Below are 67397 nucleotides of genomic sequence, written 5' to 3'. Positions count from 1 at the left end.
ACACTCTGCCCTGCTCCGCTCTGCTCAGGCCCCCCCGGCCCCCCCCCCCCGTCCTCTCCAAAGCCAGGTGCCCCGCCTGCCCCGTCTGCCCCGCCCAGGCAACCTGCCCCTGCTGCAGAGGGAGGCTCAGGGGCCAGCACCTTCTGGACAGCGTCAGAGTGGACCTGAGTGGGCGGAGGGCCCGGGGCTCCCGGTGCCAAAACCCCACCCCGCCCGCCACAGTTCAGTTCTGCCCGGGGCCCAGGCCCTGGGTACAGACACCTCCTTGTGCTTGATTCGGGCCCTTGTCCCACAGCGGAGTCCTGCTGGCTCCATGACACCCCCCAACCCACCCCCGGTGTCTCCCAGCCCTCTGGGCGGCGGGGCGCATGCCCCCACCCCATACCGATCGGCTGCAGGTAGATGTGCTTCCGGCCCAGGGCCGGCCTTCTGGCCAGCTGGGCCGCGTGGAAGGTCTCGAAGTCCTCGGGAGCCTCAGGGCGGCTGAGCAGCCAGTCGAAGGCCGTGTGGATGAGCAGCGTGCAGAAGAGGCTCCTCTGGGGGCTGTAGGCCTCGGCCAGGAAGAGCCGCTCGGCCGGGGAGAAGGCGGACGTGTAGAGCCGCTGCAAGGCTGGGTCCATGGACACCAGGGCGTCCTTCAGGGCCCGGGGGCCGAAGCTGAACTCCTGGGCCGGCCGGCACTGCAGCATGGCGGGCCCGGACACTTGAGGGGCCTGCAGCCACCCATGAACCGCTCAGCGGGGAGGCACGGCCACGATCCCTTCTAGAACCTTCCCGAGGGCTGATCTGAGCAGCTGCCCAGGGCCTGGCGCTGGACCTCCTCAGCAGCAGCAAGGGGCGGCCTGGGCACCTCCGGGCCCGATGGCACCCTGCAGGGGACACACACTGCTGAGCACGGGGCACCGTCCTCGGCAGGTAAGGGGACTCGCGGGGGACAGATGCCGTGAGAGGCAGCAGGACGGAGAAGCCGGAAGCCGGAGGAAGGAGGACGCACGGACAGCAGCACGGAGAGACGGGGGGTCAGAGCTGAGCAGAGGAAACCTCAGAAAACCCAGCCAGACACGCGGCCGTCCGCAGAGCCGTGTGCGGGGCCGGGCCTTGCGCTGAGCGGGAGGACGGCCGGTCGGACGGACCAGCCCATCACCCCGGTAGCTCACCCCGTTTACAAAGCTCGCCCGGGAAACAACTACGTGTACGTACTCATATATGTGTGTCCATGTATATATTTCTATACACACACACATATGCACAGAGAGGGAAATTCGGTACACGTATGTGACCTACCAATTTTCTTATGGAAAATTAAGTGGACGTAAGCACGTGCGGACACGTATCTTTCCAGAACTAAGAGCTGGCTCGGTGGGGGGCCGGGGGGCAGGACCGCGCACCGAGACCCCTCCCCACACCCCGGCTGTGTTCTCCCCTCTGCACACGTGTTACAAGTACACGCGCGATCCTATATCCCCCCGACCTCGTGTGTTATGAGCATTTTTCCAAATCCTTCCTCTGTAGAACAATGCCGTTTTTAACAGCACTTCCCAGACCCTGCAGGGAACATCTGTGCACACGAGCCTGTTTCCAGCTCCTCGGGGCCGGCTCCGGGGGTGCGGCACCGCGTGCGGACGCGCACCGCACCCCGACGGCATCGGCACCCGCGCGGGTCACAGCCGGCAGCTCTCGGCAGGCACGGCAAACAGAAACAGTCGCCCACGTCCCGGGCGGGCCTCATCGCCGGCATGCCCGGAGTGAGTACGGCGACCCTTTCCCTAGGGGCCAACAAGCACCGACTTCCTCGACTTCCTCAAGATGCGGATCTGAGCAGACTGGTGGGGGGCGGGGAGGGAGGGGCCTGCCCAGGCACAGGTGCTTGGGCCTCACTGGCGCTGAGCTGAGCGAGGGGGGGACAGTGCCTGGGCTGGGCGTGCGGGTGGCCAGTGGGCCCCCGGCTCCCCCGGCAGGCGGCCGCCGTGGGCCTGGGGGCCGGATCCCCTGCCTTCCGTGCCTGGCACTGGACCGAGCACGGTAAGTGTGCAGCCCCGTCCGGCTCCAGCCCCACACGCAGAGCTGCCTTGGGCCCCTGCCACCGTGTGCACCTCGCCAGCTACCCCGGTGTCTGGGTGCCAGTCACATGCCCCCCTTAGACGCTCTTGGCTCCCCCCAGACCTTCCACCGTGCCAGGCCGGAGCGGGAGGCTTTGCCGCCTCTAAATTATTCCGCGGTATCACAGCCGCCTGGGAATTATTCTTCCTGTAATTGGGAGTGACCTATAAATTGTTTGCCCAGAGCAGCCCGGAGGCTTCTGGACACCCAGGAGGGCCCGTGTCGCAGCTTTCCAAGGGGTGTGACCACGGGACAGACACCCCCGCAGGCAGCATGAACCAGCCACCGCCCCATGCACCCCGAGATGACTTTAACCCAGCACCTCGTCTGAACTCGCCACCAGCTGAAGCCACCACTGTCCACCGATCTCAGCCGAGGGGACAGGCGTGAGAGGGGGGGCCGCACGGCCAGGTTGCACAGCGCACCAGGATTCAAACACAGTTCTCCTGATGCCCACTCCAGGGCTCCTCGCCCCAGCCCAATTTGCAGCAGCTTCTCCCACCCGTGAAGGGTCTTCCTGCCCTCGCCCATGGCCCTCAGCACCCACGGACCCGCTCAGAGGCTCCACTGCCAGCCAACACGTCTAACCCAGGCAAAGCCTCGAGAACTAGAAAATGCCTCTTACCCCAAGTTCAAGGGCCCTGCCACGCCTGTCTCAGGTGTGACCTGGACCCAAACTGTTAAGCCTCAGGCTCATCCCGGCCGTTCGGGGAGGACCCCGTCGGCCGGCGTGGGAAGGGCCTGAGGAGCGTGCAGGGGACCCGGTGAGGACACACTCTGGGGGCCACAGCAGCTGTGCCGAGGGGCCGAGAGCCAGGGCCCCGAGAGTCGCACATCCCGGCCCCCAGGGGCGCGTCTGTGTGTGTTCTGTCAACACCCACCATCTGAGCTGAAAACCAAGACGTGTGAAACACGGGCCCCAAAGCCCCACCTCACCGGCCTCGCACGCGCGTGGCACTGTGGCTTTACCTCGGCAGGTCGTCGAGTGGTTTGGACCTCCCGGGTCCCCTGCAGGGTCCCCAGAACGCACTCTGAGAACCGGTTTCCTCTCTGAACCCTCTCCCCTGAGACGGCTGTCTGCACGGCCACGCGCTCCGTGGGGGGCACGCGAGGGCCCGGAGCATCCGCCTAGGACACGGACCCGCAGAACCCCACGGCGCCCTGCCCCGGCCCAGAGCCTCTGGCCGGCAGCCAGCTGAGGAGCCCCGGGAACCCGGAGGGGGCCCCCGCGCGCGCCCTCTGCCCTTGCACGGCACCGCCTCCAGCCCCCGCGTGGCCACGTTGCTGTTCCTGGGTCGCCCCCGCCTGACGCCGCCATCCTGCAAGGGTGTTTCTGCACGAGGCCACTCGTCCTGCAGAAGCTGGGCGTGGGCGGAGGCCGGCCGCATCCCAGCGGCCCGGGGCCACAGGCTGGAGCGCGGTCAGAGCCGGGGGCGCCCAGCCCCCTCCGCTACGCGCTGGCCCGTTAATCTCGGCAACAGTGGATGCTCTGGCAGGAAAAACTCCAAAACCAGGCCTCTGGCTGCCCCGCCTGCCACACCCTCTGCACCTGTCAGGACACCTGCCACGCACCTGAGCCCCACCTGCATTGGCTCCTCGCGCCTCACAGCCCTGCGACGTCTCAGGTGCTCTGGCGGTCTCTGCGTCTCAGATGGGGAAACCGAGGCCCCCGTCATGCAGCTGGGCAGCAGCAGCCCCCACTTCAGAGCCATGCCTCGTACTGAGCCCCAGCTCTTACCGGGTCCAGAAGCAGAGAGGCGAACGGGCAACGTGGGGTGGGAGGCCCCCTGCCCTGTTAACGCTGGGGCCACAGCCCAGCTTTTCGGCCAGCGTCCCGTCCTCTGGGCGCCCGGCATTCTCCTCTCTCGGCCTCTGTTTTGCCCGAAGGCTGGGAAAGAGGCAACGTCCTCCCCCGGGGAGGGCCTGCCAGCTGACAGGCCCGGTGACCGAGGCCGGGCTGTCTCCAGCCCGGCAGCCTCGGCACTCTCCCCCGCCTGCCTGGACGGACGCGCCAGCCCTCGTGCGAGAAGGCACACTGGCCGCTCGTCATTCCGAGTGCGCTCCACGGAACACCCCAGCAGCTGCCTCGGGCCATTCATTAGCTGCTGCGGAACCTTCTAGGCATCCAGAGCAGCCTCACGCAGAGAGAGAGCTGTCCAGGGCTTGGGGTTCACACTCAGAAGTGGCCCACTTGCTGGGGGGACCCGGGGCTCAGAGGCAGGGGTGCAGGTCCGGCTCCCACCCCGGCTGCCCGGTGAGGCCGCTCTCCCCCGCTCTCCCCCAGCTCACTGCTGACAGTTTTCTTCCTGGTGACAGAGGTGGAGAAGGCCCCCCCCCACCCCCGTCTGTCCCCCCTCGGAGGCCCCTCCCAACAGGCACGGCTGGGCGGGAGCCCCAGTTAGGGTTCACCCCGGGCCAGGGTGCGGGGGAGGGGGGCGCCCAGGACACTCCCTGCGCCCTGCCTGGGCCCTCCCACCGCCAGGAGAGCAAACGGCACCCGGGTCCCACACCCTGGGGAGGCCACAGCGGCTGGAGGGGTCGCGGATCCGCTTCGCCGTTTCCGGCTCCCCTGCCGGGCCCGCCTGCCCGCTGCGGGGTCGGGTCGCGGTCGCAGACCGGGAGACCCCAACCGCGGCGCGGAGCGCGGGGCTGCGCCAACCCCGCCGGGGCGCGCGGACCCCAACTCCGCACGGGCTGCCGGGTGCGCCCTCCGCGTCCCGCCGCCCCGCGCAGGGGCGCGCCCGCCGGGCACTGCGCGCTGGGCTTGGGGTGCCGGGTCGGCGCTGCCCACCGAGGCGCGGCGGGCCCCTCTCGCGCCCCGCGCCCCGCGCTCCCCGCGGCGCCCCCACCTCGCACGCGGGTCCTACCCGCCCCCCACCCCTCTCCCGTCCCCGCGGCGCCCCCCAGCCCGCCCCGCAGCGCCCCTACCTCGCAGCCCCACGAGCCCGCAGAGGCAGCGCGGGCGCTCGGCGTGGGCCGCGAAAATCAAAGAGGACCCGGCGTGACGTCAGCACAGAGGGGCAGGGACCGGGCGGGACCGGGCGGGACGTGTGAGGCCACCGGGCAGGAGAGGAGCAACGGCTCGGCTCGCTGCCCGGCCGCGCCCCGCCTGCGGTCTCACCTGGCGCCACAGGGGGCCACCGCCGGCAGCGCCAGCAGCAGCGCCTGGTCCCCAGGTGTGGCTTACAGATCATGACCTCTGCCGACCGGGTGCAGAGCAGGCTGGGACACACCTGACGCTTCCAGAAATGCCTGAGGAGAGTGGGGGTGGGGCCTGAGATCTTAGAGCTCTCACCTGCGCACAGGGCGGCCCCAGGGGAGGGAGGCCAGCCAGGCAGGCCCTGGCTTCGGGGTCACCCCAGTAATGACAGGGCGCAGCTTCGACCTCAGCCCATGACGGGCAGCCGCCGGGCCCCAGCATCGCAGCCCCTGGGGACTTCCCTTTCATCTGGGGACAGCTGTTAGAACATAATCGCCCTGTGTTGAGACCTTCTTACACGCAGGCTCCATATGCTAAACACTTGACAAACACTTGACACAATCAGCCTCGCACTAAACTGGGACATGACCGACGCCCACGCCAGCAGCCCCGCCGGGTGTCAGGTGGGGACCAGGGACGAGGGTGAGGAGGGGGCGGGGCAGCTGGCCACGTGGGGACCCAGAGAAGCAGCCTTTGGACCTGGCGTTGGGGGCTGCGGGGTCTCCTTGGCGGAGCCCTGTGGAGTGCCAGGGCAGAGCTGCGTGGCAAGGGTTCAGGGTCACGGGCTGGTCATGGCCGCCCGGCCTCTGCTTTCGGGGTACGGGGTACATGGTGCGATGGGGGGAGTCAGCAGCAGCGGTGGCTCAGGAGTGCGGAGGGGGTCAGGCTAGGATTGGGGAGGGGCTAGGGCGGGGGCTGTGGGTGCACGGCAGACCACACACCAAATGGAGCACCCCCTTAAATAGAGGGGGGCTGGTTCTCCTGGGTGGGCGGCACCTGCTGTGCCCTCAGTGGAGCTGGATGCAGGTCCCCTGCCACCCCGACGCTGGGGCCTCCCCACAGCTGGGAGGGACCCTGACGGACAGCCCCTGGCACTGTGTCCCCACAGGGTGACACACGGGGCCGGGAGGCTCCCTTCTGGGGTCAGGGCTTCGGGCCCCTGCGCTGGGACCTGCTCCTGCCTGGGAGGGCTGTGTTCCCTCTGGGGACCCCCCAGCCTCGCCCCCAGACTCCCTTCCTGAGCACTGACCTCCCAGGCCCTGAGCCCACTGCAGCAGGGCTGGGCCCCCAGAACGAAGGAAAAGGACTCACCACTGCTGGGCAGTGGCTGGAGCACAGGCAGGCCCGAGGCCGCTCGCCGGAGCCGGGCAGGAAACGGGGCCCGCTTCCCAGATGGAGGCTCGACTCTGCACCCAGGAGGCACAGCGAACAGGCGAGGTGGGGAACAGGCGCCCAGCGCAGCCCCCAAGGTCACCTGGGGGGCCAGGAGGAGTCTCCGCCCCCAGGGATGCTCCCCCCACCCCCCGCCCCTGCGCCTTTGGGAGGCCGGCGCCCTCCCCGTGGGGCCACGCGTGGCTGCCCTCCCCTGGTTGGGGACGGTCCGGGCTTTCCTGCATTCCCGTGATTTTACATGTAGATCTCCCTGGGGTGATCTCATTTCCGTAAGTCCTCATCACACAGGGATCGGAGTGTCCTGCTCCCGGGATAAACTCCTACAAGGAGATCCTGACTCCCGTCCTACACGGTCAATGCAAGTAGCCGTGAGGATTTTCCGTTGGCTGCTGTGGGGACAGAGCGTGGACCCGTGACAGACATGTCCCGCGTGATCCTGGGGCAGCCGGGGGTCCGCGCCTCGCCCCCGCCTGGCCCTGCCTGGGAGCAGCTGGAGGAGCTGTGAGGCGTCAAGCCTTCCGGCCGCCCAGTCAGCGCGTGACATCGGAAACCCAGGAGTGCCCCCTGCTCGCCAGAGGGATCCCTGCCCTAAGGCCCGGGGCTGGGCGCTCAGAACAGAGCCAGCCACCTGACAGCAGGGCCAGCCCCAGCCTCTGCAAGTAAGACTTGCTCGGCTCAGACCCCAGACCTCTCTCGTACAGCCTCCTCATCACAGCCAGCTCCAGAAACGGGCCATGATGTGGGTCCCCCGTCCTTCCCGCCAGATGAGAAGGGTGCCGCCCCCACCTCCAACTGGGCAGATCTGGTGGCCTGGGGAGGTTGTCTCTCCCACTGCACCTCAGACTGCAACCCCGGCCTTAGGGACTGTGGTGCCCAAGGACACCTGCTCCCGGGCTCTGTGCCTGGCCATCCTCCTCCTTCCACTGGGTCTGGGCCCTGGAGGCACCTGGCGAAGCCCCACAGGGGCTGGCACCTTGTAGAGGGGGCACTCGGGGCCACACACCCCGCCAGACGGGAAGGCGGCAGCCGTGGGGGCCGGCCTGGCCGAGAGCTCAGGGAGCGGCGGTCTGTTATGGGGGTTCCTGGTGAGGCGGTCTTGGGGCCACAAGCACTTGGCCTTTACGGAACCTAACCTTCCCCCAGACCCCTCTCCCCCCGTGTTTCCCGTCCCAGTGACCGCACTGTGCCTGCCCCTTCCACGTCTTCATCCCCACGGCCACCAGGGCGGGCTGGTCGACCTCTGAGCCCTCTCGACTGCCTCAGCCCCAGGCCAGGCCGCCAGGCCTCACCTGGATGGCGGCTCAGGGCACCCCGCGGCCCCTCCCAAGCTACTCCCCACGGAAGCCTTCTAGGGTCTCCCCCTGCTTTTCGAACAAAGCCCACACTCCCCACCGGAGCCAAGGCCCCTGACCGCCCTGGCCAGCTGTCAGCTTCCCCCGCCCTCCACCCACTCTGTCCACCCCGGCCACACGCCTCTTTCCACCTCTGGGGTCCGTCTGCCTAGAAGGACCTCCTCGCCCGGCACCCCGCATCTCCCAGCCAGATTGGGATGCAGCCCCCACCTCGTGTGGGGCGCGGACCTCAGGCCACTGTGCCTCCCGCCCGCCCCGTGCTTTGCTCCCCGCCTCCCCCCAGGCCGTCGCCCCCACACCTGGGCCTGGAGCTCCGTCCTCACTTTGCCCGGACCATTCCCACCGCACACCTAGGCTCAGGCCCAACACCGCTCCGTCCTGGCCACGTGCTTCCGTGACACTCACCGTACCTGGTTGGTGGCAGTCTCGCCCAGAGCCCAGAGCCGCAGGCTGGGGGTGGGGCTGGGGGTGGTCCTGTTCCCAGAGCGCGTGCTCAGCCCGTGGAGGTGCCTCCGGCCTCCAGCGTCGCGTGACCCCGGTCCGGCACACCCCCCACTCCCCGTGCCCCGACTGCGGACACTCCGCGCACACCCAGCACACCCACGTGGACACGCACACTCGCTCCCGGGCACGCTGCACACCGGCGCCCGCGCCTGAGCCCACACGCCCCCCACGCGCAGGTCACACGCGTGTGCTCACTCACGCCAGCCCCGCCACCCTGCTCCAGCAGGGGCTGCTGCTGTTTGCCGCCTCTGCCCGCCGGCATGTTTGCCAAGTGGTTTCCATGACGACACATCTTGGCTCAGACAGAAACGGCGCAGGGAAGATGGTCTCCGCGGAGGGGGCGAGGGTTGAGGTCTCTGGGCAGGGAGGGGGTGGGGGCTCCCATGAGTGGGGACGCCGTCCCCACCCTGATCTAGGCTGCTTCCGGAGAAGGCGGCTCAGGGACTCCTCTGGGCCACCAGCTTCGGGAGCTCACTTAGGTCATTCAGTCACTCAACAAACCTCTGTGCGGGCTGTAAGGCTGCCTGAGATGTGGGGCTGGCCCACATGGCACGCACAGCAGAGTCCTGAGGCTGGACCACTGTCCTCACCTCACCCTGAAGGCGCCCCCAGGCAGATCAGCGGCCCCTGAGCCCCAAGGCCCAGCCGCCCGCCCTCTTGGAGGCTGGCTCCACGGCACAGGCGGGCCCCTCGTGTGGTGGGCCAGTTGTGGAAGTGACCCCGCTCCCCACCCCTCCCCGAACCGCCTACGCCCTTCGCCGAGCCTGTCGAGAGGCGAACCCTCCTTCCTCGCCCTCGCTTTGGCCGGTAAAGGCGGACCGAAGCGGCTCTGCCGGCTCTGAGCGCGGGCACCAGGGGCCGTGCACGCTCCCACCTGCTCTCACGGACTCCTGCAGGGGCCCGAGAATGAGCCTGGGCTGGCGGCTAGGTGAGCGAGCACGAAGCCCGGGTCGTACCAGCGGAGACCGCCTCACGCAGCCAGACCCCCGCTGACCACGGACGCACCGAGCACGCCCCGGGCAGCTGGCCGGCCCCCAGACCTTCAGACGTGTGAAAATCCCGTTTCAAGTCACTGAAACCTCAAGTTACTTGTCACACGGCAGTAGCTAACTGATACAGCCTCGTTCGCGGGCCCTGGTCAGCAGCCGCCCGCCCTCCTGCAGTCAGCACATGCTGGGTGCACTCAAAGTCCCCTCGGACGCTGAGGACCAGGCCAGAGTGTGGGCTACACACAGACCTACTGCGTGCCGGCCCTGTGCCGGAACCGCGGGGCGCAGATGCGCGTATGAGGCCCGTCTCTGCCCGAGAGCCCACGGCACCGAGAGGGCGGCCGTGCGCGTCCCGGCCCCCTGGCGGGGCACGGTGGCCATCTGCCCCAGGCCTGCAACGCGGGGTAGGCGGGGGTACATGGGTGTGGCCACAGCACCCAGCTAGGTCGGCCTTTCATTGTCTGTCTCTCCCCATGGGTGCCGGTCTGGGAACACTTCACCTCCTGGGTAACTGCACACAGTAGGTCAAAGTTGGTGTCATTTTTTGGTTCCTGTCCGCTGAGGGCGTGGCTCGGCGTGTTTGCCCAGCAGGGCCCCTAATGGGCAGGGCCCTCTCCCCGCCTGGGCTGAGAGGGGCTTGCATCTGAGGGCTCCGACTCCCCACTGTTTTGTCAGCACTTCGGCGTCCCTACCCTGATGGCTTTGAGTACGTTACCCAGTGTTTGTCATTGGCTGGCTGGCCCACATCATCTAGCCCGCTTTCCCTGGGAAGAGAAATCTGCATAGCAACGGTGCTGATGTGCACCCTGATTGGGCGCGCCAGACAAAGTCCACTCTGATTGGCTGGTGCCCTTTCATCCAGAGAGCATTTGCTTGTACCAGCCGGTACCAGACGGGGGTCGGGGTAAGGGGAGGAAAGTCAAGGTCCTGCCAACGTGGGGAGTATAGAGAAGCCCACCCCAATTTAAACTGCAGACCCTGAGATAAAGCCCACTTGGTCATGAGATCTGATTTTTTTTTTACACGTTGTTGGATTTCATTTGCTAGTATTTTGTGGAGGATTTTCACATCCACGATCATGAGATACGGTCTCTAGTTTGTCTATCTAGATTTGGAGTTAGGGTCATGCTGGCTTCATAGCGAGTTAGGAAATAGTCCCTTTGCTTCTGCCTTCTAGAAGAGTTTGGAGAGGATTGCTATCACCGCTTTCTTTAGTGTTTGGTAGAATGCACCAGTAAACCCAGCTGAGTCTGGTGCTGTTTTGGAAAGCTATTAATTACGAATTCTTCTTTTATAGAAACAGGTCTTTTCGAATGAGCTGTTTCATGTGTCAGTTTTGGCAGATTGTTTCAAGGAGCTGATCCGTTTCATCTAGGTTATCGGACTTGTGGGCACACAGTCGTTCATCGTGTTTGATCCTTTCAATACCCAAGGGCTCTGTGATGATGTCTCTTCTTTCACTTCTGACCTTGGGAATCTGTGTCCTCTCTCCTTCCCTTAGCCTAGCTACAGGCTTATCAATTTTATTGATCTCCTCAAAAACTGGCGTTTTATTTAAGATGGCTCTATTGATTTCCTGTTTTTAATTGGATTTCGGCTCTAATTTTTTTTTCTGTTTACTTTGGATTTAATTCGCTCTTCTTTTCCCAGTTTCCTAAGGTGGGAGCTTATTGATCTCTGATCTTGTCCAACGTGGGCATTCAATGCTACGAATTTCCCCCTACCCACTGCTTCGCCGCACCCCACACATCCTGATGCTGTCTCTCCATTTTCACTTAGTTCAACTATTTTTAAGTTTCTCTTGATAGTTCTCTGACCGTGCTGGGGGTCTTGGAACATCAGGACGCTCGCCTCTGGGAGGGAAATGGCGACATCCCCATTTTGCAGACGGGGAAGCAGGTTCCAGGAGGAGGTGACTCACAGCCCTGAGTGGCAGAGCAGGACGGACGCACCTGGTCTGTCCCCTCGGACTGGACTGGGTGTTATCGCCGGCGGCTCTACCTGCCTGGTCGGATGATGAGCTTTGAACTGCTACAAACCTGGGGTGATTCTGGGGATTCAGAGCTGGAAACCTGGCCTGGTCGGACCTGGGATCACCGTCATGACAGGCCTGGGCATGGGGCTGGACAGCCTCCAGTCCGGGCTGGTTGCTTTCTGACTCAGTCACCCCTGGGGCACAGTGGGGTCCAGGCGGAGAACCTGTCATGCCCAGGAAGCACGTGGCCATCTTACAGGAGGACCCCTCCTCGGTCACTTCTCTGTGCGCCCACCAGGCCTGGGCCCACTCCTGGGCAGTCTTAGGACACGGCGCAGGCTCAGCAACACCACCAAACCCATTTATTCTTAGTAGAAAATAAGCCACTTTAATAACACGTCAAAACGTGTGACTCTGACCTTGCTGGTGTCACCTGGTCCCGGCTTCCCTGAGGATCCCTTGTGCAGCCAGGCCGCGCTGGAGCCCCAGGGACCTGAGGAAGGGACAAGGTGCAGAGGCAGGAGGCCCAGGAGGTCCCTGCTGGGCCACCTCAGTAGCAGTCGGCCTCGTTCTCCCCCAGGATGCCCACGGAGGCCAGCACGTCCTGCAGGAGCGACTGAGGGCTCTTCTCCACGTGGTCACTGCTCTCGGCCAGTGTGCCGCGGAGGCCGTCCAGGTCCAAGGACCTCAGCACGGCCATCGCAGCCTCGGGCTCCAGGTCCCCCAGAGGCGGGTCCTGCTCGCCCACCCGCCACCTCTGCAGGGCGGCCTCCACGGAGGCCACATCAGGACTGCTCCCCGCCTCCTGCAGACTGTCGCAGGGACCAGCCTTGGCCCTCAGGAAGAGAAGGAGCTCACAGGACTTCTGGGCCACAGGTCGGTCACAGTCAAACAAGGCTCGAAAGGCAAACTCAAAGAGCCGCACGCGGCCGAGGGCCTGCAGGGCCTGTGCCAGCCAGCCGGGCGGGGCCGCCTCGGGCGGGGCCACAGCGTAGGGACAGTGGGAGCCGGGCTGGCTCAGCGTCTGCGCCAGGAACACCAGCGCCAGCTCGAGGGCCTGAGCCCGGACCTCCCAGTCCAGGTCCCGGCTCGCCACCTGGAGCACCCGGGCCACAAACCGCTCCGTGTCCTCAGCCACTTCGGCATGGCCGTCCCTCAGCCACTCGGTGAAGACCTGCATGACGGCCCTCCGGGGGAAGCCCTCCGAGTCTGCGGCGAGGACGTGCAGAAGGTCCTGGACTGGGCTCCTCTGGAGGACGAGAAGAGGGTGGGGGCGGGGCTGCGTGTGAGGCGGGCGCGGTGGGGCACGCCGGGTGAGGGCTGGTCTGCGCTGCCCCCTCCAGGCAGCACGTCCTCCGGCCCGCTGTGCCCACCAGTCAAACGAGGGTGACGCCTTCGGAGACACAGGTGTCAGGAGACCCAGCAGAAGATTTGGGGACGGGGCCAGCAGCCCTGGCCCGGGACCACCCACACCTGAGGATCGACAGCTGCCCACCTGCTGGCCTCCTGGGAGCCCGGGGCCGGCGGCGGCGGCGTGCAGCCCGTGGCCGGAGAGCTGCCCCAGGGCGGTCACGGCGCTGGCGCGGACGTAGCGCTCAGGGTCACGCAGGAGCTGCTCAGCGAGCGCGGGCACCTCGGAAGCCAGGAGCACGTGTCGGAAGCCAGCCTGTCCTGGGGGTCCGAGCGGCCATGGCAGCTGTGATCCCGGCTTGAGCCACGTCCTCCCCAACTTCCCGAAGGCAGCCTAGGGGACCAGACCCCGGGCACACCCCCACACGCACGACACTCACCTCCCCAGTGTCTGGTGGCCTGTGTCAGAAACTCGAGGCCCGAGTCCCTCACCTCCCAGCAGGGGCTGCAGAGACGCTTCTGCAGCACGGCCAGCAGCTCTGGGAGGGCCGGGGGGGGGGGGGGGTGGGTGTCACCGTGGCTGGGTCACACAGCCACCTTCCTGGGGCCCGGTTGCCTCCACCCCGTGACCCCCTAGGTTACCCCAGGGAGAGCCCAGGTTACCTCTGAGGAAGAGCTGCAGGTCGGGGTCCAGGTCACAGCAGCCAGGAGCCTTGGGCAAGCTCAGGAGCCACCTGAGTGTGGCCTGGAAGGCCTTCTTCAGCACCTGGGTGGGCAGAGCGGGGCTGCAGGGTCGAGCCGGCCCCCCCGACCCCGCCCACCCGGTGTATCCCTTCCCTGCCCTGGCGTGCGGGTGGGGACAGGGTGCAGGGGAACAGCACGCTGGGCTTCGTTTCTACAAGGCAGAAGTGTCGAGCAGCTGCAGCACGGGCCTCCCAGCCGGGGGGCGAGGAGGCCGCCCTCGTCAGGAGCCTCTGCTTCTGGGGGGGGGGCGGGACTTCTGCCCCCAACACAGGGAGCTGCCCAGAGCGCCTGTCCCTCAAAGCCCCAGGGACCAGCAGGCCTTGCGTCCAGCTCTCCCCATGACCAGCTCAGGGTGTGTGGCGCTAACTCTGCACCCACCAGGGCCCGACTCAACCACGGGGCCAGGGGTGTGGGTACATTTGCAGGACACGTTGCTACGGGTTCGGACCCCAAGCACAGGGCCACCTGGCTCCAGCTCACGTGCCCTGTGGGGAATTCCTGTGAGAAGCTGGTCCAGAGTGCCCCGAGCACTGGTTTTCACCAATGCCCGGCCACAGGCAACACCCCACGTGGTCACCTGCCCCTCGAAACTGTGAAACGACCCTGGCCCCGCTGAAGGCCTGCAGGGTGCCCCCTCCTCTGCCCCTCCGCCTCCTCCCCTGCACCCCGTGCTGGTACCGTGGGGCTGGAGTCGGGGCTCTCGAGGTACGCCAGGAGGACAGCAAACACCTGCGTCACCAACTCTTGTGGGCCTGAGACAGACGTGGGTGCACAGGAGCGGTGGGTCAGCCCAGGCAGAGCAGGGCACAGAGACCGTCGGCCGGCTCCCAGCCCCGGCCGTCCCCGAGCAGCGAGGCTCGAGGGGCTTGCGCGGCTGCCCAGAAGCCGGGCTGTGCGAGACACGGCACCGTCACTCACCTGTCCCCTGAGACAGCGTCCCCAGGAAGTCGAGGGCTGCTCGCTGGACGCGGACACAACCCGCCAGCAGCACGCAGAGGCGGCCCCCCACGTCGGAGGCGGGGGCTGCCGAGCCGCTGCACAACTGCAGGACGGTCACCGCGGCCCCGAGCAGAAGCGCCTGGGGCCAGGGCGCGGGGCGCTGGGGCTGCAGGGAGAAGGGTTACTCAGCACAGGCCCGGCCGGGGGCCCCGCGGGCGCAGGCCGGCGCCGCACCTACCATGGGCTGCAGAAGCTCCAGGTGCGCCAGGGTCTGGCACAGGAGAGCCACGCAGGCCGGCCTGGAGGACAGGAGGGCCTCCACCGTCACCGAGGCACTCGCGGTCCCATCCGGCAAGCCTGCAGGGCGAACCAGAAATCGCTCCCGGTTAGGGGGTGTTTCAGCATTGTCATCTCAGGCCTCGGGGCTCGTCACCAACCCCTCGGCCACTGCCCCATGTCAGAGACTAGGACAGGAAGTTCTGAGCAGGTGGCTTGCTCAGGGTGGCGTCCAGCTGGCCAGAACTAGGGTCTGAACCTGTCTTCAGGAATCTCGAACGGTCAAGCCCAGCTGTCCCCAGAGCCATTCGGTCAAGGGGCTCAGCTCTATGCTCGACACGGGCACCAGCCACAAACGCCCGGGTCCCCTTCTCTGATCCTTGACCCATCGTGCGGCCGAAGAGGCACAGCGGAGGAAGGCCACTCGCCTGTCCCGGAACCCAGGCCGGTCCAGGGGGGTGAGTGCCAGGCCCTCGGTGATTAGCACCCTGCAGTCAGGAGAGAAGGCCACCACCCCACGGCCACCATGATGCCCACTGCGGGTGACCCTGCCTGGTAACTATGGCAGAACGTGAAGACAGAGCCGCGACTACGGCTGGGACAGCGGCCCACGTCCACCTGCTGCCCGTCAGCCTGCCCCGACCCCAGGGTCCCGTCCTCCCGTGCCCGTACGCCCTTCCCCGGAGGCACACCTGGGGGCCCGGGGGCCTGGGTGGTGGCTTTCAGGACACAGACCAGGGGCTGGAGGAGGACAGCAAAGGCCTGGGTGCTCAGCGCCTGTGGGCTGAGGACAGAGGACATGGTGAGTGCTGCCCTGACCCTCAAGCAAGCTGGCACCCTCCCGATGGCCCTGGGAAGCCTGGCGCTGGGCATCTGGACGTCCCCGAGAAACGGCTTCCCTGCAGGCACCGTGACAGGCCGCCAGACCACTGGCGTGGGTCTCTGCGGGCACCGTTAGGAAGCACCTCCCCAGACCCCAGGGGCAGCGCTGGGCGGCCCGGCCACACCCACCCCTGTGGGCAGCGCCTGCCGAGGGCCACGGAGAAGTCCCAGCTCCAGAGTGTTCCCAGTGTGCCATCTCTGGGTGGTCGAGATGGCCCTTCCTACGTCCTGGAAGGTGACCCTGCCCATGTGCTGGGGCCGGGCTGGGGTGGGAGGCCAGGCAAGCACAGAGCTCTCCCGCCAGGCCTGCTGCCCAGCCCTCCACCCGCCCCGGCCCGTGCCCTCTCCCTGAACACCCAGAGGCCCCGGAGTCCAGAGCCGGGCTCCTCCTCTGGGCAGTGGGTCCTGAGGCCACGTCCACCCCTGGCCTGGGCACGACTGGTCCTCATCCGCCCGGAACCCTGGCATGCCGTCCTCGTCCTGCCGGCCTCTCCGTCCTGCACACACGCTGCCAGACCAGGCGCAGGGCCCTCGCCCTCCAGGAGCCTGTCCAGCAGCCCTGCCCGCCAGGCCCCCGACCGCCCACGGCCCCGGGGCGGGCACATGGTGTAGGTCCAGGGTCCACGAGCTGAGGCCGCTACAGCGAGGGCAGCAGGGTGAGCGGGTCCTGGGTACAAGCCCAGCCCAGCCAGGCAGAGAAGCTCCGAGTCGGCTTTATCTCTGCGGAGCCTATAAAGCTTTTGATGGAAAGTTTTTCTGTTCCTAGAGACTGCGAAAGCCACAGCCTCCACCAGGGCCTTGGCAGCGACCTGGGCCTGGCCCGGCTGCACGCGACCTGGCATGCGCCAGACAGCAGCCTCCGACCGTCCTCTGGCTTCCCAGCTCCCCGAAGTCCCTGCATCTGCACTCGATGAACCCCAACTCTCACCGGTCCTGCAGCTTCAGGATCCCCAAAGCCAGAGGCCCGGCTTGCGTGGGGCTCAGGCGGCTCAGAGCCCGCGCCAGCATCTCCCACAGGCCATGGTCGGAGCTCAGCACAGGAGACCTGCAGAGAGGGGCCCAGAAAGTCACCCCTCTCCCGCCCCCGGAGGCGCGCGGGCCCAGCGGGACTGTCGGCCCTGGGGCTGGGCGTGTCCAGCGGGACAGGTCCTCCCCAGGCGCGCGGGGTTCAAGTCCCTCTGCTGTCCCCTGTCCTCGAGCTGTGCTCTCGGGGAGCTGATGAGACACCGCCCCAAGGCTTCCCGAGGTGAGGCGGCGCCCCCACCCCTGCCCCACCCCCGCTGCACCCCGGGGGGCCTGACCGGGCCACACTGAGGAGGAGGTCCACCAGCGAGTGTGCGGCGGGGATGGGGTCTTTCTCGAGCAGACGGGCCACGAGGGGACTCAGCCGCACCCAGAGGACCTGTGTCCAAGGGCTGTGGCCATGCCCGAACGTGCTGGTCAGGGCGTTCAGGGCCCGTGCCACCCGTGGGGTGGCAGGGGAGCACAGGGCCTCTTCCACGTGGCCCATGATCCTCTGGGCACACGCTGGCCAGTCGCAGGCCTGCAGACCGGGGTGTTCCTGGGCATGGCCTTGCATGGACAGGCCCAGGGTGTGCGCCAGCAGCTGCCCGGCCGCCGAGGCCACGAATAGGCTGGGATCTTCCTGCAGGGAGAAGATGGTGTCCAAGGTGCCTGGGGGGCGGGGTGGAGAAAACAGGGTTCAGCAGGGGGCTTCAAGGGGGCTACCCTGCTGGGCGGCCTCAGCCAGTGGACTCCAAACCTCGGGGCCAGGGCCTGACCACTGCCCCCGCAAGGGAGCCGAGGAGCCGGCGATGGAGGCCGGGTGACCAGCACCACCTCCTAGGGCTTTACCCACATAAGTCTTGGCCTCTCCCAGTCACTGCCAAAGCCACCCGCTGCTGGGCCTCAGCTACAGGCCAAAGGACACTGACCCCCAGCCACCCCACGTGTTCCTCACAGCCGCCCATGACACCACGGCCACTTGCAGGGAAGACGGCCCGGCAAGGTGCAGGAGCAGCCTGCAGCCGCGCAGTGGTAGACAGGCACTCACCATGGTCAGCCAGGACGTCCAGGGCGCTGGGGTGCCGCGCCAGGGAGCGCAGGCCCTGGGTCCAGCCGCTGCGGACCGCGGGCGCTGTCCAGGCTGCTCCGCCCCGCGGGCCCAGCTCCCCGAAGAGCCCAGACAGCAGCTCCCCCTGCTGGGAAGAGGAGAAGGACGTGGGGACCTGGACGGGCAGCTCAGAGGCAGCTGCCTAGGCCCTTCGCAGAACTGTCACAAATGCTGCCAACACAGCCGGGGACAGCTGTGCCCCAGGAGACAGCAGGTGGCCACCAGTGCCGGCCAGTGGCAGCCACGGCACTGCCCACTGCCTCCAAGCAGGGGCCTTCGGGAGATGCGCCGGGTGTTAAAGGAAGGTTGATCAACCCTGTCGCTTTACCTCTGAAACTCTCGCTGCCAGGCGGCACTGCCAGCTTTGTCTCTGGAGGCCGCTGACATGGCGTTCTGTGCTCGAGGACCCCTCAGGTCTCCACAACCCACTGAGCTCCCGGGCTTGGAGTGTGGGGCCTGCCAGGGCACCACTCGACTCCAGGCGTCCACGTCCGGGTGCCCCCCCCCCCATTCAAACGCTTTCCGACTGGCGTGAGCCCAGCATCCTCACGGAGCTAACTCCCCGCCCAGGCCCCTCCGCTCACGGATGGTCATGGCATGATTTCCTGCCACACACGAAAGATTCTTGGCCACCCCTGGGCTTCGACTTGGCGTGTGGGACACAGCGGGCCGGGCCGGGCTCCTCAAGTCTGCAGTGGCTGGACTGAGGGGCACCCATACTGTCCTCGCCAGGCCACCAATACGGCACAGCCTTTCCGGGGCTCGTAGAAAGTAGATGTGCCTCTATGTGACCTGGTGAGGCTCTGAGAGGTGCCGAGGGGTGCCATCGCCACGGCTGGCAGGGCCGGACAGGCTCGCGTCGGGCGTCACCCAGCAGACCCAGCTGTGGCCGTCAGGGGTGCACGAAGCTACAACGTGCACAGCTCTGAGGGGCTCTCCAAGCCCTGAGCCTCGTTGCTAAGCAGAAGTTTTCATTAGTTGGCTATCACTCGACAGGACTAAGTGCTAGACCTGCTGTCTCAGCTCCCCCTCAGGGCGCCGGTGACCGGCACGCCCCTCGCCTCTGTGCTGGGAAGCAGCTGAGGCCCGGAGCACGGCCGCCGGCGGGTGGTGTCGGCGCAGAGTCGAGCCCAGCTCTGCCTCGTCCGGAGAGAGCACCCTCCGCCCCGACGTCGCTCCTGGTGTTTTTCGAAGGGGATTCCACTCAGGAATAAAACCCTTTCGGTACAAGACACGGGGACAGGGGTCGTGGCAGCGGCCACTGCTTCATGCACCTGCAGGAGAATGCCGCGCACCTCTCAGCAGCCCACTCAGGTGGGAGGACCCAGGCTCACCTGAAGGTACTGGAAGCAGCTTTCCTGGGCCGCAAATATCCCTGCGAGGCGGAGTGAGAATGAGATGACTCCGGAACTCAGGTCCTGGGACCCCAGCACGCGGGACAGCAGCTCCACCAGGCACGGATTCTCCTGCAACAGCAGGACACTGGACCCTGGACACGGGCCCAGCCAGGGCGCACGTCACCAGGGGCACAGGGCTACACGTCCCCCTAAAGGACCACTCTTCCGCCGCTCCCAGACTCCTTTCTCTCAAGTTGTTACACTTAACAGTCTCACGGGGAGGAATTATTCACAACAATTGCAACAAATAAGTTATAACGTTAGTTTAATGCAGAGACCTAGAAAGCCAACACATCAACAGCAGGTAAGGGACGTGGACAGGAAATACGAATGGCCAGCAAACCTCAAAAGATGTTCTATCTTGCTGATTATGAAACAGAAATGCAAATTCAAGCAGAAGACCATTTCTTCCTCTCAAATGGATTCTTTTGTCTTAAACTGAGAGTACCCGATACAAGGAAGTCCTATGGCACAGGCGTCCTTGCCCAGCCCGGCCGTGAAACCCCTGCCGCTCGGGGCACCATGGGGTGCCATCCTCACGTGTAATCACGCAGCCTGGGCAGAGGCCGGGGAGCCCACGAGGGTCCTCGCCGGAGATCTACTGCAGACTGCGGTTCCGGAAGGAGCAGAGCGAAGAAAGGCAGCGAGAAGCAAGGCCGCCAACAGACACGTGGGCAAATCCCAAAAGGCACCGACGTGACACGTTGGCGACAACCCTGGGAGAGCTTCAGGACAGACACGAGACACCAGACGCTGCCGCGCGAGGGCCCGAGGGCCGGAGCGAGAGCAGAGGGCGGACACGCCGCTCTCTTCGGGACCCTTTCCCCGGTTTGCCTGTAAAGGTAACTAACCACTGAAGACCGCAAATGGAATAACTTCGAAGCCAGAAGACAGAGCTTAAAAACCCCGAAAGCTTTATCAGCAGAGGGCAGAAAAAGGAGGAAAAAGGAGCAAGACGCGGGAAACTTAAAAAATACAAAAGAACGTGGTGCAAATGGATTCAAATATCACAGTAAACGCAACAGATGAAACAGACTAAACCGTTAACCGAGCTGCTCTGGTTAAGTTAAGAGCTGAGGCGGGCAGCAGACCATTTCTGTGAAGGGGGTGTGTGAAGCCACAGACGGCCCAGAGTGAAGGGCTGAAGAGGGACAGGAGGCAAATTCTGATTTTAAAAAAGCTGGTATGGCAAGAGTAAAATCGGACAGAACTGACTTCAAAGCAAAAAGAATCATCGGTGCTTTCGGAAGGAAGTCATTGTTCAAAGAGACAATTCCCCAAAGATTTAACGTTCTAAGCCTGCAAATACCTTCCCCAATTTCAAAGTCCATACAGGAAAAGAAAAAAGAATTCCAGAGAGAAATTCTTGAATCAAAAATTCCAGTGTAAGATTCTTATATACCTTTCAGAAACACTAAGACAAATTATCAAAAGCTTAATAGGTTTGAATATAAACTTGAACTAAGGAACAAGCACGGGAACCCTGTAGCTAGAAGAAAGCCGGAAGATGAGCTGCTAATCCTTTCTTTCTGGGAGATACAATGTTGCAAAATTAGATTGTGGAGATGGCTGTACAATCCCTTAAATTTACTAAAAGCCATTTAGTCGTATACTTTAAGTGAGTCAACTGCACGGTATGTACATTATATCTCGATAAAGCTGTTCAAGAATAATTTTTAAAAATTTCACTACAAACAAGGCCCCAGTCTGAGGAGTATACAAATACCAAAAAACTGTATCGTAGAGCAAAATCTATAGAACATTTGCAAAAACTGCCTGTGCAATGTGCCTCCATCAAACCTCGACAGGCGCAAAAGAACTGATATACATTTTCTAAGGTCAGTAAAATAAATTAGAAATCAATAATAAAGACTAAAAAAACCCCTACATTTTGAACCTAAAAGATACCCTTTAAAACAGTTTGTGGATAAAGAAAAAAATCACAATGAAAAACATAGTAAAACTTGCAGGGTGCAGCTAAATATTTTCAGAAAAATGTGTACCCTTAGACACATGTATTAGAAAATAAGAACTAGATATTCAACTCAAAAAAGAACAGCATAACCATCCTAAAGCAATCATCAGCCAGGAGACTATGTTTACATGAGAAGATTTATGCACGAAGGAAGCCATTGTGCCATTATTTATAATAATGAAACATTAGAAACATCATCGAATGAGAGTGGGATGACTAGATAACACGGCATATGACGAAGTCGGTAAAATCGCCATGTCCATGTGGAAACCGCCCACTACAATGGTAAGAGAAAAGGTGAGACTCCACATTGTATTATGGTGCGACCTTGTTTTCATAAAAACAATACCGCTTTATGAGGTGTTAGGAAAAAAGGCTAGAAGGAAACAAAAATGATGGTGGTTTAATTTTCCTCTTTACTCCGTGTTGTTTTTTATTTAAAGAATATGTATTACTTTCATAATCAGAGAGAAAACAAAATTGATTTCTTAACAAAGAAACAAACAAACAAAATGTCTTGAGAATAAAAAAAATAAGTGTGTCCACACCCCACGCAGCCTGCTAGCATGCAGCCTGGGTCCTGGCCGGAATCAGCTAAGACCACAGAATTCCATCTCTCACTCTCCTGATTACTCCCTGGGTTTCAGCTTGAGGTGTTCCCGGTTACCCAGGGGGACTCTAGCAGATGGACGTCCCTTCTCCGGCCAGGGAAGCCCTGTGCACCCTCTGGAGAAGTCAACAGCAGCAACCTCACCCTTACCTGCTTCGGTTACCGTTTTAAACCAGTCTAGCAGCTTCTCCAAGCAGGTGTCATCTGCCACAGGCTGCCTGGGGTCCACCAGAACAGCACAGAGAGCCGGGAGGAGCTGGGAGCACTCTGGGTCCATGGCGAAACCAGGGATTCGTCCCAGGCCAGGCGGCTATCAGCTCGCTGCAGGGAGGGGTGCAAAGCCTCAGCCTGGGTGGGGCGGAGGTGACCGAGGCGGCAGGGCTGGAAGCACAGTGTGAACCACAAGGCCTAACTGAGGGGCTCGAAGCTGCCACCCTTGGGCTCTGGTGGGAGGGGAAGAGCGCGACGCTCGCCTAGGCCGCGGGAAGGCCAGAGTCAGAGTGTGTGTGCGTTCTGGCGCGGCCACGAACACAGGGCAAGCAAGTCTTGGTCCGGGCTGGAAGTGTGTCTGTCCCTCCCAGAGTCAGTGCGTCTGCATCCCGACACCCTTCCCGCCAGTAGCGTGCACCGAAGGAAGGCGCTCCGTCCACACTGCCGCGCCCAACCCCCGACTCCGGGCCGGGCGTGCACAGGTGTGTCCCGCCTGGGAGGGGCGGGGGCCCTCGTGCCGGCGTATTAACATGCACGCCAGGTGGAATAACCATAAACAGCCCGTGGTCCGGGAGCGCTGAGGCGCGAGCTGGGTGCCACTGATTCTGCCGGGGTCAGGGCCCCCCCGGGCGAGGCAGGGCCCCGGGGATGGAGCCCTCCCTGCAGTTTGGGGTCACTCTTAGGCCTGTGGACCCGTCCACGAGGAGCGCGGGCCCGCGGCCGCGGTGGCGCTGGGATCCAGCCCAGGCCGCGCACGCCGGTGCCGGGCGGCTCCCCTGCCCTCACCACGGGCCCCGATCCCGCCCCGCCCGCCACAGAGAACGCGACCCCGCCGCGGCTCGCGCCTCACCAGGTCCGCGCCCGTCCGCCGCCGCGGCTCCGCCCCCGCCGCCGCAGGCCCCGCCCCGGACCACGCCACCGTCCAGGTCTGGAGGGGGCGAGCCCGGGAACAGCTAGCATGGGGAACCGCGAAAGCTCCCCTGGAGAGAACCCTGGGAGCCCAGAGGGCCAGACTTGGGGGAACGAGCTCAGTCCGAGAGGTGCTGGGGACAAACCGGAAGTCCCGACCGAGGGCCGCCCCCCGAGACGCTCAGTGGTACGTGCCTGGGCGTCCGGCGGGCTTTGCGCCCAGAAGGCGGGGCTTCCTGAGGAAGGGGTGTGGCCACTTCTCGGAAGGGGCGTGGCCTCTCCAGCTACCCGACCTCCTGTCTGGGAAGCACGTGCCGGAAAGGGGCGTTGTCACGATTGAGGCAAAGTCCGTGGTCATTTGGTCTCAAAACTGGGTCCTCTGAGGCCCTCGGCTGTGTGCCAGAGTCTCAAGGCACTGGATGAAAACAAGGCCAAAATCAGTAAGCAGAATTTCTATGGGCATTAAAATAAAAAGAGAACTTTCAAAACATTAATTTAGGTGGGGAACCACTTCAGACAACCACCTTTCCTGATCCTCACCCTTCCCACCCTGCAGAACCACGTTGGTGAAAAGGTTTGAAGTGCGCTGTTACCGTCTCTGAACTGTGCCTCCTCAGTATGAAATGGAGATGCAAATATACGCCTGGTTCTGTAGTCGTGAGGGGCGAATATCTAGGATAGCACCGTGCTAAGCGCTTCACTTAGTATAAACTCAGAGGATTCTGCCGCAACTCTAGGAGAGTGGGTACTTTTTCCCTTCCGTCAGCTGAGGAAACAGTCACAGAGAGTCTCACTCTTCAGATCTCACAGCCAGTGTTTGGCACAGCTTGGATTTGGACCCAGGCAGTCCTACTCTAGATCTGAATACTGTATTATAAGAGTCATCATTTCTTACCAGAGACTTTTTGGGGACAAATGGTTCAGAACTTAAAACTTGTTCAGATTTTAGAAAAGTTCTATGGTACATACAGATGGTGCATGAGATTGCGATCCCAGCAGGGTATGAAGTATCATCCCATAATCAAATGCATTAATAGTTCTGCAGAAAAACACACTGATATATATACTCCAAGTGTAACAAACACTGTAAACAACCTCCACTCAGATTTTTGTCAACAAACGAATTGAGGTCAAAACAGGTTTTTCCAACAAATTATGAAAGGTTTTCTGAAGATTTTAGAATTCAGAACGGCAGGTAAAAGGTTGTAGATATGTATTGTCTCTATAATTGAGTGAGAAAAAGTAAGCAAAACAAGAGAAGCAGAAAAGTCAGGGAGTTTGCAGACCCCAGGCGTGGGAGAGGAGCAAGAGGCACACCCTCGTCTGCCATGTGGACTATGCCCCCAGGAAGCAAATAGAAGTCGTTGAGCAGGTGAGTGGCCTGGCAAGATTTGCCTTTTGTAAATAACTCTGGGAGAGGCCGGAGGAGAGAGTGAGGTTTCTTTTCTGTTAGGATGCATCAGAGAAGGTCTAAATAAGGAACCAGAACTTGGGGTGCAGCCTCTGCCCGAGATCACTCAGGTGACAGGGCTTCACAGAGCAGAGAAGTGCCAATGAGTAAAGTGGATAATTTCAGAACAAATTAAATTTTACTATTTTAAATACTATTCAAGTAATTGGGCTAGCCACAAAGTGTTACCTGGTAGCTTCATTTTTTGAGGTATTACCATGTGCCAGGCACTGTGCTGAGTTTTATTTCTGCTGCCAACAGAAGCCCTGAAACTGTCTCCATTTTGCAGATAAGGAGTTCATGGCAAGACTATAAATCCTAGGCTCCCGACCCCTCACCAGCTCAGTCTCGCCTGCTCCTGGGGAAGATAGCCTTGAAACCACCCCGTGGCTCCCCCCCTCCCCTTTGTCATACAGGTGAGGAGACTGAGAACGGAACGAGGCCATGACCCGTTGTAGATGGTGATGCCAGGGCTAGACCTCGAGTAACCTACCAGGCATTCCTTCTACTGTGCCACACTACCCTGGTGTGAAGGCTCATTCTCTCCTTTACCACTGCATAACAATGACACCGTCACATCACACTCACTCTGGAAATGGCAACTGTTCTACGCAGATGCTGACTCATCCAACCCTCACACCCACCTTTTTCACCACTTCGTAGCTGATGAAACAGAGGCACAGAGAAGTTATATGGCTCACTGGACCTCAAATGCCTATTGATTGAGCACGTGCTGTGTTCCAGGCTGCCCTAAGTGATGGAGATGGAGCAGTCAATAAAACGAGGTTCTTGTCCCAGAAAGCTTACAGTCTAGACATGGTGTTTTTGTAGAGAATAAGTGTCAGGTGGCTGGAAAAAGGAAGGGAGAAGGGACAGAGTAGATGCCGGTGGAGGTCAGTAAGAAGAGAAAGAGCAAGTCATACTGGCTAATAACTTAGATGTACTTTGGAGCCCAGCGCCCCTAAAGGTTTTCCTAATTGCACAGAGCGAGCGCAGTATAAACTATTACTTTTTATTGTCCTGAACCCTAGAGCCTAGAAGTCAGGGAGAATTTTCTGAATACTAGGCGTTGAGAGCCAGCAGCCTATGACACTACACAAGCCTCTGTCCCTTTCGATGTTATCGAATAAATACTTATTAGTGTCCCGCTCTGGGGCGGGGCTCAGTCTTCTGGAGGAGCCCATAGGAGATGCGCGGGGACGCACCCCTGGAACTGTCGAGCGCGGAGAATCCCTGCCCCGCACCTCCGGGAACGCGGCTGGTCGGCCCGCGGGCCCGCGGAGCATGCGCAGTGGCGGCCCGGCGCGCGGGCGCCACATCCGGGGCTCGCGGGCCGGCGCGGTTGCCATGGCAGCGGGGTCGCGGCGGGCGCGCGGGCGGGCCCGGAGGCTGCGGGCAGCGGGGCGGTCTGCGGAGCCCCAGAGCCGGACAGCGGCGTCCGCAACGCCGAGGGGCGGCCGGGCAGCGCCGCCGCCATGTCGCTGGGGAGCGGGGATCCGGCCTCGGAGACGGTAAGCGCGCGCGCGGGCGGGCCGGCCGCTCGCTCCCCTCAGCCCGCCGGGTCGGCCGGCCGCGGAGCGGGCCGGACGAAGGCGGCGCACGGCCGGCGGCCGCCGGTGACAGCTGCCATTATTGTTACCGCATAACAGCGGCCCTCCAGCCCCCGCCCGCGTGCGGGCGGCCCGGCGTCGCCGCCCCTAGGGCCCGCCCGCCCTTGCACAGGCCGCTGCTCCCAGGAAGCCTTCCCGGAGGCTGCGCGCTCGCCTCGACGCCTGCGAGGCCAGGTGTGTGCGGCGCCCGCGATCGCGGCCCGCCAGGCGCCGGAGCTCGCTGTGTAAGTGCCCGCCCGACCCGTGCCTCCGCGGCCGGGGCTGTCCCCGAGTCGAGGCCGCGGGCAACGGACCGGGCGACCGGCCCGAGCATCCCGGGTGTGCGGGAGGTAGCCCCAGGCTCCGGGAACCGGGCGCCGCCTAGCACTGGTCAGGGAAGGCTTCCCAGAGGAGGTGCCGCCCAGGCTGATGCCCTCGGGCCCAGACAAGGGGACCGCAGCGCTTTATCAAGTGTTGCTGGAGATGTCTGTGTGAATTAGCTGCATCCCAGTGGGGGCGGAGGGCGAGCAAGGCAATAAACAGATCCCGGAGACGTGTCAGAAAGCGAAAAGCACTTGGCAGAAAATAAACGAGGCCCATGTGACAGAGACGGGTTGAGAAGGCTGCTTCAGACCGGGTGCCAGGAGCCGTTGCTCCGGAGAGGTCACTGGGGCCCTGGGTGTCGCTGACAGAAAGGAGGCGACCTGGTAACGATCTGCGAGCAGGGGGACCAGCCAGTGCAAAGGCCCTGAGGCAGGGAACAGCTGTGTGTTCCAGGGGTGGAAAGAGCGTGCTGGGGTCTGTCCTGGGGAGGGGCGTGGGCCTGGCCAGGGAGAGCCTCGCCCACCGCCCAGGGAGTGTGACTTTTCTTTAGGGCGCAGTGGGGAGCCTGTGGAGGGTTCCGGGCAGAGGGAACCTTGCTCACTTTGGCAGTGCTCAGCCCGGCTCATGGAGGAGGCTCAGTGCTGCTGGCCCCTGGGGACAGCAGGGTTTCCTGCTTGTCCCATCACGTCCTGCCCCATCTGGAAGGCCCGCCTGTGTGTCCCCGCTGGCCTCTGTTCCTGCTCCTTCCTCTTATGTTGTGATTATGAATAGAACTCCTGCCCATGAGAAAGCGTTTGGGACATTCATCACCTGTGACCTAACCGCTTGCAGGGAACCATTAATGTTTGGTGTGTTTCTTCCAATTTTTTCCCAATGCAGCTTTTTTCCATATACTTTAAAAAATGGGGGTCATATTCATGTTGTTTTCTAGTCTTTGCCATTTAATTTGTTACTTTTTTCCATATCCACGCATTTTCCAACATGATTTGAAAAACTCTCACCTGTGGATACCCCATTTCATTTATCCATTTCTCTGCTTTTGCTCTTCGGTTCTCGCTCTGCGCCATTACAAATGTTCCCACACACACAGCGTCCGTCGAGCCCCTTGCACACACCAGGGCACAAAAGCAGGGTAGGCTGTGCGCCTCGTCTTCAGAACTCCGGGGAAGCGACTGGCGCCGAGCTCTCGGGCACTCGGGGGACTCAGCCCTTGACCCAAGCTGACTGGGCTTCTCTGGTGAGCTGGGATCTGTTCTTCCACGCGAGACGCTCTCGAGAGCAGGCACTGTGCAGTCTGTCCAGGCCCCCCAAACCCCCAACACTGAGTGGCCTCTGGGCTTGCTCGTGAACTTGACAGAGCACTCACCGCGCCCGGGGACTCGCTCACTGTGTTGTGGGTGTGGCAGGCTCTGCCGACCACCGTGCAGAGCCACAGGGTGAAGTGGAGCAGGTGCCCACCAGGGACTTCAGAGCCAATACCTGCAAACGGGCTTAAATCTTTCAGCCTAACTACCTAGGGCTCACCCTTGGGTCATCAGAAGCCACTTGTTGGTCAAAGATTGTCTTTAAGCTCCTTGGCCGGTCAGATTTTTCCCCTTTACCATCGTGTGTGCATGTGCATGTGGCTCGGAGGCTGCTCTCGCAGTTCCATAGTTGGCGGTCGGGCCCCCCGTGCAGCCTGGTGCTGGCACTGGACAGGACAGGTTTTTACTCGCTGGGCCAGAGCGATCATGGCATAAGAAGGCAGGAACTTTCATCAACCCAAATAAGGCAGGCATTAATGAATGTGTTTTTTAAACGACTTGACTTGTTCTTACCAGGATTCAGTCACAGGTTCCATGTGCTTTGATGTGAAGATGAATAAGAACATGTTTAAAATGTGGAAAATGAAATACTTTTATATAGAACTGTTTCTTGATCGAAAGCACCCAGCGATTCTGGAAATGGCACTGCTAGGTCGGCAGTCGTGGGGCTGCCGTAGGAGGCAGAGTTCCGTGTTCTGTGTCCCCACCTGTCCCTCTGATGCCACCGAGCAGCCTGCTTTCCGCGTCGGGAGACCACTCCAGTCGGAGTCTCGGAGTTTCGGCTCTCCGCCCCAGCAGCCCGCGCGGTCTGGGAGCCGAGCAGCTGCCTCGCAGCTCAGCATGTGCATCTCTTCCTGCAGGGAGATGACAGTCTGTCTGCGATCACCTTCGACTCTGACACTGAGACGGTGAGTGTGATCGGGGGGCAGCAGCTCGTCCTGCTGCGGCTCACCTTCTGCTTAACGCGCGTCGCTCCCAGGTGTGCGGTGGGCTGTTCCCCTGTAACGCTGTTCTGAAAGCGGGAACCGATTCTGGGTGCTACCCGTCATTTGAGAAGGTCTTTAGTTGGATTCAAGTCACTGTTGAGTATAATATTAAAGCTTTTATCCCGAAGTTGGTCCTGAGCGGAGTACACTTGAGGCAGATGACGAGTTCCTATCCTGCATCTGGTTTGGGCCCTGCCCACCCAGCCCCCCCAATCTGACTTGTAAGGGGTGGAGGAAGGGCCCAGAAGCGGCCATGTGGGAGAAAGGCGACCCTTGGCGGCTGTGGCCCTGGAGCTTCGCAGTGTCCTGGCCAGTCCCCAGGGTGCTGGGCACTGGCCAGAGGGAGAGTGGGCTGCAGGGCCTGGCGGGCCCAGGGGCCCAAGGCTAACTGTGTCCCCACTCGGCCGCCCTGGGTGTGTTCAGAAGGCTGTGCTGGGTGGAAAATGACGCCCGCCGACCGTGCCCGTGGTGAGGATGACAGAGGACACTGCCAGCGGGGACAGTCACAACCCGGCGCTCCGGGTGCTGGTCTGATCATGTGTCTGACTGTCAGGTCCCCCGTCCTCGTGCCTGTGAGGGGTGTCCTGGCCCGCTGCCCCGGGGACCGGCTCGGCCTGGGGTGCCTCTCAGTCCTCGTGCGCTTCTTCCTCTGCTCAGGCTAGGCTGTGTCCGCTGGCCAGTGCCCTCCCCGGGGACGCCCTCGCCCCCGCCCCGGGAGCACCCGGGTGCTCGTGACGGGCTGCGCAACATGCCTAACCCGTGCCTTCTCTCTTTCAGAAAACAAAAAAGAAAAGTTTCCACAAACCTCCCCCCACGTCACCAAGTAAGTATGACCAGGCCCCTGTGCGTCGGACTTCCGGTGTCGGTCAGAGGATGGTCTCGAGAGGCCGCCCTTCCCTGGTGTCCTGGGAAAAGGACCCAGATGTTATGTTCTTGGAACACTCGGGATCACTGAGACACGGCACTGCTGCCCCGGCTCCGTTTTCTGCTGGGGTCTCGGGAGCACCCGCTCCTGGAGTCGCTCTCCCCAGTCGTCCTGGCCACCCCGGTGGTGGGGGCCCAGCTGAGGGCCAGGCCGAGCCGTCGCTGTCCCACGGAGCCCCACAGACACGGCGCTTCTCGCCTCCCCCGCCCCGTCGGCCCTACCCGCTCGAGCCTGGCTCCCGGGGCCGTGCCCAGTGACGAGCCACTTCCAGCCTCAGGACTTACTCCCCGAGGCTGCAGGCCGGGCACTGCCAGGTGCTCGGTCAGCGGTCCTCTCCGGTCGGGGTCGCCGCATACCCATGTGGCCAGCAGGGCTCCTGTCCAGCCAGCACTGTCTGTCAGGGGGGACGTTGCAGGATGGGTCTTACTCAGCTTAGGCGGGGCCAGCGGGTGGCGCTGGGCTTCTGAACAGTGACCTCACTTCTCCTGCCCTGGAGGTTGGAAGCCCAAGGCCAGGCCAGCATGGCTGGGTCCCAGCGGGGCCCCTCTGGATGACAGGACGGCTCTCTGGGCGCTAATCCCATCGTAAGGCTCCACTCTCATGAGGGAGCACCCCCAAAGGCCCACCTCCTGGGGGTGAGGCTTCCCCATGGAGTTTGGGGGGCACACGCTCCCAGTCCATAGCCAGTGGCCGCCCGGCCTCCCCCTGTCTCTGCCATCCTGGCTGGTGCAGTGCATGGGGGTCCTGCGCATCCTGCGTCTACGAATGTCTTCGTGACACACTGCAGATGCCAGGCTGGCCCCCTCCCGCTACCCCAAAACCTGTGGCCGTGCCCGACTTTATCATGTACGCGTGTGTGTGCATGCGTTTACGTGCATGTCTATTTTTAACGTATTATGTCATATATGACACGGTCAGAGAACACAAAACAACATTTGCATTAGTCTGAGAAAAACGTAACTAGGAAAATAAGCTGCAAAGAAAGGACAGCATGTTTTACGCCACAAACACATGCGAACGTCACGGAGAAATCCGGCGCCTGGGTTTCTGACGCCCTTCCTCAGATCTTGCCCGAGAGCTGAGAATTGGCGTGAAGAACAAGCGCAGCGTTTGTGCTTAAACCTCGTTTGGAACCGTCCCGCTTAAGTGCCCTGGGCTAGAAGATGCCCAAGGTGAATTCTGAGCATCTTTCTTTATTCTTACTGAAAGGTCAAGCATTTCAAGCGTCGAAGTAGTAATAACCAGCTTACTTTTGTCTTGATTTCTGTAAATGTCAGAATGTGTTTTACGTAACCGAGAATGGCCATAGCCCCGAAACAGGAAACTCGAGGCGTGCGGCCCCTCGTCCCTCGTCCCCCCTCGTCCCCTGCTGGTTCTCAGCCCAGACATGCTGTGTCCCCTCCCCGAGTGCCCTGCTGCCTCCTTCACCCTCACTCACCCTCTCTCAGTGGCCGTCTCGGCACAGATCCCCCGTCACGTTCATCCGTCACGTTCATCGTGACGTGTGGCTCTGCCTGGATTTCCGTGCATAAAAGCAGGGGCCACGTCTGTCCCGTTCACTTAGCAAGAGTTTTCTTACATGCCCCATCGGGTTCCATGTGGCCGTGAGTCTCCGGGCGTCCTGGGGGCTCCAGTCTCCACCGCGCTGGGGCGGGCGGGGCGGCGGGCCAGCCACCCACGTGCTTCGCGCCCGCTCCCTCCCTCCGGCCCTCCTGAGGGGTTCCCGCTGCTCCTGAACAAGCCCCGTCCACTTCAGAGGGCGGTGTCACTCATTCGCTTCGCTTCCGTACCTGAGCGAGGTCTCAGGACAGCCGGAGGAGGTCCTGGGTGGGTGACGCGTCGGGGCGGGGTCTGCCCAGTCTTTGTTCTTTCGTTCTAAATCGTCACGGGAAATTTTCCGTAACTTAAAGCCACGGAAATAACTTAGAAATTTAAAAAAATAAATATTATCAGACTTAGATTATTAAGACCTTCTACAGATATACTTCTTTTTGCTATTTAAGAAATTTAAACGTGTTTTATAAATAATGTCCTTTTGCATAAGTTTGTCATATTTCACATAATTAAAGAGGTGAAAGCCCAGATTTAAAAATATTTTTAAAACATGTCCCTTGTTCTGATGACAAACTCAGAAATGCCCTGCAAAGCTATAATTTTTTCTCATCTCTTCGAAATATTTTACATATTAAGTTCTAAACATTTATCACTCTGTAGCAACATGAAAAAATATTTACAGTGTTAAGTATAAAGGATACGAAATTGTGTATCTGCTATGACTGAAACTGTACAAAATATACATGTATCTGAAAAAATTGAATGGAAAGTTAAATTTTGTAATATTGATAGAACTATGGATTTATATTTAAAAGTTCCCATTATGTTATTTCTGTATATGCTATTTTAAAAAACAAATGTCAGTATATATGCATATGACTATTTTTTATTTGCATCAGGATGTTTTACCGAGGGTCATTATGCCCTGTGAATGTTTTGTTTTATGGTTGTGTCTGTCTAAAGCACAGGTGATCAGGTGACACTGTATTTTGCAACTCTAAAACCATGTATTGGCTTTCAGAGTCACCGTATTGCTCTAAGCCGAGAAAAGTGGCATCCTGGAGATCTCTGAGGACAGCAGCGAGCATGCCCCTCGGTCACAGAATGTCCCTGACGCCGCAGAAGCTGTGGCTGGGAAGCTCGAAGCAAGGTGTGTGGTGGCTCCGGTCGAGGCCTTACTCTGCAGAGCGGGGTTTCCGAAACTGCGGGCGGTGGTTCGAAATGTGACTTGTCTGGGTGACGGTGGTCTTCATCGAAGACGTTGAGCCCCCTGGCTTTGGCGTGACACATGAGTGTGGTTTCTGATGGTTTGGTTTGCACGTGTGACCCCTGATCTTTTTGGGTCTCGCGCTGACGTCGCACTGGCCGGGGTGCGTGGGAGCCAGCTCCCAGTGGCTTGCGAGAGCCAGCTGTTGAACTCATCGGAATTTTGTGGCGGCTGGAACTGGACGTGTTTTGTTCGCTTTCACCATGGAAATGGGCGATGCCACAATTCGAGCTTTGCCCATTTTCGAGAACCGGTTGAACGTCTGTCGGCGTAGCGCCGAGTGCCGCCTCCTTCTGGCTGACTTGGCTTCCTCCGGCCCAGGGAGGCTGATTATCAGAGGCAGAGCCTGCTGTCGCATTTGCTTGTCCCTGCCTTTAAACCCGGGCACGTCCGGACCAGGAGGCCTGACCCAGCCCCGGCCTCAGCCCTCCCCTTGGCGAGTGCTCCCGCCTGACTCACAGCTGCGAGAACCAAAAGGTCGCATCTCGGGGTCCGCCAGCCACGTGGCACGTTGAGGGTGGCAAAGCCGTGACTAAGGAAAAGCAGAGAGCAGCGAGATGGGGCGTCCTGTACCAGCCCCGTCAGAAGGAGGCCGCGAGTGTCCCGAGGACGGTGAGCCTGACGGTCGTTCTGCCCCCTCAGAAGGGCCGTCGTCCCGGCTTCACCTGCGCCTGCTCCCTGGTCTTAGTTACATGTTTTGCATAAACAACACTAGAAACGAACATTGCAAACAGTAGGGAAAAGCCCAGATCTCCACAGAGAGCATCAGTTTGCCCTCACGTCTGTCTCCCCGGCTGGCCCTTGCCCTCGGGCATCTTCCCGAGGCTCTCCCTGCCGTTCCCCGCTCGTCAGAAGCCCGGCGGCACCTCCGTGCCTTAGCCCGTGGGCCGTCACCCTGCCATTGCTGGCGAGGGGCCCTGATAAAGTATGTGCCACCCGAAACCGGCGCGCCCCGCGCAGCGTGGACGTCGGCCCCGAGCGTGGCTCATCTATCTCTTTGCTGCGTTGGCTGTAAAACCCAAGCGCGTCCCTTCTCCGTGGCCCCCCTTCTCACACCCTGCGACTGCCATGGCGCCCTGTGCTCACGTCCCCTGCGTGTGCCCTTGCTTCCGCCCTCCTTGTCACCACCATCTTTGGTTTCTTTTTTGGAACAGTGTTGCGATTGGGCTAAAACATTGCAATATTTCTGCTTTTTTTTTTTAAATATCATTTTGCTAACTTCCAGGGTGTGAGTAGGGTGCAGCCAGAATTCTCTCTCCTTTTCAGACGGTCTTTTAAGAGGCTGTGTGTCTCCCCCCAGGTCGTGTCCTCGGGACCCCTGTCTACCGAGAGAAGGAAGACATGTATGACGAGATCATCGAGTTGAAGAAGGTGCTATTTCTGTCTGCTCTTGGTTGGCGTTACGCAGCGAAACCTTCCACAGCAATGGGGGTGTCATGGGGGTCGTGCGGAAAGGGTGCGGGCCATAGAGCGACGCTGAGCTTACACCGTGGCAGGCGACCGGTTTGGGAACGGCCCAGCACCAGCCGCGCGGGTGCCCTGCCTCTGCCCGGGGGGCGAACGCTGGGGGCCGCGTAGCGCTCAGTCCCTCCGCGCCCCGAGGCGCGGCCCTACGGTCGCCCCTGTCGGCAGCCTCCCTTAGTATGCTCCTGCAGCGCTGATGACACCGTTCACACGCCGCCTCCGCAGAGCAGCCTGAGATAGGTGACACCGTTGCCTGGCGATGACCGTGCGACAGAGCTTGCTGGCCTGTCCGGGGTCAGCCAGTAGCGGAAACAGGACTTCGTCAAAGTCGGCCTCCCCGGGCCGAGGCGCCCTCCCGCCCCCCGGAGGGGCGTTCCGCTGACGCGCCGCCCCCGGCGCCTCCCCCACTCACCAGGTCCTGTGCCCTGGGCAAGTGGGGGGCCCGTTCCCTTCTTCATGTTAGTCTGTGTATAGACCTGCTGTCCCCAGTCCCCACTCGAGCCTCCCTGGAGGGTCGTGGTCAGTCTGGGCGCCGGAGGCTGAGCAGGGCACTGGCAGCCCCCGCACCGGAGCACGGCGCCCGCACGCCGAGGAAGCCGGCCGCGTCTCACCTGGTCGGCCCCGCGGGCGGTCGCAGCCTTCTCTGTGGGCCCAGAGGACACCCTGCCATGGGGCCAGCGGGAGGGGAGCACATGTCCCGAACCAGAACACCCACTCCCGGCGCCGCAGAGAGAGGCTCATTCCGGTTGGGGGGCTGCACCAGGGACCCCGGGGTCCCCGAGGCTGAGGGATTGCTGCAGTGGCGCTCCTGGAGGGCACCTTCGGGGCCAGGAGTGGGTCCCCGGGTAGAGTCGTCCCACCTTTACTCCGACTTCCCATCGTGGGGACCTGGACGAACCCAGCCCGGCCCCCCGAACCGTGCATCCTGACAGCGTGCAGCTCAAGTCCGGGGCGTGACCCTGGCGTGGTGGCCGTGTGCAGCTGTCTCGTGGTGCGTGTGGATCCCTGGGGCCACGGCCGCTGTCCAGATGCAGAGCTGCTCCGCCACCACAGAGGTCCCCTCCCGCTGCCCCTCTGCCGTCCACGGCCCCCGTCCCCTGTCCCCGGCAGCCGCTGCTCATTCTCTGTCTCTGTGATTTTAGCGCCTTGGCGAAGCTGAATGAATGGGATCATGCAGTGTGGCCTTGGAGACGCTTTTCCCACTCGCCCGATGCGCCCAGAATGTTGGGGGCTTCGGCAGCGCCCGCCTCTCGGTACCGCTCGGGGCCCTCAAGCTTTGCTGTGCTGTGTTTCTCTGCCCATGGTCCTCTGGGACTGTGACGTGTGGCCCCTGAGGGTTTAAGGGTCTTCCCTCCTGTTCCTGTCGTTGCCATCTAGTTCGGTCCCGCGGTGGCACAGAGCACACTCTGTCACCTCGCGTCCTCCACCTGTGGCATTTGCTGAGGCCCAGACGGGAGTCCGTGTCTGCGCGTGTCCGGGCCGGGGCCGTGGAACCCGGCGTCCTTGCTGGCTCCTGGGCCACGGCCACGGGGTGTTCCCGTCTCCAGGGACAAGCGTGCGTTTTTCTGTCTCCCTTGCAGTTCCGTCCGCGTCACACGTTTCGCGGCTCTGTCGCTTGGGGGCACACACCTGGGATTGCCGCCTCGCTGGCGGCTCGACCTGTGCCCGTCGTGTGGTGGCCCTGCGTCTTCTGGGGACTTCTGCTCTCTGGCGTCTGCGCCCCCGATGCTAACACGCCGCTCCTGCTTCCTTCCTGCCGGCACCCCTCCTTCCATCCTTACTTTGACCTCCCTGTCTCGTGTTTGCAGGGGGTTTCCTGCAGACGACATGTAGTTCCGTCACTGTATGTTTTTTAATCTACTTTGCCAACCTCTGTCTTGTGATAGTCGTTTAGGTCACTTGCGTTTAATATCATTATCGATGTGTTAGGATTTAAGTCTCCATTTTATTTTGTGTGTGCGTGACCTCATCACCACTGGACAGTGGGCAGTCGTGAGCCTCCAGTAGGTTTCCTCTGGCCACCCCACCTGCTCCCAGGACAGGCAGGCACCTGCCCCAACCCGGCGGGGTGGAGGGCTGGGTCCCCCTCGGCCCTGGCTGGCGTCCCCTGCGGTGTTTGTGGTCCTCACCGCTGAGTTTCCCGCGTTGTCTGGCTGCTCCTTCCCTGCCGGAGACAGGAGGCTGTTCTCGCTTGTGCCTCGTTGGCTTGTCCAGGCTGTTGGCTTCTCTAGCACCCAGCCTAGGATGTCCAGGGCCAAAAGGAGACTGGAGGCGTCTCTGCACGTCACACTCACGTCCCGAGGCCCCGGCTCGTCTCCCTTCTCCTCCTCACCTGTGCGAGTCTTCTCGGGTGTCAGCGCAGTGTCCCAGGGTTTGGGTGGACACGCCGCCTCTTCCCCAGTGACTGCCGTGACTGACTCATTCGTCAGACGCTCACTGAGTGCCGGGGCCTCTGCTGCCCCGCGGCGGCACTGGTGGCTGCGCCCGCTGTGGCCGTGCGGCCGGCATGCCAGGCCTCCCTCGGGAGACGGCGTGCTCAGAACCCCCTCTCCCGTGTGGCCGCTTTGTCCAGACTCTGTCCCTCTTCTGGACACCGCGTGGCCCTTAGCAGGAGGACGTTTCTAAGATAACTGGTGGCTCAGGTGCAGGCCGATGCTGGGCGTGGTGACCGTGGCCCTGGCTGACCTGCGCGGGCGTCCCACGGCCGAGGCGGTGAGCACCGTGCCAGCCCCACGCCCTCCAGGCCGCAGGGCGTCACAGACTCGGGAGCAGGTTTATCGAGCGAGGACGTTGAAAATGTAAACGCCCGCCCATCGCCATGTCACAGGAGGGCTCAGTCCAGAGTAGCAGGCAGACGTTTCGAGGCACAGGACAGCTGCAGACAGTGAGTAGGCTCAGTGCTGCGCAGCGTGACGACAGGTCTCCGCTCACCGCAGGCTGGTGAGAGGTCGATTCACAGGCGAACACTTGGGAGCCATTGCCCCGACCGGCCGGCCTCGGCCTCGGCTGAGGGTTGTAAATGGACGTTAGGGTCTGACAAGTTTGGGTTATGGGTGCTGTGACCACCGAGGCTTCTCGTGTGGCCGCGGAGGTCACGTGACCTGGTGCCCAGCAGCAGCATTGTCCCCAGTGTCCGTCTGCAGCACTCCTCGCGGGGCACGGCGTCCCCCGCTGTGTGGGGGGTCCTGCACCCAGCGGGCCCTCGCTCGGGCCCCCACCGAGTGCAGCCCTGCCGCCCAGGCCCCGCCCACCACCACGCCCTGTGCCCTGGTGAACCAGACGGCCTGGAGCGTCCCCCAGCCCGGTGTCCCTGGCGGTGCATGTGCGTGTGGCTTGGAGCCCCCCACAATGCGTGTGCGTGTGGCTTGGAGCATCCCCCATGCGTGTGGCTTGGAGCCCCCCCCATGCGTGTGCGTGTGGCCTGGAGCGTTCCCGGCGGTGCGTGTGCGTGTGGCTTGGAGCGTCCCCCATGCGTGTGCGTGTGGCTTGGAGCGTCCCCCCGGCCCGGTGTCCCCGGCGGTGCGTGTGCGTGTGGTTTGGAGCCCCCCCATGCGTGTGCGTGTGGCTTGGAGCCCCCCACAATGCGTGTGCGTGTGGCTCGGAGCCCCCCACAATGCGTGTGCGTGTGGCTTGGAGTGTCCCCCCAGCCCGGTGTCCCGGCGGTGCGTGTGCCTGTGGTTTGGAGCCCCCCCCATGCGTGTGCGTGTGGCTTGGAGCGTTCCCGGCGGTGCGTGTGCGTGCAGCGTGCGCCGGGTGCATCTGGCCCTTCTTCCTCCAGTCGTTGCGCATGCAGAAGAGTGAGGTGGATCTGATGAAGACAAAGCTTCGGCGCCTGGAGGAGGAGAAGAGCAGGAAGGACCGGCAGATAGAGCAGCTTTTGGATCCGTCCCGCGTAAGTCCGGCCCGGCCCGGCCCAGCGGCCCACCGCACAGCCCGGCGGGGGCGGCGGGGGCCACACCGCCCGCTGTCACGTCTCACTCCGCTTCCCACAGGGCCCGGGTTCTGTCCGGACTCCGGCGGAGGACAGGCCTGAGACTGGCTGGGTGAGTACCGCCTCCAGCAGCACAGACACTGGGCAGTGAATTCTACTCAGAGCAGCCCCGGTGAGACGGGCCCTCCCCCGAGGAGCAGCAGACGCAGACCAAGGGCCCAGGGCTGTCTGAACCCCGTCCCCTCGGAGTGGTGCGGGTGACAGGAGGCGCTGCAGGGCCGTGAGGGGGTGCGGGGCCCAGCAGGCTTTCCACGGGCCGAAAGTCTGCTGTAGGAAAGTGGGCACAGTGGGGGACCGCCCATCCTACCCAGAGAAACACACACGCTTAACCAGCCATACTGATTTGAAACAGAAGCAAAGCAGGAATGGGAGAAGACCTTAAGACACACAAAACACCGAATGTTTCTGTGTTGCTTAATAACATGTAGCAGATTGAATGCAACAAAATGATGGCAAATGGAGCCACGATGTGATTAATGCTGTGGCAATAAACTGGCAGGTGGAGGAAAACGTATCACGGCAAACCTCATACGAGTCCAGGAGGCACGTTCTTGTTTCATGTGAAGTGCTAAAAACCAGAAGGGATGCAATTATGAGATTATCGAACACAAAGAATGAAACAACAGTAACGTCGTGATGAATAGGTTTGATAACATTAAACCTGTAATGTAGACCCATTAGACCGTGGTGGAAGTGATTGCTGTAACGGGGCGTTATCGATCAGCACAGAAGCTTCTGTCCAGGGCACGCAGGTGCTCCTGACCTGTGCAGAAGAAAGGCTGTCTGCTCCGGTGACTGAAGAGCTCTGTGTGAGGACAGCAGCAAGCAGACTCGTCAGGGCTCGAGAAGGAGTCGGCGTGCTTGCACAGAAGATGGTTTTATGTAGTAGTGACCCAGCGCACAGTTTGCACATGTACACAACCTCACGTGGCCTGTGCTGACCGGAACTTCCATCCCCATCTTTAAAATCGGGAAACTGAGGTTAAGGGAGTTGCCCAAGCTGGGTTAGCGGTGAGTGGCCGTGAGCCCCGAAGGCCAGGCTGGTGTCCGCTCGGTCCCCACTGCCGAGCAGCAGTCAGTGTTGGAGTGAATGCCTTGTCCTCAGCTACTGGGAAGGGACACTCTCGCCTTCAAGGAGCAAAACAGCCAGGTCGTCAAGCCAGTGGGGAGCTGAGGCAGCACGGGCACGCAGAACCGGACGTGACGTGTTAGGCGCTGTGTGTGACCTGCGGCCACAGCAGTCCATGAAGTCACCCCTTGTCTAACACTGCTCCTTAGGACCAGGTCACAGAAAATCCAGGAGAAAAAGCCTTGGGCACAAGGTTATTTATAGCTGCCCCATCCGAGAGGGAAGTTGAGGAGAAGCCATTCAGATTAGAATGCCACTACATCAAAACATCTTCAGAAAAAAATAAAGACTATGAAACAGTAGAGCCGTGTGCGTGATTTGGGCGAGGGCGTAGAGTCCTGGAAACAGCGGGGACTCGTGGAGAGGAAGGGCTCCTTGCACTTTGGTTGTCCTGCTACTCGCTTTTTATTAAAGTTGAAAGAAAGTGGGAATTCTAGACCGCAGGGTACGTGCAGTACTGCCCGGCCACCCTTCGCAGAGGCTGTGTCCTGTGGTGGCACGCGTCCACTTGTCATCGATGCTCAGGAGGCGTTCACGCGTGCGCACAGTGGGGCTGGCCAAGGACTGTGCGCAGCAGCAGAAGTGGGTTCGGCTCTCAGGCTTGTCGCTGGGAGGGGGGAGCAGGGACGGCTCAGCGAGACCGTCACCGCGCTGCGGGCGCCGCGTGTGCCGGGCCCCTGGACGCGCACGACGGGATGCCGCACCTGCAGGCGTGCACAGCTGAGCACGCGCACGCTGCGGTCGGGGACGCGCCTTGGGTTGGTGACGGTATCTGGTTGAGAGCAGCGTGTCAAAGGGCACTGTTTCGTCCATCACATGTTTTTTAAACAAAATGTATTCGTGTATCACTAAGGTAATTTAAATTTACCTTAAAATCCAGTTAGAAAGTAGTTGGCCACTCAAAAGAAGGGGAGGCGGCTGCTCAGGGACGTGCCGCTGTCGTCTCCCCGAGCGATGGACTGGCAGGGAAGGAGGGCAGCGCTAAGCGGGCACACAGAGAGCCGCGGGGAGCCGCGGGGCCCTGGGCACCCCTCGGGCCGCTGTCCCGCCGCGCCCTGCCTCCTGCGCCCTGCTCGCCCCCAGGGAGTGTGGGCTGAGTTCTCATTGGGGGGGTCAGGGCTGGTGACTTTGCACCTGGTGACTGGGGTCTTCCTAGAAGACAGCTGGGGAGGCGCCTGGCGGTCCCCTAAGTGTGGCCTGCGGCCCAGGGAAGGGCTCCGTGCCTGGTGGGCGTCTCCTAGGGAACCCACCCGCCTGTGCCCGCTCACTCGCCTGCCCGCACTGAGCGAGCGGGACGGCGGCCCCTTCTTCGCTGTGCTGTGGTCTGGAAGAGAAGCCGGTGATGAAGCGGAGGACAGTGAAGTCCTGTGACGGGGGCCGTGCGGGCGGGGGCCACCGGGACGGGCTGAGTCTGCGGCGGTGGCGGGGTGGAGGGAGCCGCGGACGCGGGATGCCGGCCTGACGCGGCGCTGTTTCCTTGGCAGGTCGTCAGCGGCCTGAAGCAGAGGATCCTGAAGCTGGAGCAGCAGTGCAGGGAGAAGGACAGCACTATCCAGTACGCGGAGGTTGGCAGGCCGGCCGCGGCCCCGCCCCGCCCCCCGGGCCGTGGGAGCTCCCCCCGCCCCGCCCCCGCCCCCGGTCGGTGGCCTGTGCGCCCTGCCCGCTGACCGCAGCCCCAGTGCCCACCGCCATGCCCTGCCCCACGGCCCTGCCCCCGCCCTCCTCTTCCACGGGAAGCAGAGTGAACGTCAGCGCCTCTTCCAGGGGCGCGAAGGCGCAGCCTTCCCCTTTCGCCTCCTCCTGCGCCTGTCGCTTTTCAGAAATGCCTTCTGTCCTTGGTCTTCTGTGGACCAGTCTTCACCTCCCGCGTGCCACAGGGACCCCCGATGCTTAGACGCCTCCCCCAGCTGCCCCTCGCTGGGCCCCGTCCTGGTTCTGCCCTCGGGGCGGCTGCTCCTCTTCCTTCCCCTGTCGGGGTGCAGAGGCAGAGTCCTCCCCACCGTCCTCCCGGCGTGTTCGCGCTGCTCTAGGGAACTCGGGTCCCACCTGCCCCCTGCATCTCCTCTGCACGCAGCGATTCCCCCTTCTTCGTTTCCTGCTAACATGGCCACCTTAAGAAACGTTGCTTGCCGATTTTTTCCATAGTTCAGAATCCTGGTCTGTGTGGCTTTCCTTTCCTCTCTGTTAGAGCCTTTGTCTAAAGGCGGAGAACGAGGAGAGTCCCCCTGACGGGGCGAGTGGCTGTCCTTCACAGGGACGGCCCTCCCGCTGCCCCGGAGGCCTGTCCGCACTGTCGCTCCAGTTCCAGAGACGGCCTCTCAGTAAAGGGCATCACTGGGGAGCTGGTCACTCACCTTGGGAAGCGGCTGCTCAGTCTGGAAGGGAGTCCGTGCGAGGCCACCAGCCAGCCGAGGGCCAGCCCAGCCTTCCCCTCCCAGCCCGGCTATGATGTGCCGGGGACACGTCCCCGTCTCCGCCCCGGGAATGCTGGCACTGCCGCGTTAACTCTGAACTTGGGTTTTTAGCAAACTGCAGACCGACATAAAGACCACGAACTTGGAGGAGATGAGGATTGCCATGGAGACCTACTATGAGGAGGTGGGTGCCCTTCTGCCCAGAGCGGGCGCAGCTGCTGGCCTGGGTGGTCTCCGGCGGCCCCGCGGGGACCCCGCCCTCCTGCCTTGGCTCGAGTGTGCACCATGCGCCTAGCACGCACCTCCGGCCCCGGGATGCAGGTCCGGCGTGTGCGGCAGCCTCTTCAGAGGACGGCGGGCCGTGCCGGCGCGCGGCCTGATGCGCGGCCTCGTGCGCGTCCCAATGCGCACGTCCTGATGCGTTCTAACTTGCTGTTTGCAGATCCATCGCCTGCAGACGCTCCTGGCGAGTTCCGAAACCACGGGAAGGAAGTACGATGATCTGTTGGGGGCCGGGGCTCCTGCGTGGGCCTCGTGTTCCACACCAAGTAGCGTGGGGGGCCGCACACCCGCCCGACCGCGGGGCAGGGCCAGGCCACGGCCGCCCTTCCGCCAGTGGGCAGATGGCCGCGTTTCCACGGGGGTGGCCGCCGGGCGCTGTGACACCCGCCCCGTGCTGACCGCCGGCCGTCACTGTCCACACCTCCCAGCAGCACTGGTTCCCCAAGCGGGTCTTCCCGGTGGGGAGAGTTCAGCACCGAGTGCAAGTTCGTGTTGCCACATGAGTTTATCGGGAGGGACGGCAGGGTGGCCCCACTCTAGGCATCCGCTACCCCCTCCCCAGCCCTCACCATGCCGACAGCGGCGGGGGCCAGGGAGCCCGGCCCGGATCAGGTTTGTGTGCCGCGGCCTTTGTGGTCGGTCCCGAACATTTGCGGGGCATTTACATGGCCGGCCTGGCCTTCGCTTTTTTACTAACCCCTGGAGTCGAAGACGGGTTGGCAGACTTTTCTATGAAGGGCCGGGAGGCACTTCTGGCCGGTCCTCGCCGTCTGTAGCAGTGAGTCCCGTAGTTGGCATGTACGCTGAGCTGTGGCGTGCGAGCGCGCCCCCTGAGGCATCGGGGGTGGCTCTGGTCACCCCCCCCCCCCGGGGCGCGGGGGGCGGCAGTGCGCGGCCCGGTGCCAGGTGTGTTTCTGCTCGAGACACCCGACGTGCTCTGCCGACGCGTTCGCCCTGCACTCGGTGCCCTGTGCTGGCTCGGCCCGGGCGGGTCTCCTGCCGCTCTCCACTGGGCACATGGGCTGCACTCAGCTCTGCGCCGAGGGGTCGATTTAAACAGTGAACGCCCCAACGGAGCACAAAATCGTGAAGAGCACGTGCCGAGTGGACCGCGGCAGTGACGCTCAGCGACAGAGCAAGGGCCGCGGGCAGAGCGGGGCTGCATGCAGCCTGAGCTGGGCACATGCCCGCCGGCGGCTCCGGCTTCTCGCCTCCCTGCCCACGTCCACGAGTCGGCCCGTCCGCAGACAGTCTGTGTGGTTTAGACTCGGGTAAGAGGCAAGGCCAAAACCATCACATAGGTGCTTGAGTAACGAGAAAAAGGAAACCGCGAGCTCCTCAGTGACGCGATCGAAAGCGTCGCACGGCGTCGAGTTCGCCACGCTGCTGCACAGGTTGCCTCGTTGGAAGGAGGGCATTCTGCGGGGGGGAGTCAGGTGCTTCCGTGTGGTCACACTTAGGGTCCCCTGTGGGCTGCACACACTCATGTGCACGACCACCCCCCTCCCGTGTGACATTAAACCAGTTCGGAAAGCTAGACCTCAGCGCTCGGTTTCTGGCCCCCAGGCCGTCGGAGAAGAAAGCTGGCCTCAGGAGGCAGAAGAAGGCGAGCAGCGTGCTGCTGAGCCTGTCCCGGAGCGTCCAGGAGCTCACCGAGGAGAACCGCAGCCTGAAGGAGGACCTGGACCGCGTGCTGAGCCACTCGCCCACCGTCTCCAGGACCCAGGGTGTCTTTCCAGGGCCCGCGGGAGGGGGCAGCGGGGAGAGCCACGTCCCTGGTTCTTTGACGGAGATGCAGGCCTTCCTGCCTCCCCGCGCCTAGGCCGCCTGCATGGGCCGGGTGCAGAGAGCGCTGAGTGCGCTTCGAGAGTTAACGAGTGCCTGCTGTGTGCCAGGCGCCGGAGACGGCGGCGATCGAGCGTGCGGGCCCCGCGTGGCGTCGTGTCGGGGAGTGGGGGGCAGCAGGTCGGATGAGTGCTAGGGAACAGAGTAAAGGAGGAGCGGGAAAGAGGCGGCAGGTGGGCACCTGCAGATGGGGCCCCTCCGAGGCCGTGACAGCTGGGCACAGGCCTGAGAGCTGAGGGTCAGCCACGCGGCCCCCGGAGGAGGCCTCTCTGCTCGCTCAGGAAGGGCAGTCTGGCGGAAGGGGCCCGTCGGGGTGGCGGCACGGAGTGACCCTTAAACTCCTCCTTCCCCAGGTTACATGGAGTGGAGTAAGCCCCGGCTGCTGAGACGGATCGCGGAGCTGGAGAAGGTGAGAGACCGGCCTCGCAGTGTTGCCCGCCTGGCTCAGGGCTGCCTGCCCCGGAGGGGGGCTGGGCGTCTGCGTGGGGTGGGGAAGGCCCAGCGGCTTTGCTCATGGGCACAGTGCCATTGGCAGACCAAAGAGTGGGCAGACTGAGGGCCATGCCGGGCCGGCCCCGTTACGGCACGGGGGTGCAGACACCACAGAGCCCTCCGAGCCCAGCCTCCTGTGTGCACGTCGGCTTTTCAGTGCCCGCCATGTCCCAGACTGGCGTCCTCACCAGTGTGTGATACTTGGGTTCACAGAAAGCTCTGGTCAGCTGCACTCTGCCCACCAGAAAATCTGATTAACATTTCCTCGTGTCCCCCGTGTGAATCTGCAAACTTGTAGCCAATCCAATTTTATCGATGGAGGTCATGGTGTTACATTATTTGGCTGAGAAAAGTCAACCTAGAGGGAAACATTTAAAAGAATAATAATTTCACGCACTTGTAGGCCAAAAGCTGAATAGGTTTTTATAAACCGTGGGCGGCTGGGAAACTGAGCTTGCTGGGAAGGAATGGCCCTGGAGGGCATTGGGGGTCTCGGGGCCGAGCCCTTCCGGTTTGCACGAGGCCGGCGGCTGCGGGGTCTGGAAGTTGCGCTAACCCACCCATGTCACCCCAGGAGATCGGTCCCATGGAGAGCCCCAAGCCCCAGTCTTCGGATGAGGCCCAGTCAGACCTCCTGGCTCACGCCGCGTCCAGCTCCGCGGGGCAGGGGCAGCCCCCGGCCGGGCACCTGGAGGAGAGCGAGCGAGTCTGGGCTGCGGTGAGGAGCCTGAAGGGCGAGCGGCGGGCCCTGCGGGCGCAGCTGCAGGACAGAGAGTACGTGCGGGCGGGCGGGCGGCAGCTTCCCGCCCCCGGGGGCCGGCCTCCTGCTCACCTGCGCTTTTGCGAGGCGGCCGCCGTCCACCGTCTTTGTGGACTTGGTGTGCTCACTCACAGCAGCGACTGCACGAGCGCTTTCACGTGATTCCGAAGCTCACGTTTCGGTTGTGACGTAAAGGCAGCTTTAGCGGTAAAAAGAAAACATTAATTGGCCAAATCAGGTTTCTGAAGGGGGCGGCCGTTCAGATCTCTGTATTCGGAATTCTAGAGGTGTTTCTGAACTTTTTTAGAGAAAAGTGATTTTGGTAATTCTTGTAAAATAGGTATGCCATCAATGAGATCTCGTACAGAGTGGTTTAAAGACTCAGCGGCATGTGTCACCCCCGTCAAATGAGACACAAATGCTGTGAGCCGCCCGGTGTGGCCCTAAGTTTTGAAGGGCAAAGCCCTAGATTTTGCTTATTCTCTGTGCTCCAGCATCTTGACCTGTAGTCGCCTAAAATGCACCCTCCTCCCCCCACCGTTTCCTTGGGGCTTCTCTAGTCACCGTTCTGTCATGAGTAAGCTACAGCATGGTCTTTTGAGGTGGGGTTTATCTCTCAGATTTTGCTACCCAGAGCGTAGCCTGGGAAGCCACCAAAGCACAGACTGGGAGCTGGGTAGAGATGCAGCCCCTCAGCTGCCCCAAGTCTCTGGAACCTGTCTGTCTCATGCGACCTTGCCATGACTCACATGCACATCTAGGCCCGAGAAGGGCACCCTGGCCATCTGGTGGCCTGGGCCCCCTGCTCCCTTCAGTCACAGCAGAAGGCCAAGCCTTTCCCAATCTCCTGTTCTCACACACACTGAGAGGTTCTCTGCAAGAATCAGTCTAGTCATTTTGAAAGGCAGGTCACGTCTGTGGTGATCTCTCAAGCTGTCACATGGTACGACGGTGGCTTCGTTTATTGACCCCGACTGTGCCCTCCTCTGCAGACCCTCTGTGGCGTGCAGTCTGGTTCGTAGACTCACAGGACCTTGAGAAGTCACTGCGCCAGAAAGCAGTGGGACTGAGCTTCAGATAGAGGCTTGTTTTAAAGCGACATTCTTAGCCACAAGTCACCGGGGGGCCCCAGGAAAGCCGTCTGGGAGCAGTGCAGTTGGGGTGCCCCCTTTGTCCTCAAGCCCTCAGCTCAGGCTGCACCCGCGTAGTCCATGTGGCCCTTCAGAGCACGCGTCTGGGGCACGGACTGGGTGCCTACTGTCTGACAGCGTAGTGACCCTCCCTGGGAGACAGGCCCTGAGGCGGGGTTCCCCCGAGTCGGGGCTCACGCCCCGCTGTGTCCCCCTCACAGCAGGCGTCCAGCGACTCAGGACCCCGGCCGGTTCTGGCTCTCTTTCCTCTGGCCCCGGCCGTGTGTCCACGGTCATCGGTTAGGGGGTCGGGCTGCGTCTTTTCTCTGAGCGCTCCCAGCTCTGTGACACTTGGTGTAACTGCGGTCCTCTATTCTAACAACCGCCGAAATGTCTCTGGTTCTGTGTGTTCAGCCTAGAAGTGAAGCAGCTACTCCAGGCAAAGGTCGACTTGCAGAGGGAGCTGGAAAGTGTGAAGGAAGGTGAGAAGGAGAGAAGAGAAAGAGAGGAGGCTTTGAGGTGAGTGAGCCGGGAGTCAGAGTTTTCAGGGGGAGCACGCAGCCCCGGCTCTGCCCACGGCCACGCGCCGGCCACGCGCTGGCCACCCGCCTGCTGTCGGCGTGGCTGCGGCCTCGGGCACGCTCGTCCCGAAACTCCCGGTGGTGTTTTCCTTCCGGTGAGGATCCGAGCTCTGGGGAAGGGCTCGCCCCGTACGGGACGGTGTCGGGGGGCTCGCCCCGTACAGGATGGTGTCGGAGGTTCGCCCCGTACAGGACGGTGTCGGGGGGCTCACCCCGTACAGGATGGTGTCGGGGGGCTCACCCTGTACAGGATGGTGTCAGGGGGCTCACACTGTACCATGACAGTGTCGGGGGGTTCGCCCCGTGCAGGACGGTGTCGGGGGGCTCGCCCCGTGCAGGACGGTGTCGGGGGGTTTGCCCCGTGCAGGACGGTGTCGGGGGGCTCGCCCCGTACAGGACGGTGTCGGGGGGCTCGCCCCGTACAGGACGGTGTCGGGGGGCTCGCCCCGTACAGGACGGTGTCGGGGGGCTCGCCCCGTGCAGGACGGTGTCGGGGGTTCGCCCCGTGCAGGACGGTGTCGGGGGGTTCGTCCCGTACAGGACGGTGTCGGGGGGCTCGCCCCGTGCAGGACGCTGTCGGGGGGCGCAGGCGTCGTGGCAGTGCCATGGGCGCACCCCCCGGTCCGGACGTCGGCCCCCGCTTCCGGGGTCATTGTCTCCCACACGCCTTCGTAGCGTTGTTGTCCCCACGGCCAGAAAGTGGGAACAGCCTAAGTGTCCATGAGCCGATGAACAGATAAGAGCCCGAGGTGTGTGCACGCGAGGGGGGGGGGAGGGGGGCGCTGGCGCAGGCCGCGACGGGCGCAGGGGGGGCCGCCGGGCGGGCGGGGCGATCTGAATGTCCTCGAGCTCGCCGGCGGTGGCGGCTGCAGGCCACTGTGAGCTCCCTGACCAGCCTCAGCGGTGCCGCGAGGTAGCGAGTTCCGTGCCACCTGGACGTCGCATCAATGAAAGCACCCGAGAGAGCAGATCGGAAGCCCGAGCAGAAACATTTAGGACTCAGAGTCATTAGACACCGGTGACTGAAACGAATCAGGGCCTTTGTGTTCGGGGGAGCTGTGGCCAGACAGCGAGGGTCAGACAGCGAGGGCCGGTGTCCAGGGAGCAGAGGGTTCGCTTTGCCTTTAGCATCGGGGCAGGGACGAACATCGGACCTCCTTCCGTTCACGTTTATAAAAATCACACATGGTCTGCCATTCACTGCGCGGTCCGCGGTTCTCAGTGCCTCCCGCCCCGCGCCCGGAGCGCCGCTGGGTCCCCACCTGCCCCGTGCCAGCCCCTGGCCGCCCCTCCTGACGGGGAGGCAGACGCGCGTCCCGCGGTGCAGTGCGGTGGCGGCCGGGGCTCCCACGGTGCCCTGGGAGAGGTGGCCGTGCCAGCTGCAGGCCCCCGTGCCTCTGTCAGACCAGCAAGGTATCATGTCTCCTTTCCCGCTTCAGAGAGGAAATTGAAATGCTTACCAAGAAGTTTCAAGAACTAGAAGAAACCAAGGGAGAGGAGGAAGGTGGCGCCGTGGAAGCGACCCCTGAGGTAAGGCTCGGCATGCTGGGGCGTGGCCGGGACGCGGGGACCCTGGCGGCCCCCACACCAGCGGCTTTCCCGACGTGCGCGCGGACGGTTCCGTCTCCTTCCGTCATCGGCGGATTTCTGTAAACTGCGTGTGCTGAACCCAGAGTCCTGGGCTGATGGTCCATGTGACGCCGTGAAGGGCGGGTTCCCTCTGCGGGGCCTGTGGGCGAGCGAGAGGTGCCAGACCGGCCTCCCGGTCCCTGCCCCCTCTCCCCATGTGTGTGGACAAGGAGGAGGTCTGTGGTTGTGCGGTCCCCCGACACCTCCGTGGACCCCGGGGTGCTGGTCCCTGCTGGCCCGGGGCCGCCTGCGCCTGGGCTCTGGTGGCGGGAGCGCACCTCCCCTCTGACCTTGCCCTGCAGCAGAGGACTCTGCAGAGGGCAGGTGTGCCCCGTTGCCTGCCGACCCTCAAATCCTGTGGCAGCGCCAGCCCCGAGGACCTGCGCCACGGGCGTGGGGTGGGCAGAGCCAGCGTGGGCGGCCGTGTCCGAGGCACGCGCTGCTGGCTGGCTGGCCGGCATTCCCAGCGGCCTCCTCGTGACCTCTTTGCTGTGCCCCTTTGTGCGCCCCACGGTCTCAGCGCCCCCAGGCGCCCCCAGCATGGCGAGTATGTACCCGGCACACCAGGCCCCTCCCCTCTCTGCGCTCCAGCGACTGGCTGGCTTCACAGGCTCCTCCCAGCACTTGCTTTGGCATCTTTACAGCCTAGAGACTTTGTCCCTATAAATGACAGGAACAAGGGGCGGCCCCTGGTTCCCACGGACCATCCAGGGAGCCCGGCCAGCTCCCGCCGCAGGGCGCGCCCGGCAGCCTTGCCGCAGACAAGGCCCAGGTGTGGGCCAGCTGCCGGGCAGGGCATCCTGTCGGAGGTCACCGGGCCCTGGTGGAGGGCAGAGCGACGTCCGCCCACTGACGTGGACGCCCCGTGACCTGCTGTCTGCTGCGCCCGAGCCCCTCTCCCCCAGAGGCCAGTGCCGAGCGACCCCGTTTCACCGGGAAAACACCGGAGGGGCCTGGGGGCCACCCGCACGCCGGGCCCACGCACTCCCACGCTGTCTTCCCATGGCGACTCGGTGTTTCATGGGCACCGTGAGCTCCGGGTCTGGCCTGCTGGAGGCCTGTCCACTTCAGGACGGGTGGGACGAGGGCAGCGGGGCGAGCGGTCACCCTGGCCGCGGCAGTGGCTGCGAGGGTCGCGCGCGTCGGGTTTCCAGGCCCCGGCTGCCTGCCCCGAGTTGTCCGGGCCCTTTACCCTCCGAGCCACCGCACCTTCTACTCGCTCACAATGGCACAGGCCGATGGCGACGCTGACGGACCACGCGGCCTCCACGGAGCGATGCCCGGAGGCGCGCTAGGACGGCGGTGGGGAGACCTGGCTCTTTCCAGGGCGGCGGAGGCCGCGTCGGGGGCCTTGGCGGGGTGACCGCGAGTGCCCCGAGGAGGCTGGTGACCGCGGCCGCCGTGCCGGGGGCGCTGTGCCCCGTCAGCGGGCAGGGTCTCGGACCTGCGATGGCTTCACGGCTCCACAGAGCTTTCTGCAGCGTGTGTCGCCAGGGAGCCTGCTTTTCTGACGTGAGAAAAATAGTCCAGTATTTTTACTTTTGTGGAGAGGTGTCCTGGTAGATTACCTACCAGGGCCTGTAAGTGGCAGAAGTCAGTGTTATTTTGATGGTAACAATAGCAATTCTTGCTTCTTTCTACCTCAGAAACCATGTTAGCATCGCTGCCTTTAATCGTGGAAGTCCCATTTTCGTAATATAGCATTTAGACTAAAAAGACCAAAGCAGGACCCCTGGAAAGCAGACGTTCTTGCACGGACCAGTGTTTCTGAGCTGAGCGCTGAGTCGCTGGCCGGGCCGCGGCCGGCCCTCTCCAGGCGCGCTGCACGCAGCCCTCAGGGAGGGAGGCCGGGGACACGCCGAGCTGTCTGCCAGCCGGGCGTTTTCTCCAGAGAGTTCCGCCACGTGGCGTGCTGGCCGGTGGAGGTGCAGATTTTTCCTCTAAATGAACAAGTCGAGTCTGACAAGCACAGCCTGTGTCACACCACATGACACCCCGCCACCCTCCCCAGGGCCGTCTTCCTGCCCGGCTGAGCGCCCTCTGCCCCTTGGATGTCCCGCAGGCCCAGGAGGAGCCCCGACCGTCCGGAACAGCCTGCGGTCCCCCTCAGCAGGGCCGTGAGCCGGACGCCAGCGCCCCCCGCCCCTGCCTGGAGGGGCGGAGACAGGCCGCCGCCAGCGTGCTGCAGGCCCGCTGGAAGGTGTACAGGGAGCAGGTGAGGGCGCCTGCGGCTCCCCGCTGCCGGCCTGCACCCCGGGGCACGTGCTGGGGGCTCCCCGCGGCTGTCACCAGTCCATCTGACCCGCAGTGCCCGAGTCCCTTTGACGTGCAGCCGGCGCGCGGGAAGACGTAGGAGAGACAGCGTGGGCCCGGCCGGGGCAGGAGGCTCCGCGCCCGAGCTCCATGGGGCTCCACGCCCGCCGGGGGGAGAGGAGTGGCTTGCTGGTGCCGGCCGCAGCCGCGTCGGGGCCCGGCGCGGGCAGGCTCACGGGATGGACAGGCACTCCTGGCTGAGTCATCACTTCTCTCTTTGTTTCAGAAAAAAAAGGCCGCCGTGGATGAGGTGAGCAGAGCTGTTCCCCGCGTTGAAGCCCGCGTTCCGCTGTGGAGCGAGGCGCCCTTCGGTGCCCGTCCGCACGAAATCGGCCGGGCCCAGCGTCGCCGACCCCTCCGCGCGTGGCGTCGACGTCCAGCGAGCGCTCGCTCCGTTCGTCCGTCCGTCCGCCCGCTCATCCCGCACACAGTTGCCGGTCATCGGCTTGCACCAGGCGAGCCAGCACAGGGGCAGCAAGGCGGGCGGGCGGATCCCTGGTGACCGGGCTGGTGGACGTGCCACGGGCTGCGGGGCCTGCTGGCGAGGCCTGGAAACTCCCTCTAGGGGTGACATCGGAGCCGGGCCTCCAGAGCAAGCAGGACCCCGTGGGGCTGGGCAGGGAGGGCACGGCACCCCAGGCCAGAGGTGCGTGCACGCGAAGCCCAGCGGCCCGTTCGGGAAAGCAGAGCAGGTCTGCGCAACGGGGCGCGGGGTGCCCGTGGCAGAGGAAGTCCGCGGCCCGCGGGGCGCGCTGCAAGCACAGGGAGCCGACGGCCGGGCGGCAGTGCAGGTCTGCGCTGCCCGGCCTCCCGCGGCCGCCGCCTCAAGGCCCCCTCGCTCCTGCTTTGCCCCCTGCGGCCCGTTGCCCACTCAGCCACCGGGGTGGTGCTGGTAAATGGCGGACAGCACCCCTCCACAGGACCCTCTCACGCAGAGCAGAGCCCCCCGAGGGCCCTGCACACCGTGCTCCATCTGGAGGCGGCTCCGGCCTCCGTGGCAGCCTCAGGCCCCTCCCGGCCCAGGCCCTTCGCCCTCCCCGCCCCGCAGGAAGTCCAGAGGGCTCTGGCCCCAGGCCTTCGCAGGTCTTGCTCCCTGGTGTCTTCAGGCCTCCACTGAGTCACTGCCTCCCCGAAGACCCTTCTCTGAGCGCCCGCCCGCCCTGCTCTGTGTCGCTCAGGGCGCGACGCCTCCCACACCGCTGCGCTTGTCAGCCGCGGCCCCTCCCGCTGGCACGCAGGTGCGGCAGAGGCAGGGCCGCCCTGCCCTTGCCGCCCACCCCTGCCTGGCCCCCGATGAGCGGTTTCGGATGAGTGAGTGACCGAGTGAATTCGGGACTCCTCAGGGCACTGACCGTGCGGCGTGGCTCTGAGCAGACGGCCAGCAGCGCTGTCGCCGCCTTCAGCCATTCCCTCCGGGGCCCTCCCTGAGCCGCAGCCCCCTCCCTCTGGGGTGAGGTGCCGTGCGCCCTCCGGGGGCAGCTGCCGTGATGCTCGGCTGGCACGCGGGTGTGGCGCGTGGTGCGTGGCTTGCTCCCCTGTCCTGCTGCCCCAGGCCCAGTGCGGCCACCGCCCCCGCTGAGGCAGGGGCTCTGGGGGCATCCGGGTGCGCGGGCCTCCTAGTCAGCCCGGGCAGTCACCACTTCAGCCGTCCCCTGCCCTTGATGGCGGCCGTGCCCTTAGCTTCCTGGCCGTGCTCGTCCGGGGCACCCCCAGCGCCCTGCCTTGGAGGACAAAGAGGCTTCTTTGTGGGGACTTGATTATGGGGCGTCGCAACCGTGCGTCTGTCAGGACTCAGCGTGCTGCATCGGCCTCCCAGAACCCCTTGTGCGGCGGCGACGCCCAGGCCGGGCCAGGCAGACGCACGTGCCGCCCAGACCCCGGCACTGCCCTCAGGCCCACGCGTGGCTCTCCGGAGACTCACGGGGCACCTGGAAGAGACACACACGAACCGGAGGCCGCGGCCCCCGCGCGGAAGCTGCACTGAGTGTGCTCCGGGGGCCGGAGTCGGCCGCGCAGGCTGCGAAGGCGACGCTTTAGCGCGGCTCGTTCCCATCCCCAGGCTCAGTGCCTGGGGGTCGGGCGTCCCTGGCGGGCTGCAGGAGGCTCTGCTGAGAGGTCCTTCCAGGGCTTCTGTGACCACGAGTCGCGGGGCTCGTCACTGCCTCTGCCGTTAGAGCCTTTCCCTCGAGAACCTCCCGTAAGCCGTGCCCGCCGCCCCCCTCTGTCCTCTGTCCCGACAGGCGGCTGCTGTGCTCCAGGCAGCTTTCAGGGGACACCTGGCACGGGCGGACCTGGTGGCAAGACAAGCGTGGGCTGCAGAGCCTCCCAGCCAGGTAACCCTGCGGGGGCCCGCCAGCCCCGAGTGCTCACAGTCGCCCCTTCTCAGACCTCGGCAGCCCAGGAGGGGGCCCCTCCGCGGGGGGGCAGGACGTCTAGAGGCTGAGGATTCAGAGCCCACAGGCAGGCATCTGCCGCCTGGCGGCCCGCAGTCCCGGGTGACAGTCGCCGCTGCAGGACGGGCGGCACTCTGAGACAGCTCCCGGCCCTGTGTCGTTGCCTCAGGACTCACCCCCACCCTGCATCCCGAGCCCCCTCGTCCAGGCCGAGGACGACCCAGGGCGAGAGGAGGTCATCACCATCATCCAGTCCGTCCTCCGGGCACACCTGGCACGGATCAGGCACAGGTGAGCCAGCCGGCAGGGGAGTGCCGACCCAGAGCACAAGCTGCCCCTGTGACAGCGCCGTGCAGGTGCAGAGGCCCCGGGGCCCCTGGGAGAGCTGATGCGAGGCTTAGTGTGGCCGCGTGACCGTCACCCGTGGGCTGCTGCCGGAGTGCGGCCCCTTGGTGAAGAGAGACGTGCCACAGCCCCAGGTTCGGGGAGCGGTGTGGCCGGAAGCCCTGCAGCCGCCACGCCGTCCCCACTGCACCCGCCAGCTCAGCCAGGGCTCCGCGCCGCAGGCACTCAGAACCGCGAGTGGGGTTCACAGCGCCTGGGAGGACATCTCTAGCACAGGGGTGGCCTCTGGGCCTGCGCTGGGCGGGGCCTGCGTCTGCTGCGCGGGGAGCTCGGGCTAGCTGGGCCCCTCGGACACCCGCCTCGCTGCAGACGTGTGCCGTCAGCCTCTGGCCAACGGTGTGGCCACCCGTCGCGGTGAGTCCGCAGTCTCTCTCTGGAGGGGAGCCGCACACGCCGGGACCTCAGTCCGGGTCCCTCGTGACTCTTGGGGGCCGCCCCTGGGGCAGTCCACCAGCACTAGAACGTGCAGCCGCACGCGGCTGGGAACAGGCCGCCTAGGCACGGCTGGGGACGCTGGCCGAGGGCACGCAGGGGCCCCGGGCTCGTCTGCTGTGCGGCTGGCTGCGAGGCCACTGCAGGGAAGCGGGGAGCCAGCCATCGGCCTCAGGGGTCTGCAGTCGCGGTCACTGGGTCTCTCGTTTCTAGAGCCGCCAGCGAAAGAGCCAGCACTCCAGCCTCTGCGAAGAGGAGACCTCCGCAGAGCGGGCTGGCCTTCCCCGGTGAGCTCCTCCGCTGCGCGCTTCGGAGCGAGGGCCAGCCGGCCCTCTGAGGGTCAAGCCGCGCGGGCCGCCACCATCCCGGCAGCATGGGACGTGCGAGCACGTGCGGGAGGCGGGTCCCCCCTGCGGCCACCTGCAGACGCCGTCGTATCTTTAGCCAGCAGGCGCCTCGCCCCAGCTTCACTGTCACGGCTTCGGCCTCGCCCCTTGGGGTGCAGGGGAAGCAGATGAGCCCCAGGGGACTCCCGGCGCACAGGCGGCCGGAGACGGCGTGCCCCGTCGTCACTGCGGGCCGGGCCATGGGAGCTGCCGGCTCGTGCGTCTTGGTTTTATTCTCAGGCCCCGTGGGGGCCGTTCTTTCCCTTGGGCCAGTGTGTTCCTGGTTGGCTGGTTTTTTAACCAAAACCACTCGTATTTCTTTTTCTGCTTTGTCACGATCTGAAAACAGTCAGGCTTCCGACGTGGGGCCCAGGCCTCGCCCACTCACCACGAGCGGCGGACCGGGGGAGGCCGCTTGGAAGTTGCTTCCAGGCCCTCAGAGGCACGATCCTGCCACTGGCCCTCAGACCCTCGTGGACGGCCGCCTGCTCGGATGGCCTCCGTGAGGAGGAGTGAAGGGGCAGGGCGTGGTCCTCTGAGGCCGCCGTCAGGCCAAGGCGTGTGGCCTCGCGGTCTCACTGTGAGCGTGCCGTGCGGGGTGCTGCTCCCACGGAGGGCTCCCCTGTACCGAGGTCTCAGGGCGCAGGGCAGCAACCGGAGGGGCCATGGCGGGCAGGGAGCGGAGCTGCAGACCGAGGAGAGTCTGCAAGGGAAGCAGGTCGTTCGGGTCGTGAGGTGTAATTGGCGCGTGACGTTTTCAGCTGTACGACACAGCAGCTCGACGCTGGTGCGCACGGCCCCGTGGTCGCCTGGCGGTTTTTCTGAAGCAGGGAGATGGGTGCGCGTGGGGGGTGCGCCGCGCCTGACGCTGCCTGGGCACCTGTGTGTCGTTTCAGGCGAGGAGGACAGCACAGCGAGCCGCGGGGACACCGTGGACGGGCCCTCCCCTGAGGACGAAGCGCCGCAGCGGCGGGGGCCGGAGGCGCAGGCAGCCCCGCGGCCCTGCCCTGGTGAGCGGGGGCGGGGGGGGGCCCTGGCAGCCGCGGTGACAGACCAAGCTGCAATAAGGAGGGCCGCTGGCCAGCGCCCTCGGCCTGGCGGCCCCTTTCCCAGCAGGAGCCAGCCGGGGCGGCAGGAGCCCCGGGGGAGCGCGCACAAGCCAGGGTTCACACCTGCACGTCACCACGCAGGAAATGGCATTGGTCCGGTCCAGCCGCTTCTTCCAGCTTCGGGGGAGCCCGCGAGCTCTGAACTGGACACCTCCCCACGACCTGTGTGTGTCGGGCGCACTGGGCAGAGCAGCAGCTCTGGGACTAACTGGAGGGCAGGCGCCCTGCGGGGACCCCCGGGCGCCCGCCGGCTCCACACTCTCCTCCAAGACCCTGTTTCAGGCCGGTCTCACCAGGCCCGGCCGGGCGACCTTTAGGTCCTTGGATCAGGCCGGGTCATGTCCTGATGCACCCCCTCCCCCTCCGGCCACGCGTGTGCGGTTTCTGTGCGCCCTGCGCCCTGCACCCTCAGGCGTCCTCAGGCATTGCTGCGAGCACCTTCCACATTCGGCTTATGTCCATCCCGGGAACTGGTCCCGGGAGGGTGCCGGTCACCCCTCGTCTGATCTGATTGTGGGCGTGCTTTTAAAGAAAGAAAGAAAAAAGCAGAAGATAACGTTGAAAACTGATTATTTTAACTTCATAAGGTTCCACTTTAATATTTTCTTGAAACTTACAGAAAAAAAGCAGATGCAGTTATAGCATGTGCAGCTCTGACTGAGGTTTAATTTCCTTCTCATTTTTATCTCAAATCGGCGGCCGGCTGCTTTTCACTGTCGCCTTCGTGAAGCAGTGGGGGTTGCAGGGGTGATGGGGACCTGCCCCTCCCCACGTCCAGCCCCACGGAGGCCATGCAGGGTCACCCTCTGTCTGGGCTCAGCTGCCTCGTTCCAGTGCAGGTGCAAGGTTCCGGCAGCCGGGTGACAGGCGCTCACGCCCGGCCCTGGCGGGGTCCTGCCTCCCCGACCGGGGTGGGCGCATTCTCGCAAAGAGGCCGGTGGCCGCTGGGACAGACCCTCAGCCGCCGCCAGGCCCCAGCGCCCTGGGACGCTGCTGTGAGGGCGACTCGGACCCCTGCCGCAGACACGGGTCCTCTCGTGCCCACAGAGCCTCGCCTGTGCAGGCGTGTGCTTTTGAGAAGTGGCCCAACAGTCTGGAGCCGAGCTGGGAGGCGGGGAGGAGGGTGGGGCCGGGGGTGCTGAGGGAGGCCCCGTGGCGGGTGCGGAGCCGGGTCCCAGGGCCTGCCCCCCGCCGCTTCGGGTGTGCCCTGGGCTCGCCTGCCAGGGGAGAGGCGGCGTGCCCAGCGTCCGGAGCAGGTGGTCATGAAGCGGGGCGGCCCGGGCAGCCGGTGTGACCCGCCTCCCTCTCTGGTTCCTTCCAGTCGAGTCTCCTCCCTCGGAGCCGCCTCTACGTGCGGAAGATGTCAACTCCGATGACTCCGACGAAATCGTCATCGCTCCGTCTCTTCCCGAGAAGAAACGCACCCCCCACCCCGGGTCCCGGTCGGTGCACCTCACGTGGTGACGCTGTGCGGGGGGCCGGGTTAGGAGGACCGAGCGCCCCCAGCCGGAGCGCCCCTTACCTCGCTCGAAGAGAATGTCCCGCTTCCCGCCGCGGCTGCTTCGCCGGGTGTTCTGTTCCGTCGCCGGGTGGAGCGGGGGGCTCCGCGTGCCCTCGCTGGCCGCTGGCTGCGGGCCGGGCTGCAGCCCGCCCACCGCCTCCTCTCCAGCTGCGGGGCTCAAGGTGGTTTCGTTGCTAGACGGACACATCGCCCGTAAGTGGGGGGCAGCCAGGGAGCCCTGCAAAGACATGCCTCTTACAGCAACCGGCCGGCCCCCAGGGCCTGGAGAGCAGCGAGCCGGGCGGCCGGGCCGGCCTGCCCTGCGCCTGGTCTGGGGGCTGCCGGAGCCGCTTGCTTTCTTCCCTTGACCCCTCCCCCCCGCCACCAAGACTCACTGGGAAGTTGGCTGAGTTCATCGCCAACCCGTGCCTCGTTTCACCCACTGGGTCTGTACCCAGGTGACCCAACCCATCCTGCTCTGGGTGCCGGGCTCAGAGCTAAAGGTCCATAGGAGCCAGTCAACCCAGGAAAGCAGCCAGGCCACGTGGGGGCTGTCCCTCCCACCCTCATCCCCATGGGCATCACTGCTCACTGTCAGGAGCCAGGTGATGGGGACGCCCCACCTGCTCAGGAAGGGGGCGGGGTGGGCTATCCATGGTGTCCAGGCCTGGCCTGTGCACCGTGACCTGTAGGGGCCTGGCCGAAGGGCAGCGCTGAGAGGGCCAGATGAGCCCGTGGACTTGAGTTTTCTGGGGACAAGCCCCTGAGCTTATGGATGTGTACCTGTGCCTGCCCCCTGGGCCCTCCTGGGTCCGGCCCTGCTGTTTCTGTTAGAAGCAGACGGTCCTGAAGCTACCTCCGTAAATGACGAGCCCCCAGCCGTGACTCCAGCCAACGTCCGGTGTGCAGTGCCCTAGGCAGGGACAGCTGCCCTGTGGCCCTGGCCCTCAGACTCTGCCCTCGTTCCCGGGAGGCCCCCTGGTGCCAGGTGTGTGCGCAGGGCCCGGGGCTTGAGGCTGGGGTCCTAGGGCCGAGGAGCAGGGCGGGAGAGGGCCTGGGCCCCGGAGGGCCCGCCTCCCACTGCGCCTGCCAGACTGCTCCCCATGCTGCACTCCGGGGACCCCCCCCCCCCACAGCAGCTGGAACGAGGCAGGGGGCGGGGCCGAGGGTGAGCCCTAGGTGGGGCGCGCCTGTGGGCGGGGTTTTGGGAGGTAGACCGAGGTCCCTGGGGAGACCGGAAAGGGAAAAGGGGTCCAGGAGAAAGGGACCGTGACCGGGGCGTGCTCTGCCCCGACCTCACTGCAGTGCCTGCCTGTCCCCTTGGACTTAGCGGGAGCAGAGTGAGTGGCTGTTGGAGGCCACGAGGGTGGCCTGCTCTGTGGGCGCGCGCCCGTCTCCGCCCGCGGTGGCAGATGTGGGGTCGGGGCAGGCTGGGTGGCGGTGGGTGGGCAGCACCACACCTGTGGCCCCCGGGGGGGAGAGCTGGTGAGCTGCCGGCCCCTGACCAGGGGGGACGGAGGGCTGTCCGAGGACGCGCTGTCCCACAGGCTGCAGGGGCACTCCTCCCGGCACCCCTGGAGGCTGCCTGGCCTGGCCGTCGACTTTCACAGGATTCTGCCCCTGTCGCCCAGGACAGGGGAGCGACCCCAGGCTCGGGGGCCAGGGACAGACTTTTCTCACGTTTCGGAAGGTGCGGCGGTGGCAGGTGAATTCAGGCAGTGCCACCCCCGGCTCCCATCTGCCCACCAGGGGTGGACATGGCCGAGGAGAGAGGGCAGCAGGCCACGGGCGGGCCAGTCCCCAGAAGGAGGAGGCTGCAGCGGATGTGAGGGTGTGTCGTGGGGGGGCCGGGGGCCGGTGGCCTGCAGGAGCCATGCGGCGGGCGCCCGTGTGGAGCGCGGCCCTGGAGAGGGGTGCACAGCCAGGAGCTGTCCCTACCAGGAGGAGGGCAGAGGACAGCACCGTCCGGTACTCCCCCGGCCCTCCCGGAGGCCATGCCCCGGGACGGGTGCTCTGCTGGCCTGGCTGTGTGGCAGGGAGGGACGCCAAGGCGGATGGGTGGCCCTGAGCGCACGCGCTGGCTGTGCCGTGCGATGGGCTGCTCCGTGCCCTGCGGGGCGGGCGAGGACGTGCTCGGCCGCAGACCACGAGTCTTCGTCCCAGCGCTGGGAAGGGGCAGACCCACTGGGCGCAGCTGGCCCAGGACAGTGCGTGCGAGCTGCACCTCGGGAGGATGCGCCCTTGTAGAAGGCCCGCTCGCCTCGGGGTCCGGGCGAGACTGAAGCCCCACTAGGGCGATCGCAGCTCGTTCAGACGCCTCCAGCGGTTCCGGAAGCAGCGTCTGCTCCCATGGGGCTCAGATGCCAGGGGCCGCCTCGCCGCTGCGGTCCGAGGGCTGTGGGTGCTGCCCGCCATCGGGGAAGCATCTGTAAAGCCAGGGAAACAGCCTGGGCGTTGGAACGGGAAACCCCGGGAGACACGGGCGGAGGGCCCGCTCGGACCGTCTGCCCTGCGCATCGTCACACGTGAGCCTGTTGGGGGGACGAGGCTTCCCCGCTGCTCTTTGCTGGTCTTTGTAAATAAATGTGGTTTTGCAACACGTTCGTCTGGGTTTACCTGGAAGCCTGCACTCGCCTCGGGCGGGCTGCAGGACCCCGCGCCCCGGGCCCCTCACGCCCAGCATGTCGACACCTCGTCCCTTGAACATCTCTTTACTTGAGTGAGGACTTGAGCATCAAGAAAGGAAGATATGTGGGTGTGTTTCCCCAGATTCTGTTTAATTTTTGTTTTAGGAGCAGGGAAAGAATTTACTCAGGAATCGAGCAGATGCCAGTGACAGGGGTAGAAACATTTGATTTCTAGGAAATCCATTTCCTATTCTGTCCCATATTCGCTGTTGTAGAAAATGTCGTTTTCCAATATTTTATTGCACAGAACAAGGTGCATCTGTGGCTTGGCTTGCCTGCCGCTGCTAGCCCGGCCCCAAGCCAGTGGGACTGGTCAGAGCCCTGCGGTGACCTGTGTCTCGGCCCCAGCGTTTGCCCGAACCCCCTTTGAACCCCAATCACCAGATGTCCTGCTGGCAAATGCTGCTTTGGGAGACTTCATGCTCTGCTGGGCCACACGGAGCCTGTGACCGTGGAGAGTGGGGGCACTAGACACCTGGGGTGGTCTCAGCTGGAGCTAGCCAAAGGGGAAGGGACTAAAGTCCAAGCTTAGGCCTCCGCTCAACAAAAGGAGAGCCAGAGGCAAGGCGTAGACCAGCATGTGAGTACACAAGGATGTGTCCGGCACACAGGACTCTCCCTCCAGCTCCTGCCCCTGGAGTTCGGTGCTCTGGGGAATTCTCGCTGTTTAAAAGCGCCCCGCTTAGTCTGCAAGGACACCGGTAACCGGGCCTCCCCAGGTCCTCGCCAAGGTGGTTTAAACTTGACGCTCCTCAAAAGTCACCAGGGAACATAGAACGAAAAAGTCAGAGTCCGAGCCCCGAGCCCCTTTTAGTGCTGCCGTTGGGTTTAGGCCCCGGATGACAGGCAAGCAGCAGGTCCGAGGTCCCTTGCTCGGCTGCCAGGCAGTGGCCTTTGGCCAGGACCTCGCATTGACGTCCTGGGAGCCCAGCCTCGCTGCAGCGGGGCCAGGGGCCCCATGGGAGGCGGCAGGGGAGGGATCTGCGGAAGTCTCCATGGTGCTGTGTCCCTTCTGAATAGGGAGGGGGGTGCCCCGGGCTGTTCGTTAATTAAGCCCCAGAAAGCCTGCATTCAAAGGCAAGGCCGGAAGTGTGCCAGGCCCCGGGGGCTGCCACTGGGGCAGCCCAGTGTGGGCGCTTTGCCTCTCAGCCCTTCCTTCCCAGGCCCTGGGCCGTGGGGGGGGAGGGGCATGGTGCCCCAGGGGACTGTCCCTGCCAGCATAACACACATTTAAAGTCGCATGCAAAGTAAGATGCTTATTGGGTTTCCTGAACCCACATCAGCCCTGTCCCCTCGTTTGATTTCGGGCTAAGCCCTTTGAGGTTCACCCCCCCCCCCCGCCATTTTAACTCCTGCACAGGGTGTGCTGCCTTGGGGAACGTTTCTTCCCAAGCCTGGGGCCCTGCGGGGGCGGTGGTGCTGGGTGGCGGTGGTGGGTGGCGCTGCGTTTTGTCCTCAACGTCTCTTCCTGTTTGCACGGTGTGACCACTGGCTGCGTTTGCTGGTTTTCCAAAGGCCGATTCACAGTGAGGCCCAATGCTCGCCGATGTGCGGCTCTAGCCCTGGAATTACAACTACATCTGAATGACGTTTCCTGTTCTTTTTAGCCCCTTCCGCGTGGGCCTTTGTCGGCATGGGCCTGGCTTCCGGGCCGCCCTCCCAGGCCGTCGGTGGCGGTCACATCGACAGCCGTGGCCTGACGTGGGACACCCCGTGCGAGGGCTCACCAGACGGCAGCTCCCTCTCTCCCAAACGGTCACCGGAGGGGGAGCCCTCCCTCGATATCCAGACCGTCCCTCATGAAGCAGAAGCCTCGCTCAGCCCCGCTGCTCCCGCGTCCCCCGACACACCCAGACCTCAGCCGTGAGCACCCCACTCCGCACCCCACCACCCCACGGGTGGCCTCCCCTCCCAGAACACCCCCTTCATGTCTAACACAGTGATTTTGAAATTATACAGTCGAGAGTGGCCACACATCGTCCACAACCCCTGTCCCTGGAAATAACCACGGCGGATATTTGGTGAACGGCATTGCAGACGCCTGTCCGCATTTATGCACGGGTGGGAGGGAGGGTCGGTAAATATTACACGGAAATTACTTCGAAGTGGCGCGAGACGGCACCGAGACACGCTACTTTGATTTTAAAATCCAACATTTAATGCCACTAGAATTTAGCAGGAGAGAAGGCGAGCCGAAGGTCTCTGAGCAGAGGCGCCCACCCGGCGGAGCCCCCGGGCCCGTGTCCTGCTGCGGCTCTCACCGGGCCTAGGGCACGGGGCGCTGTGCTGCCCCCCGGCCCCCCGCCCTCTCGCCCCGGCCCTGCGCGCCTGGCCGGGCTGTCTGTCTGTCACAGCTGGGCGTCTCACGCCCTCCGTCTCGTGTTCCGTGTTCTCATGTGGCTTGCGCTGCAGACTACAGTCAGCCGCCCCCTTGGACCCCGACACGCCGGGCCCGTGACACTCGCCGCTGCCGCCACGACCTGACAGTGCCCGGTGCACGGCGGGCACGCGGCGACCGGCCAGAGCGGCTAAACGCAGGGCCGAGTGGCCCTGAGCGAGTGCTGACCTCCCTCCGTCTGTCCTCCACTGGACCGCGAGCTCCGGGGAGGAGCGGTCACATGAGTCACCTGCACGCCCCCACAGCAGCGTCCGGCACACAGAGCGCGCTCGATACACGGCGAGCGAGGAGTCCACCAGCCTCCCGAGACGCGATCTCACAGGCAGCCTGGCGCCCCGTCCTCACCGTCGAATTAGGAACCGAGTTCCATCCGTCTGTCTCAGCGGAGGCCCCAAACGGCGGCGGCCTGGACCAGTCGGACGTTTCCAGCAGCCTGCGGGGAGCAGTACGGGGCAGGCACAGTGGGTCCAGACGCTCCAGAGGCTACGTTCATCACGGCCTCAGCCCCCCGAACACGAGGCTCCGTGGCACGCGCTGGCTGCCCGGGCTCCCGTCCGGTGCGTGCCGGCCGGAAGGGAGGGACGGGGGCGCGTCCTCGCTGGGGGACACTTCCGCTTGCACCCCCTTGGTCAATGCAGTCACTCGCATATCTAGCTGCAAGGGAGCCTGAAAAACGTCGTCTTCCATTCTAGGGGTCAATAAAAACGGGAGGTTCTGTGACTAAATAAAAGGCAGGCACGTCCCGTGGGACCACCAGCAGGCTCCGGCTTCTCACCTTCCTCCCGCCGCCCTGACCCAGGCCCGGGCTCTTCGGTTCTTTGTCCCCACGGCTGCTGGGTCCTTGGTCAACAACCTCCGTGAACACGCCCTCTGCCCTCCTCGGCAGACTCGCTCAGGCTCCGTGCAGCTCTCGGATGCCCTGCCGTCCAGCGCGGCCCCCAGCCCCCGCCCAGCCCTGACCGCTGCCCTCCCCTCCAGCCACACACGGCCCGAGGTCTTCGCCACCTCCAGCTGGCCCCCTGCACAAGCTGTTCCCCGGCCAGGCACGTCCTCGCCCTGCGCCAGCCCACACGGCCCGCTGCCGAGCAGCTCCGGGGTCGGCCCCCCCTCTCCTTGTGTTTGGTCTGTGTTGACATTCGCCGCACGTCTTCAGGGGGCCGGGCGCTGAGGCAGGAAGGCACTTTGTGCATGATGATATCAAGGTTTATTTCATCTGTCTGCGGGTCCGTCTCTCCGCTAGGCCGAGCTCCATGCAGGCTGGAGCAGATTCCTTCACCCACCTGCCCATCAGGCAGCCCCTGGGCGGGGCGGCCCCCCTGGGATGCTGAGGTCCCAGGCAAGAGAGGCCCAGGGGCTCAGGAACATGCAGCCCCCACCCCCAGAAGAGGGAAAGGGGCTCAGGCTGAGTGGATGGGGAGGTGAGGTCTTCCCGGCCGTGGGACCTACCGAAGCCACCCCAGAGATGGAAATGGCGGAGGTGGCTGGGGCCAGGGCTCAGGAGGGAAGCAGAGGCCTCGTCGGGGGAAGGGGGTTGCAAGTTCTGAGGCGTTTGGCCCCAGCCCTGGGGCCGTGGGAACAGGGCCGGCTGTTGGCAGAACTCAGGGGCGGATTTGCATTTCAGAGGTGGAAGGACCCGCTAGCCGCCGCTGGGGGTGCACTGGGCTCTCAGGCCGCTCCCCAGAGCTAGCTGGAGGCCCGGGAAGCGGCCCCCTCCCAGCCACCTCACAGAGAGGAGAGGCTGGGGGCAGCCCCGGGCCCTGGAGGGAGTCAGGGAGTGGCCTCTGGAGACGTCTCCGGCCACCCCTCCTCCCGCCCCCTGTGCATTCCAGCACCCCTGGTGGACCGGAAGGGGGTCCGCAGAGCTGAGTGTGCCCACAGAGCTGGGACCTCAGCCCTGGGCATGGGCGGTAGCCAGGAGGGCCTCCTGCTCCCCCATGTCCCCTGCCCATGCCGCACAGCCAGCTGGGATATTTGGGGAGGAAAAGGTCCCTGGGGTGAGGGCCCCAGCCAGCCCATAACAGTTGGTGACCTGGGGGGAGCCTCAGTTTCCCCATCTGTAAACAAGGGAGTGATGATGGCTGCGTCTCTGGGTGGCTGTGAGTCGGTGGCCAGAGCAGGCCCGTCCCAGGCCAGGGAGCAATCTGAGAAGGCTCCGGAAACATGCACGGAGCACCTATCACGGGCCCAGCCGTGACAGTGCCATCGTCATGGCCTGGCTTCTGGAAGCCTCCACCTTGCCCCTGTCCCGACGCCTGCAGGAAGGACGGTGGAGAGAGCAGGTGTGGGCGACTTTGGACTCCGTCCTGAGGCCGGCAGGGGATGGCAGGTCACATGCCCTCAGGGAGGAGACCGAGGGCGGGGGGGGGGGGGGGCTTGGGGCAGGGGGCTTGGCCCTTACCGCCTGCGCCCCCTCCCGGCGACCTCGAGGAGGAGGCTGGGGTACTATCTCCCTCGGAGCCCAGGGGAGCGGGGCGGGGAGGGGGTGCTCCAGGGCTTCCTAGGAGAGGCAGCCCATCCTGGGGGGCCCTGGCTTCCCTGCTCCCATACGCGCCCCCTCCACGCAGCCCAGCGAAACAGGCGCCCGCGTGTGAGGGAACAAGGCCTGTCTGAGCCCGCTTTGCGTCCGGGGACCGGGGCCACCCGCACCCGCACGGGGAGGCAGTGGTCAGCATCTACCCAGGCAAAGCGGAGGCACTGTGGCTGTGGGATGAGTGACAGCCCCCCAGGGGACGGGGGCGGGCCGCAGGGACAGGTTACGGGAAGGGCAGGGCTGCGGCTGTGAGTGCCCCCAGCCTAATCCTGGCACCTGCCTCGCGGCCAAGTGTGACTCCTTTTGTGGACAGGGGCACCAGGGCCTGGAGGGCCTCTGCTCTTGGAAGGGGGACAGCGTCACCGGGCAGCCCCAGCCCCGGCGGCTGGCAGGGCAGAGAAGAGGAAGTGAGGGCCGGTCCCTCCCACAGCCAGGCCCATCCCCCCGCCCTGCTGCCTGCTTCCGAAGGTCAGAGAGAGGCGGCCTCTCCCCGAGTGCAGGACAGTGTGACTGGCGGTCCCCCCTTCGGCAGCTGTCCCGCCGGCCTCTGTCACCCTTCGGATGGGGCTGAGGTTCCTGGGGCTACCGGGAGGAGACCGTGCGTCCCCCGGCCTCCATGCCCCCGCTCCAGCCCCCGCCCCGCCGCCCACCAGGGAGGAGGGAACTTAGAGGCTGACCAAAGACCATCCTTCGAAAGCCCTGGAACGTTAAGACATCGTCCCCATTTTGGAAGTCCGCCGAATCAGGGTCGTCTCCACCACGGCCCTGTGTCCCCAGCTCCCTGAGTCTGTGCCTTGTTCAAGCCCTCACGCCGTCCTGGGCTCGGCCATGGCGGCTCTGGCCCAGGGAGCATTAGCAAGCGGTCTGCGGGCCGCCACAGGACGGCGGGGGCACACGTGGCCCCGGACGCTAGCCGCGGCAGAACCCCCCGGGGGAGCCCCAGGCGCCCCCGGGCCGTGAACAGACACGCTGCTGCCCGATGCTCTAAACGGCTGAGCTTTGGGTGTTTCACTGTGCGCAGCGAAACCTGATCCTTTAAACACACTCCGCACAGGCCGGCGGGGCGGGGGTGGGGGTCGCTGCGGCGGGCATCGGACCAGGCGTAGGACAGGGGTTCCAGCTGAGATGGGCCCAGCGGCCTTCTGTCTCAGGAGGGCGAACGGCTCTGGGCGCGAAAGGGCACCGTGACTCCCCAGAGGTGGCCAAACGTCTCGGGGCGCAGTCCCCAAGACCGCCTCGCCCAGGAGGGCCCCAACTGCCAGTTGGGAGAGTTCCCAACACCACCCTTATTTTTGATAATTTGCCAAAAGGACGCAATTCACTTAAAGCTGATATCCTCACTGTTACGGCTGGTTACAGGGAAGGGTACAGATTAAAATCAGCTGAAGGAAGAGATGCGGGGGGCAGAGTCTCGGGGGGTCCAAGCGAGAAGACCGTGTGACCCTCTGGTGCTGATGTGTGACGACGTGCATGCGGCATCGCCAGCCGGGGCCCCCACCCCGGGGCCCCTACCCTGGCCACGGAGTCCAAGGTCCGCGTTGGGGTCCCGTTTCGTAGGCACACCTGATGGGTTCATTGGTCACCCACGCGGCTACCAGGTGGACTAATGCCGTGTGGCCCAGAGCCCCCAAGTCACGCAGCTGGTCTCCGATGTGGCCGGCCCAGCCGTAAACAGAGACACGCCTTTCAGATGCGAGGCAGCCGTGTTCCCTGAACCTCACGGCCACAGCCTGACCTCGGATGCGGGCCAGCCCGTTCCTCACTGCGCAGTGGCCCCGCGGGGCCTGCAGGGAGGGGGCCGCCGCCCCTGCTTCCCAGCTCAGGCCGTGGGAGCCGCCTCCCCCTCTGGACTTCCGTTTGCTGGTCTGTCGGATGAGGGAGGTGATCGGCCATCGGGCCCGGAGCCCCGCGTGCTTGCGTGACTGTCCGGCTCGTCTGTCACCCTCCTGGGCTACGAGCAGCTACTGAACGTAGCTTCCTGCTTTTCTGACGAATTGGGATTGGGGTTCGGGGCCTCTGTCTCCCCAGCTGTAAAATGGGGAAGCTGGGCCGCGTGAACACCAGGATTCCTGGAGGTGACGTGGGTCCCCAAAGAGCTCGTCGTCGGTGGACAAAGCTCCAGATGAGCCTGGGTCCTCTCAGCAAAACCAGCTGCTGGGGTGGGGCCGGGCGGCAGACAGGAGCGGGGGGCCGTAGGGAAGCTGCTCCATCTCCTCTCATACCCACCCTGGGTCTGCCCCCCTCGGGGCTGATCCTGCTCTGCATCGGGCTTGGACCAAGACCAGCCCTGTCGGTGGTATGTGTCAGGTTAGAGCAAGGCGGTTCTGAGCAAGACATTGCGCTTGCGTGCGGAGACTTGGGACAGTGCCCTGGCCGCTCAGAGGCCACCCCTGCCCATTTTCTGTTCCCAGGGGCTTTCTGGAAAGGCGAGGCTACTGGCTAGGTGACCCCAGACAAGCGAGGCTGCTCACTCCTCGTTCTGGCTGGCTCCGCGTTTGGCTGGCTCTGTGGGCCTCTCGGGACCACGCTGGCTGGCATCTCTCCCAGCCTCCAGAGCTGCAGGGCCAGTTTCACTGTGGCCAGCTTGACGGCAGTGCTCCGCGGTCTTCCTACGGCCGCAACCCACGAGCCAGGTGTCTGTGGTGAGCAGCGCTGGGCGGGCTGTGCCCAGCCCCGTCTCCGCAGGCGCCGGGGAACCAGCCTCCAGCTTTCTCATGAGCTCTGTCTCCACGGAAAATATGAACGTCTTTGGACGGGCTCCAGACATAGGGGATACCATTGTTCTGGCTTCCGCCCCAGCATCTGGGCCCGGCCCGCCTGGCCTCTTTCCAAGCTCCCAGGGAGCCTTAACCCAACCACCTTCCTGGCCTGGGAGATGGATCCTGGGGAGCACCTGGCCTGGCCTGCCCTCCCCTCTCCGTTCCAGATACCTCTGCCAGAGGCTTCCGAGGAGCTCAGACCTTGGCGAGTAGACGTCCCCATCCCTGTGCTTCACGCACAAACTCCACTCCACTGGGGGCGGGAGCGCCATGGGGGACCCCTTCGCACGTGACCACGTTTGGAGCGCGTGGGGCAATTTTATATAATTTTAACCATTTTTAAGTGTACGATTCAGTGGCATCGAGCACATCCACAATATTCACTACCGTCATCACGAACCATTCCCCAGACCGTTTCATCACCCCCAAAAAGAAACCCCATACTCACCAAGCAGTCGTTCCCCACCGTCCGTCCCCAGCCCCTGGCGACCGCTGACCCACGTCCTGCCTCTGGGGACCTGCCTGCTGTGGACGTTTCTCCAAGTGGAATCACACGCCACGTGGCCCTGTGTGTCCGGCTTCTGTCACTCGGCATCATGTTCCTGGGGCTCGGCCATGTTGCGGTGTGTGTCGGTGCTTCGTCCCTTTTGATGGCTGAGTAATATTCCACC

At 63.7% G+C, this 67397-nt stretch overlaps 3 protein-coding genes across 5 annotated transcripts in view; 1 reads left to right on the top strand and 2 right to left on the bottom strand.

The window, feature by feature from the left end:
- The window catches only part of AMZ1 (archaelysin family metallopeptidase 1), an 8420-nt gene extending 7731 nt beyond the window's left edge, over positions 1–689 (bottom strand). The window contains exon 1 of the mRNA XM_016166097.2: positions 386–689. Within this exon, the coding sequence (XP_016021583.2) occupies positions 386–689 (304 nt within the window). The remainder of the gene's footprint in view (positions 1–385) is intronic.
- A 10964-nt stretch (positions 690–11653) lies between these two features.
- Positions 11654–22885, bottom strand: BRAT1 (BRCA1 associated ATM activator 1). 3 transcript variants are annotated; one of them, XM_016166105.2, is made up of 14 exons: positions 22639–22885; positions 21729–21899; positions 18931–19085; positions 17537–17684; positions 16785–17157; positions 16412–16528; positions 15294–15385; positions 14564–14682; positions 14305–14491; positions 14065–14138; positions 13306–13408; positions 13083–13181; positions 12788–12963; positions 11654–12541 (listed from the first exon to the last, which is right to left on the bottom strand). In XM_016166105.2, the coding sequence occupies exons 2-14, from the start codon at positions 21853–21855 to the stop codon at positions 11843–11845; spliced, it is 2469 nt and encodes an 822-aa protein (XP_016021591.2). In that variant the 5' UTR covers positions 21856–21899; positions 22639–22885; the 3' UTR covers positions 11654–11842. The 3 variants fall into 3 exon arrangements, with proteins under 3 accessions (XP_016021591.2, XP_016021590.2, XP_016021592.2); XM_016166104.2 differs by lacking the exon at positions 22639–22885 and having other exon boundaries at positions 21729–22587; XM_016166106.2 differs by lacking the exon at positions 22639–22885 and having other exon boundaries at positions 17537–17681; positions 21729–22587.
- Positions 22886–25511: 2626 nt separating this feature from the next.
- Positions 25512–56227, top strand: IQCE (IQ motif containing E). Its single transcript, XM_036224639.1, is given in 23 exon segments — positions 25512–25658; positions 28225–28272; positions 29128–29173; positions 31851–31979; positions 33397–33467; positions 37339–37452; positions 37553–37603; positions 40165–40235; positions 41206–41278; positions 41537–41586; positions 42943–43103; positions 43575–43630; positions 44288–44487; positions 46018–46122; positions 47624–47714; positions 49876–50028; positions 50353–50376; positions 52367–52459; positions 52689–52810; positions 53570–53643; positions 54504–54593; positions 54596–54638; positions 56173–56227. Coding segments are annotated over 23 exon segments (1956 nt in total). The 5' UTR covers positions 25512–25622.
- Positions 56228–67397: the final 11170 nt, after the last annotated feature.

The sequence above is a fragment of the Rousettus aegyptiacus genome, unplaced genomic scaffold, assembly GCF_014176215.1.
Source record: "Rousettus aegyptiacus isolate mRouAeg1 unplaced genomic scaffold, mRouAeg1.p scaffold_m13_p_7, whole genome shotgun sequence".
Taxonomy (NCBI): Eukaryota; Metazoa; Chordata; class Mammalia; order Chiroptera; family Pteropodidae; genus Rousettus; species Rousettus aegyptiacus.
The sequence above is the reverse complement of the archived record's forward strand: the minus strand, read 5'-3'. Positions and strand labels throughout refer to the sequence as shown.

Coding starts and splice junctions, on each gene's coding strand:
- BRAT1 (XM_016166105.2), bottom strand. CDS start 21,855: ATGGACCCAGAGTGCTCCCAGCTCCTCCCGGCTCTCTGTGCTGTTCTG. Junction 19,086..21,728: donor TAAAACGGTAACCGAAGCAG/GTAAGGGTGAGG, acceptor GCCCGTGTCCAG/GGTCCAGTGTCCTGCTGTTG. Junction 16,529..16,784: donor CTCCTCCTCAGTGTGGCCCG/GTCAGGCCCCCC, acceptor CCCTCTCTGCAG/GTCTCCTGTGCTGAGCTCCG.